At 38.3% G+C, this 60948-nt stretch overlaps 2 protein-coding genes across 4 annotated transcripts; both read left to right on the forward strand.

Annotated features, from left to right (window-relative positions):
• The first annotated feature begins 19890 nt into the window (after positions 1–19890).
• tlr18 (toll-like receptor 18) lies at positions 19891–48722 on the forward strand. 3 transcript variants are annotated; one of them, XM_055163473.1, is made up of 6 exons: positions 19897–19987; positions 29760–29904; positions 35141–36133; positions 38239–39045; positions 41110–41474; positions 45374–45513. In XM_055163473.1, exons 3-5 carry the CDS (start codon positions 35151–35153, stop codon positions 41438–41440), a joined length of 2121 nt encoding a protein of 706 aa, XP_055019448.1. In that variant the 5' UTR covers positions 19897–19987; positions 29760–29904; positions 35141–35150; the 3' UTR covers positions 41441–41474; positions 45374–45513. The 3 variants fall into 3 exon arrangements, with proteins under 3 accessions (XP_055019447.1, XP_055019448.1, XP_055019446.1); XM_055163471.1 differs by having other exon boundaries at positions 19898–19987; positions 38239–39056; positions 45374–48722; XM_055163472.1 differs by lacking the exon at positions 29760–29904 and having other exon boundaries at positions 19891–19987; positions 38239–39056; positions 45374–48722.
• Positions 48723–52838: 4116 nt separating this feature from the next.
• Positions 52839–59904, forward strand: s100a1 (S100 calcium binding protein A1). The gene is made up of 3 exons (XM_055163475.1): positions 52839–52972; positions 56508–56679; positions 59627–59904. The coding sequence occupies exons 2-3, from the start codon at positions 56515–56517 to the stop codon at positions 59786–59788; spliced, it is 327 nt and encodes a 108-aa protein (XP_055019450.1). The 5' UTR covers positions 52839–52972; positions 56508–56514; the 3' UTR covers positions 59789–59904.
• Positions 59905–60948: the final 1044 nt, after the last annotated feature.

The raw sequence follows: 60948 nt of genomic DNA on the forward strand, positions 1-60948 counted from the left end.
CAGACCTGAGCTCCATCTGCTCCTTTCACTCCCTTCACTCCCGGTGAGGACTCACTCCACACCACTGGATCTGCTGCTGTCCGCTCCGAGTGAAGACGTGTGCTTGTTTTTGCCCTGGGGTTTTGTGTTGAGTACTGTAAAACTCTGTGTGTCTTCTTGATATATCCCGTTTGAACATACCAAACTATTATTGAAAAGAGATTTATATTGGTCCCATCTCATCACAGTATTTTTAAATAACAGATTATCTATAGTATGATAGATATTCATGTAACAACTCCATTTATGACATGTGTTTCCCTGAACATGTGCAGTGAAATTAATAAAATATACAATAGAAAAGAATAACGTGTGTGTGTCTTTTGTAAAGTCAAGCCAAAAGTGTTTGCAGTTATGTACGATCATTTCTGGAATACTGAGTGCACCTGAACATTAGCCACATCAACACAATTTTAAAAGAAAAAAAAAATTGCATATATAGGCCACACCTGTCTTTAAGCCGCAGGTGTCCACGTCTTCAAGAATGTTTTCAAGTTTGGGCCATCTGCTTTTATTTCCTCTGAAAGCTTTTGTCGTCTTTTTGCATTGTCAGTTCGTCACGTTGCCGTCGCCAACGTCTCACCACTGACTCACTGATGCCGAGCTCACGTGCAGCAGCTCTGTTTCCTTCTTCCACAGCCAGAACAATCGCCTTTATCTTAAAAGTTGCATCATATTAATTTCTTTGTGTGTTTTCCATGAGGGTGTGTGCATGAACCGCAAAATACCTGTTCAAAACACAAACAAACCAGCATCTTCCTCAGTGCATCATCTATTCTACCTGTCCGTCACCTGTCTGTCTCCCTCTACGTCACTTTGCTCTCTTTTGCGTCACTTTGCATGTCTCCTACAGAAAGAGCTGTTCTTCTGTCTGGTATCGTGTTAGTGTCTTGTAGAATTTCAGCAGATTTACAGATTGTCATTACACACTCACCTGCATTTAACGCTTATGGGTCATTAAGACGTATCCCCCTCAACTAATGTACATTTAGCATCATAACTTATTTTATCACACAGCGATAAACTGTTTTCGTGCTGACAACAGCACTAGTTAATGTTGCAGCTTTATGTTAACCACACCGGCAGCGGCACTTTCTGCACTCATGCTGTGTGCATCCGCTGTGTTGATAAATAAATAATCCGTCCATATATTCACCACATCATTGTATAAACCACAGGGTTCACAGTGTGAGAAAAAAGTAGCGTCTTATAGTCCAGAAATTACAATACTTATTGGGTTTATACATGTACACTGTAACAATTTTTTACTTTAAAAATGTGCAAAACAAAACTAGTTCATTTTAAAGGGTTTGCAGTGGTCCAGACTTACTCTTCACTTACCTAAGAGCATTATAATTATTCACCACGATGAGTTTATAAGGGCTTTTCACAACTCTTATAGACCAGCATGGGGTTTTGACATGATGGTAAAGCTAACGACAACTATGTCACTTCCTGATTATTGGGGCAATAGTGGTTCAGTGGTTAGAGCAGTGGTCCTCAGCCTGAAGATCAGAGGAACAATTCCTATTTGGACCAAGTTCTGTTGTTGTATTCTTAAGCCCTATTTGCACAGGATTAGAATTACCTTTGGTGATTTGTAATAATTGTGGAGGATGCCTGAGATCTTAATCCAAGGCGAATGCGCCATATCTGCAATTTCTAAAGTGAAAAACCCACTGCAAATTATCTACTATATTTCACCAAACACAGACGTCTGGTGATAATACTAGTCCCGTGCGAATCTGCATCTCAGTGTTTGTTATTGTAATTGCTCACCTATTCTATCTCTCTCTTTTCTTGCTGCGTTCTTTTCTCTTTCAATCTCAATCAATGTCGGTAAAATAGTGTAATTTACAGATTTCCTTTATCTTGTGCGAATGTGCTGCAAGTAACACAGAGGCGGGGCGGTAATTTGCAAATTACCACACATCCCCAGGTTGTACTTATCCTGTACGAATAGGGCTTTAGTCAAGAGATTTCACCCATGCTTGACTTTAGACATGTATTTGTGCTTGAATGGTGGTGGTTGTAGGGGCCTTGCTTCGATCAGTCTGTCCCAGGGCAGCTGTGGCTACAATAGAAGCTCACCACGACCGTGTGTGGAGTGAATGAAGAATGAGTGCAGTGTAGTGCTTTGAGAAGCTTTGTCCAGTGAGGCGCATTACAAGTGCAAGGCATTATTATTATTATTATTATTAAAGGGACAGTTTGGAGTGTTGGACATAGGGTCTCATTTCCTAGTTAGTCAGAGTGCTGTAGATGTGTGGAGACACTTTTTTAAATATTCCATCCAGTATTGCATTTGCTTGTATTTGCAGAGGTCACTGGTGCTAGGCTAGTGCATGTCAATGGCCATAGTTATCCTGCCACTAAAAACAGTCTTACCCACTCCACAAAACACCCGAAGCAAATCTATTATTACATCAGACTGTTGATGTGAATGTCTGTGTTGATAGAATATTTTTAGAAGTAAAACCAACCTTACATTTGAAGGATTTATATTTGAGCAGCAGCGGCGTGTTGTATTTCCTGATAGAAAGCTTGGCAGCGGTGGACTGATATATGAGAAAATAGTCCCTCAACATGCAACGATTCATGTGATGCAAGGTTAGTTTTATTTCAAACATTATTCTGTCAACACAGACATTCACATCGACAGTCTGGTGTAATAATAGATTTGCTTCAGGTGTTTTGTGGAGTGGGTAAGACTGTTTTTAGTGGCAGGATAACTATGGCCATTGACATGCACTAGCCTAGCACCAGCGACCTCTGCAAATACAAGGACTGGATGGAATATTTTAAAAAAGTGTCTCCACACGTCTCCAACACTCCAGGAAATGAGGTCCTATGTTCAAAATCCCAAACTGTCCCTTTAATACAATAATTTTTAATTAAAGGTTGCAGGAAAATTGTAATTGTTGGTCCTACATTACAGATAATTGACGCTTATGAACTTGAAACCATGTTGTTATGTTATTGCCTCATTAGTTTCATTCACACGTTTGAGTAATCCTGCATTATTTGTCTACATCTTCAAAGCTCAAACTGCTCTCTTCCACCTTGTGATGTCATGTAGTGGCAGTTTTCAGTTAACAGCTCCTTTTACCTTTGCTTTAGTAAAGCGCTGAAATCATCCAAATGTTTTAGTGAAAGTGTATGGAGTTAAAAACCCAACGGAGCACTTCCTGTATTACCACATGACATAACAAGATGGAGTAACGTGTTTTCAGTTTGAGGTCTGAGAGACAAACTTAACTGTGAGTTAAACATGTGTGAGTGAAACAAAACACAACTCCAGGTTTGTTTCTGATGAGGAAACAACATAACATAGATCAGAAAATACTGTCCAAGGAAAAAACAACTTTGTAGAGTTGCAAGTGTAACATCGTCAGAATGATTTTAAATTAATATGTGCCCAGTTAGCTTTTTATCTTGAGTCATGAGTAATTACATAACGCAATAAGCAGACAGCTCTGATCCTCTCTAGTGTAGCAACATAGTACACAATGCACTCTTTTATCATCAAATGGTTTTGGGAGTACTAGTGTCTCTTCCCTTTCATGTAGTGTTTGTATGAATATTTAACAGTTCTGTATCCAGGTTTCCACATATGAGGGCGTGACTTCCTGCGTGCCTGCCTGATCCGTCTCTATGGGCTCATTAGGGAGGCTCGCCAGATTTGTCGCCATTGAAATTCCCTCTGAACTCTGTCTGACTTTCACTCCGAGCGTTCATCGCCGACAGTTCAAAAGTCTGAGTCAAGAGCGTGAAACAACATCTGCTTCTAACCTGTTTCAAAGCACTTTTATGGATGGGTCTAAATAGTCTGACAAGAAGCTTAAGTTTGGAGCTAAACAGAGGTGTAACTTTTTCATTTAACCAATTCATAACTTGACAGGAAACAGAAAATATGTTGTATAGGTCCTGTATTACACAAAACGGATTCTTGTGAGCTTTAAGCCATGTTATAACACTGTGACCTCATCAAAAATATACCCAAAGTTGTATTTTGTTTCATTCTCATATGTTTGAGTAACCCTTTATTATTAGCCTGTCTACATTTCCAAAGCTCAAAATGCTCTGGTCCACCTTCAAATACTCTTTGCCTTTTGTTCAGTAGAGATTGGCATTTCAGGGCTAAAATCATCCAAAAGAATTCTAGTGAAGATGGATGGAGTTTAAAAACACAGTGGAGCACTTTCTTAACACATTACATCACAAGGTGGGATAGAGTGTTTGAGAGAAGAACTCAGAGTTTGTGTGTTAAACATGTGGATTAAACAAAACAAAAAAACTCCACATGTTTTTGATGATTAAACAACATTATAACAGAACACCACCACTCACTACACTCACACAGGCAAGAGGGATGAAGTGCCTTGCTCAAGGACACACTGGGGCAACTGTTACTCTCAGCGGGCGCCCATCTAAATACTGCCTACAGCCTTGCCCCGAGATCTGATGAGATCAGACTTTGGCCATTTATTTTCATCAATATTTTTTTGCTCATGTCCTAGTAATCACTGCACTGACAAAACAGATGAATTGACAGATACTATGTAAGTTAATGTTTTTCTTTTATTTTCCAATAATTATGTCAACATTAAAGAAGCTGGTAACAGTTCAATCCCCCAGTTCAAGACTGCTGTTGTGTACTTGGGCAAGGCATTTCACCCCCAGTGTTTGTATACACACAGTGAGTGAATGTGTCAGTGTGAAAGGGGTTTGTTGATGTAAAATAAAGCATTTTATGTGTAGCACTGTAGCTATGGGCTGAAAAAGTGCTGCAAAATTTATAACCATAAGGAAGTGTAATGCCCAAAGACACAAAGACTGATCCATGATGCTCTAACCACAAGCCATTTCCAACACACAGACATATGCAGTCTGTAAGTGACTGGTAAACAAAACAGCTTAAAATAGTCCAACTGGGTCACTCAGTGAGTACCTCAGACTAAATGAAACAACATGAGTAATGTTAAAGTAAAAACAGTAAAGCAGAAGTTGATGTAAGTTCGTGTTCACATGCTCCACACTCAGGAACAGTGAGCACATGACTGTACCTCAGTGCAGGGTGAGGGTGCAGTGGGTGACTGTGTTTTGATGATGTTTCCTGTGAAGGCGTCTGCATCCTGCTGTGTTTTATAATTATTTGTTTGAAACATAAAATTAGAATCAGTGACGTTCAAACACCAATGAGTAATGAAGAGGGAAGCAGAGGATCGCTGTGACTAATCCAGGAGAACTTTATTGGCAGCACAAAAACAACTAAAAGATGCCATTCTGGTCTCTCCGGTCACCCCCACATGAATCTGACATATAATTTAAGGCAATTACAGAGCAATTTGCCAGAAGCATCATCAGAAGTGTTTTGTTTGTAGAGGGATCCCAACGCTTTCACCAGGAAATCAGAGGAGAAATCCTATTAGGACATACACTACACTATGCAACTTTTGCCGGTAAAGGGCGTAATCTGTTTGTCTCTGTGGAGATGTTATTGCTTTGCCTGAAGTGTTTCACTGTCATTAAGCTTCATCTTGCATGTATTCAATTACAGGCTTTAAATAATAATAGAGCTGCTAATGAAATACTTCTGTGAGCTGCGTTGCCTTTCCACAGATCTGAAAAACACACAATATGAAGCACACGTCAGCCACTGTCAATCATTATTTCATCTTTGCACTGTTCTTTCCTTACAACTTCTTCTATATAGCTGAGATATATTTGTATTACTATATTTCTATATTTCCTTTTTACTTGTACATGGGTCCGGTCGAGCGGTAACGGAGGGAAACAGGGGCAGATTTTTTACATTCAAATGTCTCTTATTCAGAAACTAGAGGGACTATTGAAATAAGTAAAGTATCAGAATGTAGGAAAGAGTTCACTCCAACAGGGTAAAGTTAAACCTGTCATATTCTTTCAAGTTGTTGACAAAAATTTTTTAAACTCATGTCGGTAACGGAGGGAATAAAATATGCAGCACTTTTTGTCAGCTTTTTTCTTCCAAATACTTTAATATTACTTCAAAATGAAAGGAAACTATTTCTATAAAATATGTCAGTCCTTCCAAGCAAATTTTTATCATTTTAAATTTTTTTTTTTTTTGAAAAATCATGTACCTTCATCAACAGTTCAAAGATGGAATAACACAAGATATGATGAAATACATCCATTTATTGACATGATTTGCAGGTCTTTGAAATTTGGGAAATCATTTTTGTTCCATGTTTCATACATGGTCTGTTTAAAATGTTTGTAACTTTAGAATCAAAAATGGTACAGAAAAAAGGTAAACATTTTTATAAACTAGAGTACATATGTATCTGTTGAATACATTTTTATATCAGACGCATTAACTTGAATTTTTGGCCTTGATGTTTACTTCTGCTTGACCGGGCCCACATATACGTTTATATAATTATGCCTTATTTGACACCAGTCTCTCGCTATGTTTGCTACTTAATTTGAATTTATTATTACCATTTTTACTTTTGCTCTTTGTTTTTACATGATATTGTGATGTGTGAGCTGCTGTATCCAAATAATTTCCCTTGTGGCTCAATAAAGTTTGTCAAAATCTAACTAATGACCATTTTAAAGGTCCTATATTACGCAAAATTGTCTCTTGTGAGCTTTAAACCACGTTATAATATTGTTACTTCATCAAAAACATAGCTGGAGTTGCGTTTTGTTTCATTCACACTGTTCGCTGTTTGAGTAACTTTTTATTTTCAGTCTGTCTGCATCTCTAAAGCTCAAAATTCTCTGTTGCACGTCGTGTCATGAAGCAGCAGTTTCAAGTTAACACCTACCTTAGATACCTTAAAAAGCACAATATTGATCTTTGGCAAATTACTCAACAATAAAGCTTAAAAAGTAGTGGTTTTGGCTTAAGTTTAGTTATTTGTCTAAAACATATAATTCAATATATACTTTTCTTTTTGTCAGGACTGGACCTATCTCTCCCCGAGCTCTCCATTAAATAATTAGCGTATGGGGCTCACAGCAGAAGGTGATTACAGAGCAGGGCCATCCGCACTTTAACTCTACAAACAACAGACTGTGATCACAACTACAATTTCACACAATTTCTTGGACCACTGAAGCAACAAACAAATAATGGAAACAAAAAAAACAAAAAAGTGGTTTCCAGCCCCAGGCTCAGAGAAGATAAATACGGTGATGATGTCTGTTGTATTGGGGGAGTAATATTCAGTCCTGGTAGAAGACAGAACCTCGTGTAGACTTCACATCACAATATATAATAACAACGAGAGGAAATATAAATGCTAATAATACATTCAAAATAAACAAGTCCAAATAAAATATAGTAATACAAATATATCTCAGCTATATACAAGACGCTGTAAGAAAAAAACAGAGCAACAATGATATGATGACTGGCAGGACATAGGATTATCTATTACATAAGGCTGAGTTGTTGTTAAGTTGTAGGGAGTATTATCTGCTACATAATGGCAAGTTGCTGTACAGTTGTAGGGAGTATTATCTATGACATAAGAGTGAGTTGTTGTAGAGTTGTAGGGAGTATTATCTGTTACATAAGGTATTGTTGTCCAGTTGTAGGGAGTATTATAAATTACATAAGGGTGAGTTGTCCAGTTGTAGGGAGTATTATCTGTTCCCTAAGGGTGAGTTGTTGTACAGTTGTAGGGAGTATTATCTGTTACATATGGCAAGTTGCTGTACAGTTGTAGGGAGTATTATCTATTACATAAGGCTGAGTTGTTGTAAAGTTGTAGGGAGTATTATCTGTTACATAAGGGTATAGTTGTCCAGTTGTAGGGAGTATTATAAGTTACATAAGGGGGAGTTGTCCAGTTGTAGGGAGTATTATCTGTTCCCTAAGGGTGAGTTGTTGTACAGTTGTAGGGAGTATTATCTGTTACATATGGCAAGTTGCTGTACAGTTGTAGGGAGTATTATCTATTACATAAGGCTGAGTTGTTGTAAAGTTGTAGGGAGTATTATCTGTTACATAAGGGTATAGTTGTCCAGTTGTAGGGAGTATTATAAGTTACATAAGGGTGAGTTGTCCAGTTGTAGGGAGTATTATCTGTTCCCTAAGGGTGAGTTGTTGTACAGTTGTAGGGAGTATTATCTGTTACATATGGCAAGTTGCTGTACAGTTGTAGGGAGTATTATCTATTACATAAGGCTGAGTTGTTGTAAAGTTGTAGGGAGTATTATCTGTTACATAAGGGTATAGTTGTCCAGTTGTAGGGAGTATTATAAGTTACATAAGGGTGAGTTGTCCAGTTGTAGGGAGTATTATCTGTTACCTAAGGGTGAGTTGTTGTTGTTGTTGTTGTTTAAATCCAGGCTCAAAACATTTCTGTTTGACTGTGCATATAACTGAAAGGTTTTCATTCCGCACTCTTCTCTCCAATTTATGTCTCTTTTTTTTATTTTAATCTTCATGATTATTTATGTTTTGATTTGTTTTTATTATGATTTTAATGTATTTCTTATTCTGTAAAGCACTTTGAATTACTTTGTGTACGAATTGTGCTATACAAATAAACTTGCCTTGCCTTGCCTTGTACAGTCGTAGGGAGTATTATCTGTTACCTAAGGGTGAGTTGTTGTACAGTTGTAGGGAGTATTATCTGTAACATAAGGGTGAGTTGTTGTACAGTTGTAGGGAGTATTATCTGTAACATAAGGGTGAGTTGTTGTACAGTTGTAGGGAGTATTATCTGTTACCTATGGGTGAGTTGTTGTACAGTTGTAGGGAGTATTATCCGTTACCTAAGGGTGAGTTGTTGTACAGTTGTAGGGAGTATTATCCGTTACCTAAGGGTGAGTTGTTGTACAGTTGTAGGGAGTATTATCTGTTACCTAAGGGTGAGTTGTTGTACAGTTGTAGGGAGTATTATATGAATGTAGTCCTGTATCTATCACTGTTCGAGCAGAGCTGTAAGAGCCTGTTGGAAAATGTCAGACTATAGAAGGACTGAGGAGTTCAATCAGAGCAGTCATGTGTGATATTACGTAGTACTTTTTTGCATGTGGTAATATATATATATATATATATATATATATATATATATATATATATATATATATATATATATATATATATATATATATATATATTACCACAAAGCTGCAAATACCCAGTTTGCTCTAAAATGACTAAAATAGAGAGTATTATTTGTAGTTGTATTTAACTGACCAGATTTTATTTTGTTATTTCTCCAGCTGGGTGTTTTTTGAGTTTTACTTCCTGTTATATTGATTATTTGCCCCACCCTAATGTGTCTCACCTGTGTCTCCTTCATCTGTGTGTATATATACCCTCTGTTCTCCTCTGTCCTTTGTTGGTTCATTTGTCATTATTAGTGTCACTTCTGTTTGGATTTTTGTGTTTGGTGATTCTTTGTCTTTTAAACAACTTTGGAAACGCAGTCTTGCATTTTGGGTCCTACTTCTGCTCTAAACGTGACATATACACAGTTTAGCAGCAAAGATTTAGTTCAGTGTTTTGTTCCACTTTACAATATTACACACATGGATTGACAAACTGATCTGTGAAGCTGGTCATGGGATCAGCAGAGACATTTGTCACCGTGAGAGACAGGAGGACACTGGACAAGGAGGAGGAGCTCATTCTCCAACAGGCTCCTACAGCTTCGCTCAAACAGTGAGAGATACAGGACTACATTCATATAATACTCCCTACAACTGTACAACAACTCACCCTTATGTAACAGATAATAGTCCCTACAACTGTAATGAGGTAGTTTTCATGTTAACAGTTTTTACCTTTAGTTCAGTAGAGACTGACATTTCCAGGGCTTAAATTATAGCATTTGTGAATGATACAAAACACAACCCCAGGAATGTTTGTGATGAGGAAACATTATAACATAGATCAGAAAATAGCAAAATATGGGCCCTCGAAGAAAAATGTTGTCCTCTCACATTAACAAAACCTTGGTAACCACGTTTTATTGAATCCCTTTCATCGTTTAGTTTCACGGTTTGGTAAAATGCCACTAAAAACAGGAACAGCTTGAATCCGGTGGTAAAATGGGCAAGCGAGGTGAGTCTGAGCTTTATCCTGCGACTCTTTATTCTAGGCAGGTTCAGAAACTGTCAGAGGCCACTTTGAACGATGACTCCTATCGTCTTAATAATGAGTTTCAACTGCTCCCATCAGCACGAAGGTTAAAAGTACCATCCTGAAAAAAAACAACAAGCGTTATAAAAGCACCTTTGTTCCAGATTAGAGCGCTGGGCAAGAGATTGTTTCTATCAATGTTTTCTATCTTATTTACATGCCCCCCTTGCACATATGCTGTATTTGTAATCTTTGTTTTTAATGGGGTTTTAGTTCTTCTAGCCTGAGCTACACACATCTATTCACCAGAGCACAGACTACCGGGATTTACAGATGTGTGGTTGATAGAAACCAGAGGCATAAAAGCTGCTCAGATGCAACTTGAGCAACAGCATCAGATGTCATCCCCAGACACAGAGATTTAACCTTCTTTATTTTGTTATTTTAATTTTATAAACAACTGAGCCAGTAAAACAGGATCATTCTTTCACAAGTAAGGTTCAGTGACACTGTTCAAAAGGTGTTATTTTAACCAAGCTAGCGGACAATAAATGTAAACATAACAGTTAAAGCCCAGTTAAGACTTCAAAATAAACATTTCTATTGGTATTAAAGATATTTAAAACTAAACTTAAGTAAAAAGTAGAAAACTATTGTTACCATTGTTTTCAGTCCTCATCATTCACTATCATAAATTATTTGGCAAAATTAGTTTTGACGGGCGACTAATTGCTAAGTGTAGTGTATATTAGCGGCCACTACTGCTCTATGCATTTAATGTGGTGAAACTTGTTACAAAAATATTATTTTTTAACATAAAAAATCCAAATCAACTCTGTTCCTGAGGTAAACATTTTTATACAACTTCAATTTTTTTTACAAATTAAATACAGCTCTTACTGATAACTGTAATCTTGTTTTATTTTTAATTACAAAAAACCTGAACATGATGAGGGTGCCAAAGCATCAGAGTACTGTTGGCGTGTTCCAATTGTAGAAAATAATGACTGGAATCAATCGATTGAAATCACAAAAATGTATTCCCTATTCAATACAATTCTAATCCAGAGCTCTGGGTCAAACCACTGTCCTGGTGGCCTATTCTACACAGGACTTACAATCAGGCAGTCTGAACACCTGCATCTGTCCCTTAACCCAGTATATAGACATTCACAGAAATATGCAAATGATAGGGTTCACGATTTGGATCCTCCCTGAAGCCTCTCCGTTTATGGGAATGACCGGATCTATATAGGTTTGGTGCCAGCCAGGATGTCCCCTCGTCAGCTGCTCTGTACACAATTTCCTTAAAAAGACACAACCCTAGGGTGACCATATTTCCGTTTGTGAAAACCTGGACACCTTCTGAGGGGGGGAAGGGGGGATTTCTCAGATTTTTTTTATTTTTTATTTTTTGGTGCAATTTTGCAATTTTTTACAGCGTATGAACACGTATTGTGTATTACAGGCGGGTAGTTATTACACACGGGTGGGTCAGGACTAAACCAGGTCTAAACCAGGACTAATCTTGGACTTAAGAGAGAAAACGCCGAGCAGTTTGTCAGCAAAGCGAGATCGGGCAATTGCCGCGTTTACCTCCGTGAGTTGCGGAGCTGAGCCGGTCCTTTCTCCTGCGGTCACCTCCAAGAACTGACGGTGAGTCCTGTTTCAGTTCTGGTTTAGTCCTGGTTTTAGTCCTAGTTCAGTTGTGGATTACTCCTCCTCTTCAGTCCTGGAATCAGTCCTGGGTTAGTCCTGGTTTAGTCTTGGTTCAGTGTTCAGTTCCGTGTCGTAGGCAGCGCAAAAGTTTGATATAATCTCTGGTTAACGGGCGGGTACGGTCCTGTACTGGGGGTCTCCAAAAATGGACTCGTGCAGGACTCTGCGCTGTAGGCCTCCATTACAGAATAAATGAATCTTCAGTTCGTTACATAAAGAAGGAGAAAAATAACACAAGGACGACAGCAACAAAAAGTTTTAAGAAGGAAGTAAAAAGGGTTGCACCTGTCCTGTCTGAGAAAAGTGTATAAAGTTTGTGCTGAGGGGTTTTACAGCCTTAACACAAATAGAATAATTGTAAAATATAAAGTCGACTACTTCGCGGATTTCACCTATCGCCTGTTATTTTTAGAACGTAACCCCCGTGATAAACGAGGGAACACTGTACTCTCACCTCTCAACCTGTGCACATGCCCTCCCACTTATCCCGACTGGGACGAAAAACGGAGAATTTCTTGTACAAGTCATTGTTAAATGCGCATTTGTGCTTCGGTATGTTGCAGACTGACCGACTGTTTGTGTCTCGCTCCGTCTGAGTCACAGAGAACTAAGAGAGACGCTCAGTTTAATGCCCCCAATGAACAGTACTGAAAACCCGGACATTTGCATCACTTTATAAAAAAAAACCCGGACGCCACAGACATGACGCAAAATACGGACATGTCCGGGGAAAAACGGACGTTTGGTCACCCAACACAACCCTCATCTCTGCAAAGGGAATACCTTAAAAACATAGATGTTTTCACACAGTGGTACCTTTAAACATATATATCAGATTTCAGTGGTTAGGCATTAATTGTGTGACTTCAGTACAGTATTTAAACAAATATATGATTTCAGTATTTAATATATGCATGTAGTACATTCACGACACTTATTATTTGTTACGGCCTTCAGTACTCACAGTGCAGAGTGCAGCGGAGATGATTTTATGCCTTCACACATTCACACACAGCTCTTTATATAAACCTGTTATATCTCACATGCATGATGATTTAATGATAGATAATTATGAGTTCTTCAGCTAAAATGGTTCAGCCAGTAGTTATTTAGGCTTATTTAAAGAGCGGGTCTTTTACTATGAAGTATCAGATACTAACACGTAACATATTTAGATCACCATGTTATCTTTTATTGTTTTGAAAATGCTGAAATATTTGCCTATTAGCAGTTTCACTTTTGTTTTTGACGCTCTGAGTCTCACCTCCCTTTGCTCCCCACATTAAGTCACTCCCCCTTCATAGCACTATCACAACACAATCAGCACACATTCCACTAATGAAACCACTACACATTGCATCAGGTTCGTGAAGTTGTAGTTACATTTTTGCATCATGCTTTTGTATATTTATGGAGAATTGTTGTGTGGGCGCATGTAACGTAGACACAACTAACCGTGAGAAGGGTTTGAAAATGGCCCAGGAGAGATTGCTAAAATACTCAAACATGAACAGATGACATTTAAAACCTCTTTAGGCATATTTTTGATAAGGGAACAATGTTATAACATGGATGAAAACTCAAATGCTCAAAACTGATTTAGCATAATACAAACTTTTAATAATTTGCACATGCAGTTTTGCACTTGGACTGAGAAATCTGGCGCCAAGAGCTCAGACTACACACAGTCCCTTTAATTCATGTATGTGTTGAAGGTCCCTATAGCGCCCCTTTAATGAAAGTAATATTTTGATCATCGCTTGAAGGTCCTATATTACACAAATTTGACTCTTGTGAGCTTTAAGTCATATTATAATGCAGTTTCCTCATCAAAAATATACCCGGAGTTGTGTTTTGTTCCATTCGCACATGTTTGAGTAATCGGTTTTTATTAGTCTGTCTACATTTCCAAAGCACAACCTGTTCTGTTCCACTGTGTAGTGTTAGTTTCCAAGTCAACAGCTACCTTTTAAGTATAAATTGGCATATGGAGTTATAATACAGTAGAGCACTTCCTGTATCGCCACATCACAAGGTCATCAGAAGGTGGAACACAGTGTTTTCTGTTTGAGAGGAGAACTTAGCCTAAATATGCAGGATTTGTGTGGTATAGTACATGTGCAAATGAAACAAAACACAACTCCAGGTCTGTTTGCGATAAGGAAACAACATTATAACACAGATCAGAAAATTTAAAACAAGTGTAACTATGCAGCAAATGAGGGTCGCCTCCTGTCGCTATCATTAGACTACAAAGTCGTTCTGTGTGGGAAGTTGTGACAGGTCTGACTGGGCAGTTTCTATAACAGTAATTGGCATATTGCTCATTGTTTCACTTCTAGTTTCATGAAAAGTGCAGTTTCTGTCTAAGTTTGACTTCTGTTTTTAGCACTGATAACATCTGTTATTTCAGCCCCTTCCACTAATTCAGATCACCACTAAACAAAAATACTGAGACATATTACTCACTCGAAGTTGTGTTTAGAGTGATTCATGCATCTTTGAGTAATCTTTATTCAAGACGTCATTGCTCCAATCTACCCCCATTTTCACCAGCATGGTACACGCCCACAGTGATGTACTTAAGTTTTTCAAATTTTACATGTAAGATTCATCAGGGTTGGCACATAAAAACAAACAAACAAAAAAATAACACAGCTATCTAGCGTGATGTGCAGCCATCCTCAGAGGTGGACATCATGTACAACTCAATACTGCAATTTAAAATCTTCAAAATATAACACAATGATCCACTGGCGTCATGAATTATAACTACAGCAGACAAAAGCACTGCATGTCTTCTTAAAAGAATGGGGAAAATGCTCATGTAATTTCTAATAACTAAGCAAAAAGTACAAGTGTTTAAAGGGCCTGTTTTATGCTACTATCTGATCTACGTTATAATGTTGTTTTCTCATCAAAAACAAGCCTGATGTTTAACAAAGAAAACCCTGCATATTTAGAAAAACACTTCCACCTTGTGATGTCATAATACAGGGACTACATACACCTGGAAATATAGGTCCTTAAAACAAAGACAATTCAAAATGTATAATAAAAAAGAAGATAACTGATTTTAAAAATGTAGTAATAATGATAATAATTAATAGAAAAAAATGTTAAGTATAGTGATTAGGGGTGTAACGGTACATGTATTCGTGCTGAGCTGTTTTGGTAGGGCACGTTTGGTTCGGTGCAGGGCAGTGCATGAGTGAGTTTGTGCATTTTGTGTGTGTTTACATTCCGCCACTACATGTGCAGCTACACAGAAGGCTCGGCTCTTTAATATTCACAAGGGAACTCTTCCATGATTGGGGTGGCAGTGTTTCCCGCAGCGCTTTATAGTTAGGGCGGCCGCCTTAACAACAATTGCCCCCCCCCGCCTTGGCTACGTCCCTCCGAACCACGTAAATCCTGGCAACACTGCACTCGTCACACCCTGGTCCTCACTCTCCTTTCGCCGGCACGGAATCTCTCGGAATTTTTTATTTTTTTTTTTATTTCATACATTTGTTGCTTATTTGAGAATATTTTATTTATCTTATTAGTATTACAAAGCAGCACTTTGCATTTATTTTATTTTCCCGTTTGTGTAATGTTAAAACAAATTGTTGGTTTAATAAACACACAAATAGCAAATAGTTTTCCTTTTATTCCCATACTGTACCGAAAATGAACCGAACCATGACCGCAAACCACGGTAAGTACAGAACTGTGATTTTTGTGTACCGTTACACCCCGAATAGTGGCTAAAAGTGTTTATTTAAAACGGTGGAATAAAATCTTAACTACCACATTACTTCTGTTTAATTGAATTAAATGTGTGTGTGTGCTGAGGGGAAGGGGTGGGTTAAGGGTGGGGAGTTTTGTTGTTTTATGTTTGTTGTAGGTATTGTTTTGTGGTTTTGTGTTTTGTTTTTATGTTTAATATTGTATTTTGTTATTTTTTATATTCTACTGTCTGTTATACCTTCACTAGAATCACTTGGATCATTTCCAATCTTTACTGAACTCAAGGTAAAAGGTCTGTTAACACAAAAACCACCACTTCATGACATCACAAGTTGGACTACAGCATTTTGAGCTTTGGAGATGGAGACAGACTTTTAATGCAGGATTACTCAAACAAGTGTGAATGAAACAAAACACTAGATATGTTTTTGATTCTAATACAGCTTAAAGAATGCATTTTGTGTAATATAGGACCTTTAAGTGCTTGAAAACGTGGACAGATATAGCCTCATTAAAACTAATATTGCAAAATTAATATGAAAGTAATTAGTTCATTTCAAGCTCACATGATAAGAGCCAGCCCTATCGCCTACAGTCATTATTATTTCATCCATTAAGACTAAGCAGAAGCAATATTACATTTGATATTGCTTACTTAGTGTTTTCTATTGTTCTTATGGGAAAAATATATCTTATCACAGACATTCACGCTCAAACAAGCCTCTGCAAACGTGCGAATGTCATTTATGAAAAATGAGGTCATGAGGTTCACAGACAGAAGGCTGTGTTCCCAGAGAGATGGCAAACATACTCACTGTAAGCATACGCCGTGTCAATACTGAGAGAAATACACTCAGATCAATGACAGGCACAGCTGATACGTGTTTAACTGGGTCAAAGGATTAAAGGTACACAGCGTAACAGTTCTACTGGAGGGTCCGCCACCTGATGTCTCTATGGAAATGTTATAGTGTTGTTTAGAATGTTCCACAGCGCAGATTAAACCTATCTATCACAAGGGAGGCAAGCGGGTTAGAGAGAGAGAGAGAGACATATTTTATTGATCTCGAGGGAAATTCACTCGATAAATTCAGATGTTGTTGCTGCAGCATTTCCACTACACTTCTCAGTCGTTTGTGTCTCAGTCAAAGGTCTCGGTGCAGTTTAACAGGAGGGGAGGGTCAGGAGATTCTTTGGAAGAGCCAGAAGTGTTCTTCTGTGTCCTGCAGCATCAAAGCAGCCTCCAGGGGGCGTCAGGTGAACACAAAAGGGAAAGGCCTCAGGCTATGTTTATATGCTGACGGTCTGCGCAGAAGATGCAAAAGGGGCATTGCGTCTTCACTTTTTATTCCGCATTTAGACGAGGTTTTTCAGGCAGAAATGTGCATGCATACGGTGACACAAAAGTGTAATCCCACTGGGTATGTTTGTACTTAAAGCATCAGCTACTCCTTCCACAAAGTTGTCTCACCATCGACTGGTTCTCCAGGTCTTGTCCATATCCGTCTGGCTCGCCTGCAGCGAACTGGTGCATCCAGAATTTGACAGAGGTGATTGCAGATTCTTCTCTGTTCACTAATAGTATCTCTGCATATTCTGTACATTTGTTGGGAGCCTCCTGTAAATTAGAGCTGCCAGAGCAGCTTGAAGGTCCAACACATGGAAATGATCCAACATGTTTGTTTCTGTGAACTGTATGTATGTGATGTAAACACATACGCAATGTGAGCAGATCTGACCAGAGTTTTGTGTCTTGGGCAGTGTCGACAGAAATGCTACGGTGGAGCGTATTCAACTTTTCCACTCTAGAGTGTGACTCCGATAAAATATTTTGTTGTTTTTACCCGCAAGTGTTCTCGTGTAAATAGGCTGTAACTCTTACTTCACTCTGGTGTTTCGGTTGGTGATGAAATGGTCCATTCCCTCAAAGTGTTTCTTCTGGAAGGTCTTCTGCCACATTTGCTGCCACATTTGGCATGGTCTCCAGGGTTACAGGCAAACAAACAGTTCATTTCACACAATCCAACAGTCCCTTACTTGTGTCCTTTGAACTGCACATACTGCATTTCTTAGGCTACATTCAGACTGCAGCCTGAAGTGACTCAAATCAAATTTTGTGCCCCTATGTGACCCGTATCTGATCTTTTAATGACAGTCTGAACAACAAAGAAACTGTTTTTTCAAATGCAACCCAGGCCACTCGGATATGTTCTCCTAAAACCGATACATATCTGATCTTTTGATATGCAACAAATGTACACAAACGTTCTTCTCGTCATACGGAAATTACGGTGGAAACTCTCGGCTGTGACTCCACACCCACAGAGTCTGTGGATGCGGAAATGTTTAATGTCCATGCAACCATGCAACATTCCAGGCAAAGAAATGATGTCTCCATGGGGACAAGCAGGTGGCGAGCTCTCCACCAGAAAAGTCACACAGCGCACCTTTACGTGATTCTGGTTTATTTGATTTTCATGATTAATTTACAGTAAGGCACACATACAGGTATTGTGCCCGTATATGGAAATCGTCCATCTGCATTTGACCCATTCTTCGAAATCTGCAGGGACATCTTTTTAGGAGCTAGGTCTTGTCACAACTACCTGAGCTGGAACGTTTTTCCTAAAGTGCAGCAGATAAAAACATCAATAAAGTGAGCGGTGAGGATCTCCTGCCAAACACCAGCCTGTTTCTATAAACTGTGTGTTACTCATTGACAAGAAATCAAAACAAGGAAGTGGTGAAAAGTTTCGAGCGGCATTACCAAAACCAGTTTGTGCAATGAAATTCAAAGAATACTTGACACGGAAACGTTTGTCTGTCTATTACAGTGTTGTTATTGTCCAATGTTTTGAAAATATCCAGTCAAACAAAACAGAAATATAGCTTTGAAATTAGTAAAAAATAAATAAATAAAAAATACTGCAATGTAAAAAATACCCTGATTAAAAAGTTGTAAAAATGCATTTATATATTGACTGAAATTCTTTCCAATTTAGAGTAAAACATCAAAATACTGGGTACATTTACAATAAATGCGCATAGTATTTTACAGTAAATGTACCCAGTATTTTACCCAATAATTAAATGTGCTTTAAGGTGTGTGTTTACAGCAAGACTGAACTGTCCTATTTGAAAGACAAAGTACAATGAAACTTAAAACTCTTTCCTATTGCCACATTAGTTTGATCTTTTTGGTATTATTTTACTTGTGAAAACACTTAAAGAAAGAGACAAACTTCACTGATCCAGAAAGGAAATTACAAATTACACAAAAACAGTGGTGGAAGAAGTACTCAATATTGTAAAAGTAAAAGTACAGATACTGGAGCAAAAAATACTCAAGTAAAAGTAAAAGTATTGCATAAAAAAATCTACTTAAGTAAAAATATTAAAGTACCTGTTGTAAAATGCATTAAAATGTAAAACATTTTGAAATCAAATAAGCTTCAAATGGTGAGCAATGATTTACAAAAAGATTTGAGACGAATCATAGAATCTTGTTCAGTGTTTCATTTGTTTTTATTTGTATATATTTGTTTGCTCAAACTACAAATGACAAAAAAAAACAAAACAAAAAACAGTAGGTCTCAAAAAAAAAAAAAAAAAACTCTCTCAAATAATAATAATAAATACTTTTACTTTTCAGTCAGTTTAAAAAATGTAACAGAGTAGAAAGTACATGCTCTCAGATGTAGAGAAGTAAAAGTACTGACTTTAAAATGTACTTAGATAAACTACAGATACCTAAAATGTATATTTAAATACAGCACTTTACTACTTTTACTTTGTTATGTAACGTTATAGCACTGCCAAATAACAGCAATAACAAAATAAATTTAAAAAATGTCAGGAAAGACCAAACTGAATGGTAATAAAATGAACATTTCCAAATATTTTCAAAAATAAAGAGTGTGTTTGTGTTTTTATATAGGTGACCGTGTAACCGGGAATCACTGGAACGGATAATTTCCAAATACTTGAGTAATGAGTAATGCAAAGCAAAGAGAGACAGAGAGAAACGGAGAGAGAGAGAGAAAGAGGGGAAAGAGGTGGGTAGTGAAGGAGAGGGAGAGAGAGTGTGAGAGGGAGAAAGAAAGAGAGAGGGAGATATATGAGAGGAAGTGGAGGGGTGAGAGAGATAGAGGAGGAAGAAGGGGAGAAGAGAGAGGAAAATGGAGGAGTGGGAGAGGAAAGGTGAGCGAGGGGGGAGGGAGGAGGAAAAATGAGGAGAGAGAGGAAGGAAGAGGAGGGGGGAGGAAAGAGGAGGAGAGAGAGGAGGAGAAAGAACGGAGGAGGAGGGCAGGAGAGGGAGTACATGCCATAAAACCATCCAGGCCACGCACATGAGCACCACAATCACCCAAATCATCTCACACAACAACAGCACTCTCCAAAAAGGTAAGACGTGTTCTAGTGCATGTTACACATTTGACCTCATTTTACTCCTGTGTTTTGTTGTGACGCAGCTAAAGCGTGCACACACTCACTCTAGGAACATGCCAGAGTCAGTGCCTGGAGGAGAGATCACTTTTCCAGTAACAACTTGAGCAATGGCCTCAGAGCTGACAGGGGGAGGGGCAAAAAAGGAAAAGGAAAAAAGGATATTGTGTGCAAATACTTGGCTACTAATTTACAACTTCTGCTGCTATTACTAGGCTACTACTGCTACTGGTTATTACTACTAAACTACTCCTGCTGCTACTATTAGGCTGGTACTACTTTACAAAGTTCAAAGTTAGTTTTATTGTCAATTTTTTCACATGTACTAGACACACAAAAAGGAATCCAAATGATGTTTCTCTCCATCCATGGGTAAATAATAAATGATAAATAGTGCAAAAGTTAAAGTCCAAGGCCCAAGACAGGCAACAGACAGCTTTATGACTGCTACTTCTAGGATAGTACCACTACTACTACTACTACTACTACTACTAGGTACTAGCTACTACTACTACTAGGCTAGCTATCCTCAGGCTCAGCCAGCTTGTGTTGTGTCTTTAGGCACTGGGAAAATCAGACAATTTGCCTAGGTAGGCAGACAATGGTGTGGCAGAGTCAGATTGGCAGCCTCACTTCGGTCAGGCTGTGGCTACAACAGTAGCTTATCACCAGCAGGTATAGAGTGAATGAACAATGCTCTGAAAACCTTCTTTAAGTGTCCCAAAAAGCGCTATATAAAACTGATGCATTATTATAGGCTATTACCACTACTAGGCTACTATTACTACTGCTACTACTACTGGCTAGTAGTACTATGGTTGCTTGACTACTACTAAAGTACTACTGCTATTAGCACTACCACGACTACTACAACAACTACGACAATACTACTACTGCAATTAGTCTGCTTCTACTACTAGGCTACTACTTCTACTACTGCTACTACTACTACTACTACTAGTCACTAGTACTACTATGGCTGCTTGACTACTATTATTGCTAAAGTACTCCTGCTATTAGCACTACTACAACTACTGCAACTACTACAACAGTACTACTACTGCAATTGGCTACTATTACTAATACTTCAACTACTGGCTAATACTACTATGACTGTTTGACTACTATTACTACTCCTGGTGCTACTATTAGTCTGATACTACTTTTATTAAAAGACTAGTACAACCAGAGAGAGAGAGATACTTTATTGATCCTTTGGGTACTACGGCGACTACTTCAACTACAACTAATACTACTAGGACTAGAGAGAGAGAAAGAGAGAGAGAGAGAGAGAGAAAGAAAGAGAACGAGAGATACTTTATTGATCCAGAAGGAAATTCAAGTTATGCTGTGCGTCTCCTTTGTGTCTCAGGAGGATTGGTCAGGGAGGGTCAGCAGTTTTGGGTCTACTACTTCTACACTTCTACAACTGCTAATTCCTGTGTGATTTCATGTTGAGATTGGTGAACTATGTAACTTTTTTGGTGGACGGTGCGTCATCGGCTTGTCTCCATGGAGATGTTATCGGTTTGTCTCAAATTTTCTGGAATGTTTAGGACACTGGGGCCCATTGAAACAAAAAACGCACACCGAAGTTCTTGTAGAGGTGCAAATGCAAGGAGCAGCAATTTAAAAGTGAAAAAAAAAAAAAAGCATAGCACATAGGAGTGTAACGATATCCAAATCACACGGTACAATATTTATTGTGATATTTTGGAGATGCTTATATAATTGTAGATAGGACACTTTTCTGCTTTTAAAAATACTATAACAAGATTTTGGTGTGAATTATTTCCATCATGATCCCAAGAATTCAAGTAAAAAACATATTGTTTGCACTGAAATGAATCATGGGATATGTAGTTCCCTATGTTTATAAGATGTTGCTACTATATAACCATGCACTTAAGCAAAGGAACTTGTAATTCGATACATTGTGACAGATCACGATATTATTGTGAGACTTTTGACGATACAATATCAGGATATTTCAGTTATTGTAAAACTTTTTTGTTTTGGCAAAAAGCCTTCGTTGGATTTTTCTTGCTTTGGACCACAGTATAACATTGGCGTCGCCATTCCACAAAAGGGACCTTTAACTCGGCCTGGTAGCGCCACCTAGTTGTCTCCATGGAGATAGATAAGTTTAATGCCATACAGTTGGACATTCCAGGCAAAGATATAACACCAGAAATGTTCCATCGTGCACCTTTAAACTGCAGTTTGCATGCAACATATTGACTGAGCCGTCTAAAATATATTATAATAATTCTTAGCAACAATATTTTGCAGTGGCATCATGCTGGGGGTATTCTACATATATTTCTATGGTGGAATGTTTCTATAGTTACCATGGCGATACAATGCACACATTAACAGCCAAAAATGTTTAAGATCTTACGAGCACAAATCAGCTCACCTGTTGTAGTCCCAACTAAACCAGCTTCTTCTAGTCAGAGTGTCTTAAAATAAAGCTTAAAGATTAAAGTCTAACAAGCCGCAGACAGAGCAGTGCTTACAGTTAGCATCACACCCCCAGGGAATGTTGATGACACCAGCCGCAAAGTATCAGCAGCCTAGTTTTCGTAGAATCCATAATAATTTCCCATGTACTTCATTGTGTTTGGGGTGGTGATGTTGTGGCGTGATAGAACACAAACCTGCTGTGTAGGATTTGAGCTGGTCTACTTTGGGAGTGTCTTCACCCGTCCGCCCAAAAACACTTTGACGCTTCGACAAAAGTTTACACAGATGAGTAGGACGCATCTTGTCGCCCTGATTTTAGATGATTGACAGGTGGATTAACCAGTCAGAGAAACACAGTCAAGCCAAAACAAACATGGCGGCTTAGTAAAGAGGAAAAGAAAAGAAAAAGAATAACACAGAGTACCCTCTACGACTACTCTCTACGACTATTACTATTAGGCTACTACTACGAGGACGACAACGACTACTACTACAATTAATTTACTCCTACTTTTATTAGGCTACTACTATTAGTCTACTACTACTACTACTCACTACTCCTACTAGTCTCCTACTAATATTACTACTACTACCACCACCACCACCACTACTACTACTACTACTACTACCACCACTACAACTACCACCACCACCAATACTACCTCTACTACCTCTACTACTACTACCTCTACTACTACTACTACTACTACTACTACTACTACTACTACTACTACTACTACTACTACTACTACTACTACTACTACTACTACTACTACTATCTACTACTACTACTACTACTACTACTACTACTACTACTACTACTACTACCTCTACTACTACTACTACTACTACTACTACTACTACTACTACTACTACTACTACTACTACTACTACTACTACTACTACTACTACTACTACTACTACTACTACTACTACTATACTACTACTACTACTACTACTACTACTACTACTACTACTACTACTACTACTACTACTACTACTACTACTACTACTACTACCTCTACTACTACCACCACTATTACTTCTACTACTACTACTACCTCTACTACTGCTACCTCTTCTATTGCTACTACTACCTCTACTACTACCACTCTCTACTACTACTACTACTACTACCTCTACTACTACTACTACTACTACTACTACTACTACTACTACTACTCTACTACTACTACTACTACTACTACTACTACTACTACTACTACTACTACTACTACTACTACTACTACTACTACTACTACTACTACTACTACTACTACTACTACTACTACTACTACTACTACTACTACTACTACTACCTCTACTACTACTACTACTACTACTACTACTACTACTACTACTACTACTACCACCACCACCACCACCACTACTACCTCTACTACTACTACTACTACTACTATTACTACCATTTCTACTACTACCACCTCTACCACCACCACCACCACCACCAGGTTTAAAAAGTTATAAATGGTATGATCATTTCTGTGGTCTTTCGCATTTAAGAGACACTTGCAACAATTTCCAATCCAATCGACTGTATTCACATATACTGCACAAAACAGTTTCCAAAGTGCTGCACAACACAGATAAAACAATACAATGGGAATATAAAACACAGCTATTTAAATCCACCAGTCTTTGTGAAGGCACTGAAAGTAGTAAAATCAAGTATGAGCAAAAAAACAATAAATAAAAAGGTAAAAACAATAAAAAATAAAGAAAATATAGGCACAGAGGACCATCAAAGCCATAGAAAGATGTGGGTCTTAAGAGAAACTAGTTGTTGTTGGACGGTCCCAAGTTAGGATGGAACTTTATCACATTCTAGAGTTTGATTCCTGATCCTTCTGGAAAAAATGCTCTGAAAAGTCAATTTTGCATAATAGGTCTGCTTTAGAACGTTTCTGCTTCCATGGTATGACATTAAACATTTCCATCTTGCACATATTCATTACGGGTGTTTTTATTGCTCAAAAATGCAGGAACACCTTCTGTGAATTGGGGCGACTCTCCACAGACCTTATCTGTAATGTAGCGTTGTGCTGTAACCTGTTTAGGTTTAATGTATGCTGTGGAACGTTCTAGACAAAGACAAGCAGGTGGCGGGCCCTCCACTAGAAATGTGCATCTTTAAGTCCTTTCACCTGACAATAATCATATCCTTGGGGCTGAATACTAGCACCATTTCCTGAAGCTATCGTGAAAACAAACGGTAAAAAAAATGTATAGCACATAGAGATGTAATGATATCCAAATCTCTCAGAACAATATTATCACAATAAGTATCTCAGAGTACTATATTGTGACAAAGTGGGCCTTTGTTCCATTTTAAACTCGCATTTGTTTAATTTTGTATTTTGACATTCTCAATACCCAAAACAGTTACAAAACTGTTTCCATTCATCATACTCACCTACAGCTCCACATGGTCCAGACAAAAAAGGGGGCCATTTTTAAAACCTTGGAGGAGGTCGTGGGCTGGACCATGTGGAGGGAAGAACTGGTTTAAGTTCTGTTTCATAATTTTTTTATGTATTTGGTTTTATAGTTATTTTCAGCACAGTTTAGTTTATGTTTAACATTTTGATTTTAAAAGGGGACTTGGGCTCAGGAAAAATCCTGGCTTTGCTTTGCAGAGTTACCTGGAACTGAAACTCACCTGGGGGGAGGTACTTCCTGCTGGGCGGAGTATAAAAGCAAACAGATGTCATCAACTGGGAGAGAGAGTTCTATCCTGATTGTTTGGTGCTTCTTATTTGAGTCACTTATTTTCAGTTTTTTTGTACTTTATTTTACACTACTCCAGATGTCTGTTTTAAAATGAATTTTGTCTGGTTAAAGACACTTTTTGTTGACCATGTCAGACCAGCTTCCCCACAGATATTTATTGCGGTATTTTGGAGAGGTAAGATTATTGTAGATAGGACACTTCTCTGCTTTTAAAATACCTTAACAAGATTTTGGTGTGAATTATTTCTGTCATAATCCCTAGAATTCATCTTTAAGTCCTTTCAACTGAAAACAATCACGTCTTTGGGTTTGAATACTGGCACCACTTTCTGAAGCTATGGTGAAAACAAACGGTAATTTACTTTTGTTTATTCTGCTGACATTAACTTTGTGTTCATTTCTGTTGCATGTGGACAGACCCATTAATCACCAGGTCAGCAAATCTGCAAACTGACATGTAAACAGCAAATTCTACCAAAGTATTCTGACCTGTCCTCCGGCTCTGAATGTAGAAACTGCAAGAGTGTCCAGTTCAGGCATGTCCAAACTATGGCCCTCAGGCAATTTTTCTTTGACCCTCAAGAGTCCAGGAGAACTGGCTCAGATTACCATAAGCAACACTTTTTACTGCAAAATATTGAAAATTTACCCTGGTAAAGTCAATATCGTGTATCCTTTTGAGAGTCTGAGCATGAATAAAGGTCTGGTGAACTGAGATGAATTATTTATTTTACTGTGTTGACCACTTTTCCATGGTTTCATCTTCCGTGTTTTGATATGTGGCCCTTAAAGGTCATAGTGTAACTTTCCAGGTCGGGGGTCTGTCGCCTTCTTGTGTTATTAGGTTCTATTTTCAGACCAAAGGTTTGTTTTCATACCTGACAGTTTAGCAGTCTTCCTCAGAGTGGTCACGTGATGTTGTTGGGACTTGTCCGGTCAGCTGATTTATACAAGTTTTGGTGCTGTCTTCCGACTAGTGGAGGCAGGACGACAGCGCCATCTGCAGTCCGGCTTCTTCAGGACAGTATCCCAGGTGTGCGAAAGTAAAAAAGCCCCTCGTCTTGGTTTATAGTTCACATTTCCATATTTCAATTGCCTCTTTAATCCAGCGACGATGTTTGTTTTCCTCTGTCCCAATGATGTTTGCTCCATCCAAGTCCATAAGGTGGTTCTCTCTTTTTCAGTAATCAGAAATGGCCGGTTTGTGTTGTTCTTGTTCTGCTTTGTGTTTTGTTGCTCGTGTTTTCCTTCTCGCATTGTGTCCTATGTTTTTTTTTTTTGTGTGTGTATTGGACGCCCTTGCTGTTTCCCCGAAGTATGTTTTATTGTAGGACGTGCGTATGACATTACAGTCGTCCCTCACTATATCGTGGTTCACCTTTCAGGGTCTCGTTGTTTGACGGATTTTTTTGTGTGCATATGAGCGTGCATTGTGTTCCTCTTCCTTCGTCCTGATCGGCTAGGGGACTGTAGACCATTGTCATTCAATCTCCTCAGTGTTGTGTCTGCTGTACAGTACAGAATTGGTTCAGTTTGCCAAATTTACTTCAATGTTCGATCTCTAGCAGTGTCATTCTGAAGTGCTGTATCTTTGCAAGTTTTCTCCCCGACAAAACCCACAATGTCGACAAAACGTTCTGCAACGACAAAGGCTCCTGCGGTCGCACCCAAAAGACAGAGGAAGATGCCAACTATCGCACAAAAAGTTGCACTTCTGAACATGCTGAAGGAAGGTAAAAATTACGCGGCTGTAGGCACCATTACGGAATAAATTAATCATCGGTTTGTTACATAAAGAAAGAGGAAAATAACATAAGGACGACAGCAGCAATAAGTTTTAAGAAGGATGTAAAAAGTGTTGTAACTGTCCTATTGAGAAAAGTGTATAAAGTTTGTGCTGAGGGGTTTTACAGCCTTAAAACAGATAGAATAATTGTAAAATATAAATCTGACTACATCGCAGATTTCGCCTATTGTGGGTTATTTTTAGAATGTTTTAGAAACGAAGGACCACTGTACATTTATTTAATTTGATCTTTTGGGTGGACGAGTAATGCCCTCAATGCCCTCTGCAGTTTTTCTGTTATGCCCTTGATGTACGGTAATGCCACCATGCCTGTGCTCCTTTTCTGTTTTACTTTCCTTTTTTTGGTTTCTGGAAACTTTTTGTCAGTGTTTGCAAATTCGTGCATTTGCGTCTCCATGGTAACTGCCGAACATTCCACCATAGAGGTCCATGTATTGTGTGTAAATGTGCGAGCATAAACATTCTAAAATTCATAATGGAGGCAAAAGTGAAGAGGAACAGAATGCAATTAGAATGGGGAAATTGGAACTGACCACAGAATATGAGAAAATAATGTGGTTTTGGCAAAAGAAAACCGCTCGGATACATGGACGTGATTTCAGAGCCTGGTTAGAAAACATTTACAAATGCGTTTTAAGTTGTTTGCTTATCCAATATGTGGTTAGTGTATACCAGCTGAAGTCAAGACACAGATTTGTATGTTTTCCTGGATAAATACTTATAAATACAGAAATGCTGACCCCACAACTTAAAAAAAAAAAAATCGAGATATACTTAAAGGTGCATCGTGCAACTTTTCTGGTGGAGGGTCCGTCACCTGCTTGTATGAAGTTAAACATATCTATCAAGCTTTTTTCATTTCGTGTGTTTCTATTTCTCAAAAATACAATAATTCTCTCTGTGAATAGAGACGCCTCTCCACAGATGTGACCTGTAATGGAGTCTATAGTTGCCTCCCTTCAGATAGATGGGTTTAATCCAGACAACAGACAAAGCAATCATCTCCACGAAGACCAGAAAAGTTGCACATTTCACCTTTCACCATAGATGACTCAGTTTTTTCACAGTAAATATATAATTTGGGCGACAGAAAAAAGCAGTTTTCACTTTCTTTTAAATAGAGAAGCACCGACTCTTTTATCCACGAAACTTGATGATTTGGCTTTTATATAAAGAAAAAGTTTTGAACATTGTGATGACATAGAGTTTTAAAAGGTCATTACGACACGTTCACAATTTAGAATTTGCTGATGTAATACTTTCACATACAGGGTGCTGTGGGAAATTCATTGTTTTTTTGTTTTTTTTACTTTGCCATATTGGTCTAATGGCTTGAAGTCTTTTCAACTGACAACAATCGCATTTTTGGGCTTGGATATTGGTGCCACTTTCTGAAGCTACTGTGAAAACATGACTTTACTTTATTATTTATGCCAGTGGAAGAAAGTAAATGTTGTAAAGTACTATACTTAAGTAAAGAAAAAACAAAAAAAATTAACTGTACTACTAAAAACTGCATTGTTGGAGGGTCTGTCAAAAATGCTTTTCTCCATGGAGACGTAATTGCTTTGTCTGGAATGTTTCACAGTATGGTATTAAACCTTTCTATCTTCATGGAGACCAAACCAGACCAAGTTACAGGTCAGATCTGTGGAGAGGCGACCCAGCTCAGAGTCAGAATGCATGTTTGTCTAGGTATTTTTCAGCTATAAAACCACTTGTAATTGAATAAATGTAAAGTAGAGCTGTTTAATGTCATACTATGGAACATTCCAGGCAGAGTAATGACATTTTTCCATATATTTGAGAAAAATATTTCTAGCCCCGGTACAAATATATTGTAAAAGCAGGTCTTGTGGTCAAAATAAGTGTGTTGTGTACTGTCATTTAATTATGAACTGTTCTATTGTCAGAGAGTCTCAGCATGACTAACTCCACTCTAGAATCTGAAAGTTGCACAAAAAGCGTTTATAAACTTATCACGGTGAATAATTAGGATGCCCAGAATGCGTAAGGTAAGTGAGGAACAACTTTGTACCGCTGAAAACGGATGTAAAATGAACTAGTTCTGTTTTTCACAAGTTACCGCGTCTTCACCCGCATTCAAAGGTATTGTTTTGAAATCCTGCTATTTCACACATCTGTATATTCCAGTCATGGATTTCAAAATGATGAAAAGCTGAAATTGAAAGTGAAAATACAACTAGTTCATACAGTAATTAGTCATCACAATGAGTTTATAAGCACTTTTTCACAACTTTCAGAGACCAGAGCGGAGTTTTTTGCAGTCACAGTAATGCTAAGAACATCTAGAATGCCAACTGCACACTTCCTGATTCTTGATCAATAAAGACGCAGACAGTAAACAGTGGAATTATTTTGACCTCAAGAGCCGCTCATACACTATAAATGTACCGGAGCAAGACACATTTTGCTCAAATATATGAAATATATGAAAGAACGACTCTACTGAATATCCTCTCTTTTGAATCGCAAAAAGTCCTAAAAACGTACCTATAACAGAATTTTGAAAGCCATGAATACACTATCATGTATTTGTATGTGTTGCTTAGTAACAGGTGTAACTGTCATCGATCACACTCTCTTGTGCCACCATGCCTCAGTTAATGAAAGCATATAATATTTGCCCAGCAGTCAATACTGAGTGGCAAACAGCACCTGGCTGACATTTGCCTCTGGTTCCAGGCTCGGAGCTCTGATGGGGCACTTGTGAAGAAGCCTGCTGTTTACACGCTGTACACAAACACAGCTGCTAGCTACCACCGCAGCTCCGCCACTCCGCCACTCCGCCACGCTCTGTCTGCTCCCGGTGCATCTGCTCAGCCTGGAGGTGGGTGACAGTCTATTTACAAACTTACGACAGGGGAATGGTTGAAACTTTGTTGACACGGCAAAAGGAATACTTAAAGGTCCTGTGAGCTTTAAGACATGTTATACTGTTGCTCAAAAACATACCTGGAGTTGGGTTTTGTTTCATTCACATATGTTTGAGTAATCCTGGTTTATCAGTCTGTCTGCATCTCTAAATAGCTGCGTTTTTAATCTCCGGACACCTTCACTAGAATTATTTGGATAATTTTAGCCTCTACCAAACTAAAGATAAAAGGTAAAACTTGAAAACTACCGCTTCATGACATCACGAGGTGGAACAGAGCATTCTGAGCTTTGGAGATGGAGACAGATTAATAATAAAGGCTTACTCAAACATGTGTGAATGAAACAAAACACAACTCCAGGTTTTTGAGGTAATAGCATTTTAACAGGTTAACCCAAGAGTTTTGTGCTTTGCTTGCTGGTTCGGCAGAAATTCATCCCGCAGTATTTCTCAGTCCTCCGTGTATTTTTATTTATTTATTTTTTTAAACTTTACCTATGTTGCAGAAAAAGCAAAACTAGCACACTTAACAATTTAGCAAATATTCTTTGACAGGAACCCGATTGTTGATTGAATTGTTTTCTATTAGCTACTTAAAGGTATTAAACAAAATTAATTCTTGTGAGATTTAAGCCATGCTGCTCCAAAACATACCCAAACTTGTGTTTTGTTTCATTCACACATGTTTGAGTGATCTGTCTGCATCTCTAAAGCTCAGAATGTTGTGTTCCCCCTTGTGATGTTAACAGCTATTTTCTACATTTTGTTTAAGATTGGCAATTCCAGGGCTGAAATTATCCAAATGATTCTAGTGAAGCTGTATGCAGTTTAAAAACATAGTGGAGCACTTCCTGTATTACCACATGACATTCACAAGGTGGAACAGAGTGTTTTCTGTTTGAGAAAAGAACAGTCTAAATAATGCACAATTTGTGTTAAACATGTGTGAAAGAAATAAAACACAACTCCAGGTATAGGAAGGTAGTGTAATATGGACCCTTTAAAACATTTGAGCAATTTTGATTAAAAAACTACTTAAATACTTGAAGGTGGTACTAGGACTATGCATTTTTTACCAGTTAGTCTTCAGGGAGATGTTATTGCTTTGCCTGGAATGTTCTATTAAACATACCTATCCGTGGAGAAATGTAGGTCAAGTTACAGGCTAATCTGTGCAGACAGATAAGTAAGTCTGAATGCATGCTTTTGAACTGTGATTAATGAAAATCTACATAGGTGAGTTTAGTAACTTTTTTGTTAGAAGGTCCGTCAAATGCTTGTTGTTAATGCTTTGTCTGGAATGTTTCACAGTATGATATTAAACCTTTCTATCATCATGGAGACTAAACCAGACCAAGTTAAAGGGCAGATCTGTGTCAGAATTACTGTTTTTGTAGGTATTTTAGAGCTTTAAAACCACCTGTAATTGAATAAAGTCTTTTAAATAGAGAAGCACTGACTCTTTTATCCACGAAACTTGATGATTTGGATTTTATATAAAGAAAAAGTTTTGAACATTGTGATGACATAGAGTTTTAAAAGGTCATTACGACGCGTTCACAATTTAGAATTTGCTGATGTAATACTTTCACATACAGGGTGCTGTGGGAAATTCATTGTTTGTTTTTTTACTTTGCCATATTGGTCTAATGGCTTGAAGTCTTTTCAACTGACAACAATCGCGTTTTTGGGCTTGGATATTGGCGCCACTTTCTGAAGCTACTGTGAAAACATGACTTTACTTTATTATTTATGCCAGTGGAAGAAAGTAAATGTTGTAAAGTACTATACTTAAGTAAAGAAAAAACAAAAAAAATGTAACTGTACTACTAAAAACTGCATTGTTGGAGGGTCTGTCAAAAATGCTTTTCTCCATGGAGACGTAATTGCTTTGTCTGGAATGTTTCACAGTATGGTATTAAACCTTTCTATCTTCATGGAGACCAAACCAGACCAAGTTACAGGTCAGATCTGTGGAGAGGCGAACCCAGCTCAGAGTCAGAATGCATGTTTGTCTAGGAATTTTTCAGCTATAAAACCACTTGTAATTGAATAAATGTAAAGTAGAGCTGTTTAATGTCATACTGTGGAACATTCCAGGCAGAGTAATGACATATCCATTGAAACAAGCAGGTGACAGACCCTGAACCAAAAGTTACACAGTGCTTATTTAATGTCTTACTGTGGAACACCCCAGGCAAAGCAATAACATCTCCATGGAGACAATTTGGTGTATTCTTCTGATACATGAGTGAACAAGCCTAACCTAGCCCCATATCCAATAACAATACATGACATTTAAAGGTCCCATATTACACAAAATTGACTATTGTGAGCTTTGAGTCATGTTAGAATGTTGTTTACTTGTCAAAAATACATCTGGAGTTGTGTTTTGTTTCATTCACACATTTGAGTAATCCTTTATCTCCAAAGCTCAGAATGCTCTGTTCAGCTTGTGATATTATGAAACAGTACTTTTCAAGATAACAGCGACTTTATATCTTTCCTTCAGTTCAGATTGCCAATTCCAGGGCTGAAATTACCCAAAAGATTCTAGTGAAGGTGCGGAGTTTAAAAACACAATGCAGCACTTCCTGTATCCTGTATTCCTGTATGTGTGGAAAGGACATGACATCACAAGGTGGAACAACGTGGAGTGTTTTCTGTTCGAGAGAAGAAATCAGCCTAAATATACAGGGTTTGTTAAATGTGTTAATGAAATGAGATCAGAAAATAGCGTAATATGGGATCATTAATAAAAAATATGGCAAATCTCTGTAGTCAGACAATTAACAGAATCAAAACTAGTCCGTATGTCTCAAAGCAGGATAGACATTTTAAACTAAATTAGTGTAAATGTAAATTATATTGATACTCCGTTTTGTAATGTGCAAAGGAGACATTATAACAATCCTTTTTTGTTTTTACATAAGTAGTTCTTGCCACTACTGATCTAATTCAAATCAGTAAGTCAGTACACCACTCAGCAGTATTCTTGTGTATTCTTGCACGTTTGGTTTGACATTATGCAACTTCCATTTCCTAAATCTTTAAATAGGTATTTTAAGCTACAAAAGGAAGCGTAAATATGTTGCAATGGACTCCTACAGCACGCTACAACGCTCGCATGTCCTGCTCTGACCCAGTTTAATCGCAACTGAATTATAATTGCAAATGAACGGACACAATAAGCAATTCACAAAGATTGCAATATTTTTAGTAACATAATTTCTCCCACAAACAACGCAATATTCTGCTTTACTACCTAAAAAATGAGTAACCGTGTAGTTCAGATCTGTACAAGTCGAGGGCTTGTTAAAAGCTGTCAGGCGCTAAAAAGGGCTGGGCTGGGTTAATACTTGGATGGGAAACTGCTGGGAATATCATGTCGTCACAGCAGGGCGCCAGTGGGAAACCGCTGTTGTGTCCTTAAGCAAGCAACTTCAGCCGCCTAGCCTAGTATGAATACGGCGTGTGAGTGAATGTTGATTCACGGACTGGTGGCGTACATTGGCAGCCTCGTCTCTGTCACAGCTGTCTCCCAGGACAACATCATTGCCCCTCCGTGAGAAACACCAAACTCTGTTGGGGCTTTGGCAATCCACGGGTGTAGCGGCTGAATAATCGCTCGTACAGATGAGTGTGCCTTTTCCATGTATTTATTTTCTGTACACATAAGTCACCATAAGAGCCAAAAACATATACAGTGATTAATTTTACATCTGTGACAATTATAAGTCATATAACATACACAACACAAATACCTTTTTTACCCTTCAAGCTAAGCACTATTGAGCATTCTGCCTTCCCATCCCCGCCATGACACCTCTAAATACCATCAGGAAGAAAAACAGAAGTGACACCAGCATTCAAAATTATTTTTGCATTTTAGCGGCGTGTTGGGGTTTTGGTATAACCTGATTCATCAGCCGGTTTCACTTCGTAGAAACCATCTGACCTTGTAGCATTAGAATTTGTTTGCTCCACGGTAGACAGGTACTTTTTTTCATTTAACCAATCGCTGCTATTTGGTCGTGACGTATGTAATGCACCACTAACAGGGCTAACTATATTCATCTTTTCCCAAATCTCATAGGAAGAAGGGCAATAACGTCTTTGCCCTTGATAAAATTCATCATCAAATTCTCTTTGTTCCGGCTTTAAATCCTCGATGTCGACAATCATTGCCAGCACAGAATGTATGGCTCTTCGCTGATTGGCTGGTGCCCGAACTCACACTTCCGGGATTTTTGCGAACCGTCTAGTGTATTCCGATTCCTGACCTAGTCGCTGGAGAGAAATGAAACTGAGAGGAGGCACTAGGTGGCGCCAGCCTGGCCACCAAATTGACACCAAAATTGAATTCCAGTTCTGGTACACCAGCCATGTCGAATGAATGAAAATGAGCTTATCTTTAGTGCATATTCATGTCTAATTGTAGAACGTCAAAAAATAAACAAAACAGATAGACACTTAGAAGCTGCCAGGAGCTGCGTGGAGCCTGTCAGCACCAGTCGGGGCTGCGTGCAGTCGACTCAACCTCTTTATGAACAGATTTGAATGTTTATCAGAAAATAACTAGTCAGTATTTTCTTTGAGTGTAATTTTCAGGACATTTAGGGCCAAATTTGTAACAGATTTTTCGGGATTTTTCAGTATGTCTGGTCACTCTAACAAAATTAACTTTGAGTGTCTGGAAAAGCACTATATAAGACCAGTGTGTTGTTGTTGTTGTTGTCGTCGTTGTCATCGTCGTTTGTTGTTTGTCGTCTTTTTGACCATTCTTCAAGTTTAAAGGTGCATTGTGTAACTTTTCTGGTGGAGGGTCAGTCCAGTGCTTTTCTCTATGGAAATGTTGTTGCTTCATCTGGAATGTTTCATAGTATAACCTTTCTGTCGCCATGGAAACCAAACTAGACCAAGTTACAAGTTAGATCTGTGGAGAGGCGACCCCACTCACAATCAGGATGTTTGTTTTTTTAGCTATAAAACCACCTGGAATTGAATAAATGTAAGGTAAAGCTGTTTAATGTCATACTGTGGAACATTCCAGGCAGAGCAATGACATATCCATAGAAACAAGCGGGTGACGGACTCTTCACCAGAAAAGTTACGCAATGCACCTGCACAGACCGCTATTATCAAAATCCCGATCGCAATTTTCACGCTTGTTTTGTTTATGCTTTTCCAGATCCATAGAGATGATTTGGACCCTGCTCCATCTCTGTGCCTTCTTCTCTGGAACACACCCATCTCCCACTCCAGCTCCAACCTCCTCCTCACTCACCTCCTCCCCCTGCTTAATCTCCAACTCTGGCCTCTCCGCTGATTGCCTGGGTAGACAGCTGGATTCTGTTCCCTGGCACCAGCTACCAACCACTCTGGAGACAATCGATCTTTCATACAACAGACTCAACACCATCCACGCTCAAGACTTTTCCAAATTTCCAATCCTGCGCGTCCTTCTGTTAACCTTCAACAATATATCTCACATAGATGACGACGCTTTTCTTCTTAACCCCATGCTGGAGAATCTTAACATTTTTAATAACTCCCTTCAAGAAATTCCAGCCAGAGCTCTACAGCCACTCTCAAACTTAAAAAATCTGCAGCTGTCTAACAATCTCTACAAACACGCTACACTAGCAGGAAGCTTCGCCAACTTCTCCAAACTCCAGGTATTATCGCTAGGTGGACATTTGGTGATGGGGCTCAAAAAGGGAGATTTTGAACCTCTTAGAAATATTTCGCTTCAAACTTTAGCCATAAAGTGTTCATCGAATCTGAGCTATTACGAACGTGGCAGTTTAGAAGTAATCCAAACGAAGCAAATGGGGTTCGATATGGCTATAGACAAACTGCCAAACGCCCTGCTGGATATGCTTGGAGATCTCGCTAACAAGAGCTTCACTGACGTCCAGTTCCGCAATCTCTTTGAGTTCACCTACTACATGGGGATGGAGGACATTTTCAGAGGGTTAGAAAATATTACAGCCCAAAGACTCATCTTCTACAGAGGGAAGTTTAATGAGAATCTTCTAAGAATGCTCCTGCTGAACCTCGAGAAAACCGCAATAAAAAGACTGAGGTTACAGTACATTGACTTTGCCCGGTCACCTTTGTTTTCAGACAGTGGAGCAGAGTCCAGCATCACAGATCTCAAACTGGACCAACTCGATCTCTGGTAAGTAGGTTACATGATGCTTGCACATTTTTTTTTAAACTGTTCATATATTCCATCGTATAAAAAAATTTCTACCATGTTAAAACTTTGTTCCCTCCTCAAAAACATGCCTCAAGTGATTTTATAGATCATGCATCATGAGTAATGCTGTGATCTTTTACCCACACAGAAGTGTTATACTCCATCCTTAATTGTTCTTAAATCAGACAGAACTGAACATTTAAAGAGAGGGGATTACAAATATACATAAATAAATAAATCCAAACATTTACTTTTTGGAACTTTCTACCATGTTATAACACTGGTTTCTCATCAAAAATATGCCTGAGGAGTTTTTAGATGTGACCTATGCATGTTCAGTGATCTCTCCAGTGCCCTATTTGAACCCCCCTTATTTCAAATTTAAATTTCAAATTTATTTTGTTTGGAGGATAAACCCCTTGATGTCTCGCCATCTTGTTTTCAAGGGGGTCCTCATAGTAACAATAACAAAAGACAGATACAGCAGGGCACATAGTAGGATACAAATAAATAATAAATATATATAATAAATCTAATTTGAACAGAAACTAAGACAGAGTTCAAATACAGTCACAAAATACAACAAGATGAACAACAAAATTCAACAAAATGATCAAAAACAATTACACAGGATATGTAAATACTGAACCAGAGCATTTTTAAATGAAGGGACAGAAGTTAATGCGCGACTTGATGAGGGAAGATTGTTCCAATCAGAGGGAGCTTTATATTTAAATGAGTGTTTTCCTATTTGTTTGTTGACTCTTGGGCTTCACTGTCTTATGGTTAGCAGTACGATCCTGTCCAAGACTCAGCCCACAAGCCTACATCACCCATACTCCTGCACGGCAATTTTCCAAAAATACACAAACCTGATGCAATGTGCAGTTTATTTGGTAAAAAGCATACTGATTGTAATGTAATAGCCCTCTGAAGGGGCAGTGACTTAGCGCAGGGAGCAAACAGAGGGGGAACTCAGATCGTCAAAAATTAAACTGAAACTTATAAAACATTGTGTTGTGGCAAATATAGCTTTTTTAACACATTAAAAAGTAACATGGTGATCTAAATATGTTACAAATAAAATATAATAAAATATCTGGTCTTTAAAGGGCCCATAATATGCTATTTTCTGATCTATATGTTTGTTCGTCAAAAACAGATGAGTGGATTGAGTTGTGTTTTGTTTCATTCACACATGTTTAACACACAGATCCTGCAGATTTAGGCAAGGCAAGGCAAGTTTATTTGTACAGCACAATTCGTACACAAAGTAATTCAAAGTGCTTTACAGAATAAGAAATACATTAAAATCATAATAAAAACAAATCAAAACATAAATAATCATGAAGATTAAAATTAAAAAAGAGAGACATAAATTGGAGAGAAGAGTGCGGAATAAAAAACCTTTCAGTTATATGCACAGTCAAACAGAAATGTTTTGAGCCTGGATTTAAACAGCGTCACAGAAGAGTCTGTCTCACATGTTCAGACTGTTCCAGGTTTTAGCTGCATGAACCTGAAACGCTGACTCCCCTTGTTTAGTTCTGACTCTGGGCACCAGCAGGAGGCCGGTCCCTGAGCTCCTCAGAGTGCGAGATGGTTCATATGACACTAACATGTCACAGATGTACTTTGGTGCTCGGCCATGGAGACACTTGTACAAGCAGAGCTGCTTTAAAGTCTATTCTCTGAGGCACAGGAGCCAGTGCAGAGACCTGAGCACAGGACTTATGTGCTCGTACTTCCTAGTTCGAGTAAGGACCCGAGCTGCAGCGTTCTGGATGTTCTGCAGGCTGTGTTCTTCTTTTAAACAGAAAAAATAAATAAATCACTAGAATCATTTGGATGATTTCAGCCAGGGAATTGCAAGTGAACTTGAAAACTACTGCTTCATGACATCACAAGGTTTGACTGTTAATAAAGGGTTACTCAAACATGTGTGAATGAAACAAAACACGAGTCTAGGTATGTTTTTGATAAGATATCAACATTCTAACATGATTTAAAGCTCACAAGAATCAATTCTGAGTAATATTAGACCTTTAAACACATCATAAGTTAACTATTTGTTTGTCTTTCAGGTACATAAGTAACCCAGACATTCTCCGCTTTGACTGGCGTTTCACTTGGCTGAGCGGGATCAGAGAGCTGTCCATTCAGTACGTGTACCTGAACTCCGCCCCGTGTGACGCCTTTCTCGAGATGAGAGACGTGCAAACTCTCGATGTCTCCAACAACCGCCTGAAGGATGAATATATCTACAACCGCCGCTGTGTCTACAAAGGAACTCTCCCCAATCTCAAATCATTCATTCTCGCTAACAATGAACTCACCAGCCTCAGAGACCTATCATCCATGACCAGATACTTTGACCGAATGGAGGTGCTGGACGTTAGCAATAACAAGCTAGGTTCTGCCGCTTATAGTTCTGGTTGTGACTGGCGACAGAACATCACTCACTTCATCGGTCACCATAACGATTTTGTGAGCGAGGCCCTGCTTTGCCTGCCGACCACCGTGGAGTATCTAGATCTCTGCTACTGTAATCTGGACCAGTTGGAGATGACGTTCTTTGAGAAAGCTACAAACCTCAAAAAACTGCTCCTAAGCGGTAACAAAATCAAGTACATCCCACCCAGCTGGAAAAGTCCATCTCTTCAGTCGCTGGAGCTAGATGGGAATTCTTTTGGTGTGATAACAGTAGACTCCTTCCAAGATATGCCTCTGCTGTCTTCTCTCAAAGCGGGCAACAATCCATACCAGTGCACATGTGAGCTGCATGCGTTTGTGGAGAATACCATATCAAAAGAAAAGGTCAATTTGACGGACTGGCCGTGGAACTACCACTGTTACCACCCCCAGCCTCTGCTCAACAAACTCATCTCCAAGTATGTTCCAGGTAGGGATGTTACAAAGTAATAAGCTGAGTTGTATTTAGCTTCATTCACATTTTCACACACATTCAGATTTATTTTCACAGGATTATGATGTCATGAGTAGAAACCCAAATGTCCATGAATCACCAACAAACTAATTTTCAACTTTTCTAATGCTCATTACAGCTGAATCCCTGTATTAACATGTCAGAACATGTCTCTTATTAGATAGTCATGGTAATTTCCCCTGCTGCCAGTAGATGGAACACTGTTCCCAGCATGAGGATGTCAGAAAATAATGTGCTATAAATAAAGCAATTTTTTTAAGTGTTAAAACGGGAATTGCCAAAGTAAATGTTCTCAAAAGCATGGTGAAAAGTCAATACAAATAATGTATAATTTAGCCCCTAAATATTGTCAAATATCTGTTATATGGGAAATACGTATTTTCAGTCAAATCAACCATTCCTGAAAGAGTCAATTTGGTGGCCAGGCTGGCGCCACCTAGTGCGACTAGGTCAGGAATCAGAATACACTAGACGGTTCGTAAAAACCCCGGAAGTGCGAGTCCGGGCACCAGCCAATCAGCGAAGAGCCATACATTCTGTGTTGGCAACGATTCCCAAGATCAAAGATTTAAAGCTGGAACAAAGAGAATGTTCGTTGAATTTTATCAAGGGGAAACATGTTGTTGCCCTTCTTCCTACAGGATTTCAGAAAAGCTTTAGCGGCACATTACATATGTCATGACCACATACTCGAGCGAACGAATTCTAATTCTAATTCGGCTGATGAATCAGGCTATCCATTTGGTGCACTAAAACAAACCCACAAATAAAAAAATTATAAATAATAATAATAATAATAATACATTTGACAAACCTTTTATAACAACAAATCAAATTTTAATTAGATATGCTTCATCTTTGACAAGGGAATTGTCTAGACCCAATCTTTACTCCTCTTCCTTTTGACTTCAGGTTTATGGGTGAACGCTCTGCCACTGCCCAATCAGTCACAAGTCCACAAACTTGCAACACTAGGCTAGAGGAATTTGCTGCACTTAGTGTTTCTCAAACTGTGATTTCTACCCTGTGTTATAAGGAAGTGGCACAGAAGAGTTACTCAGAGTCTAAATGTAGCCAAATATTTATGACTTGATGTTGGCACTTTGATATGAACTTCAGTTTAATTTAGAACTTTCTGGATGTATTTCAATGTTTTGTTTAATTGGCTGCAAAACCTAAAACACAGATTTCATTTTTATGGATATAAATAATGCCTTGTCCACAAATTATAGTGCAATATATTATTATATTTTATACCACAGTCAGTGAGAATTTGAATAAGGTTGTGGTATTTTTGAATAACCACACATGTAGTTCCGGCAACAGTTAATCACTTTTCTATATCCCTACGCTGTGAGCATCACCACAGCGTAGGGATAACGGGTAAACACGTGAACTACAGTTAGAAGGGACTAGCCTAAATTAAAATAGAAATAGCTAATGCCTGGAACATTTACGGAGAGCCAAAAAGTTGTCAGATTTAAAAGTGAACTATTTTCAGTTGGAGGGACCATGGTATAAGAGGATTAAAAACTCAAAGCAGTGTTATTGATTCTGCTCCTCGTTGTTTAATCCTTACATATTTTATAGAGATCTTTTCTATCATGCTGGGGGAGTTCTACATGAAGCTCTATCGGTGGAATGTTTAGCAGTTGCCAGGGTGACACAATGCACCCATTAGCAAACACAGACAAAAACGTTTTAAGTCTGAAAGCTCAAGAAAAAAACACAAAATGGATTTAAGCAACATTCATGGTGCTGTTTAGGTGTTTGATTTTCAATAAAAAAATGAAAAACTTATGACCGTAATTTTATGCATGAGAGACTTATTTAAGAGCACAAATCATCTGACCTTTTGTAGCTCCACCTTAGTCAGCTCTTTCTGGTCAGATTGTGTTAAAACAAAACTCAAATTAAAGTCTAACTTGAGTATCAGCTGCAAAGTATCAATATAGAGAGACCTTTTCTATAATCACAAAAGTACTGACCGTGATGTTTTTGCTCTCAGGGCGTGTGGCGTGCGACATCAGACTGGTCATCCTCATCTGCGTGGCCACTACAGCTTTGGTCATTATCGTGCTCATGATCATCTGCTACATCTTCGATCTCCCGTGGTACACCAAAGCCACGTACCAGATCATCCGTGCCAAGTACAGGGCGTACCAGGAGAGCGCGTCTGGGGGGGTGGGCATGTTCACGTACCACGCATTCATCTCCTACAGCCACTCGGACGCGGAGTGGGTGAGGGACCAGCTGATGCCCGCGCTGGAGAGCAGCAGGAACCCATACCGCCTGTGCATCCACGAGAGAGACTTCATGCCTGGGAAGTGGATAATTGATAACATCATTGAGAACATTGAGAACAGCCGCAAGGTATGAGCATTGTCTATTTTATTTTATTTTTTTAAAGGGCCCATATTACGCCACTTTCTAATCTGTTATAATGTTGTTTCCTCACTGCAAACATTCCAGGAGTTGTGTTTTGTTTCATTCACACAGATTTAACACACAAACCCTGCTTATTTAGTTTGAGTTCTTCTCTCAGACAGAAAACACTTTGTTCCACCTTTTGATGTCATGTGGTAATATAGGAAGTGCTCCACTGTGTTTTTAAACTACATACACGTTCACTAGAATCATTTGAATAATTTCAGACCTGGAATTTCCCATTTCTACTGAACAAAAGGTAAAAAGTAGTTGTTAACTTGAAAACTACTGCTTCATGACATCACAAGGTGTAATAGAGCATTTTATGCTTTGGAATGTAGACAGACTAATAATAAAGGATGATGCAAAAGTGTGTGAATGAAACAAAACACAACTCAAGGTATGGTTTTGAGGAATGTAACAACATTATAACATGGCTTAAAGCTCACAAGAGTCAATATACAATGCAGAATTTAAGACCTTTACACAAGCACTGTGTAAGCTGATGTGGGGTCCTCCACCTGCTTCTCCATGGGGATGTTATTGCTTTGCCTGGAATGTTTCACTATATGGCATTAAACTGAACTATATTGCATATACTACAGTTGTTTTTATTCCTAAAAAATCAAGCAGTCAATTTTTATTTATAGAGCACCTTTCATACACACACACACACACACAAAGTGCTTTATAGTGATCTTTCTTGCTACTAACTATCTGAAATCTGATATATCTATCTTTTCTGCAACTATTTTATTTGATTTTATTAATTCAATATTTTACCAGGCAAGTCAGTTGAGAACACTTTCTCATTTGCAATGACGACCTGGCCAAGAGGCAGTATAAAACAAAAGCACAAACAGAAAACATTCACACATAAACTATAACATGAACAGTGAATAGAGATATAAGACAGTGAAACATTTGCAGATTAAAGATATAAAAGTGTTAAAAACATGTGCAATTATCCTGTAAAATACTCTGGATGGAGTTTTTAAACTAAGTTTTAAAGTCTGTGGAAGGTGGTTCCAGTCACTTGCTGCAGAAAACTGAAATGAGGAACCCAAAGCTGTGCGGGCTTTAGACTAGACTAGGCTTTAGTATTAAACTGAATTAATTTGCATTTTTTACTACAGTTGTTTTTATTCCTCAAAAATCAATCAATCAATCAGTCCAACTTTACTTATAAAGCACTTTTCATACAAAAAATGCAACACAAAGCGCTTTACAGTGATCTTTTTTACTACAAACTATCTGGAATCTGACATAACTATCTGGAATCTGGGACACTAACTATCTGGAATCAGTACACAAAGAAAAAAAGAAACTCCTTCGCAACTTCAGCACAAACAACAAAAACACAGTACAAACATAACGACAAGACTAGCAACTGGGGAGGAGAAGGAAGTGAAGTCAACCCCAAAATATAGACAGGCAGCCTCTAGATCCAGATCTAAATTGATAAGATTGATACTGTACTGTGGAACATTGCAGGCAAAGCAATAACATTTCCATGGAAACAAGCAGGTGGAGTACCCTCCTCTAAAAGAGTTACAGTACACATTTAAAGTGTACTTTAAAATTTAAATTTTTTTTAAAGAAGAGATACTGGGTGTAGGAGTATGTAGTAAGTAGCCAAATTGCATTTAAGTATTTAGTAGCATGGGGCAGATACACTGAAAAAGGTGCAGTTCTACTTCAATATTCAGCACCACCACTAGAGGGTGCCATTGTCTAAATGTTTATAGAGAGGAAGTTGGGTGAACAGCACTAAACAGGCTGTTTTGGTCAAATATTTGTATATAAGTATGAGCATTTATAATTATGATTTCAGATGTCTTTTTAAAATACTTTTATCTATGCAAAGGCCTTACACTGGAATGAATGCCTGAATACACCTTGGATATCTAACAGCATAAGCAAATATGAGGCGATATTTTATTAGACAGACACCATTATTAGTTTGCATGGTCACAGTTTAACCGTTTATGGTGGCATACTTTTACCACCATTACCAGCTTGTCTCCATAGAGACAGACAAGTTGAATGACAGACTCTAGAACATTCAGGAAAAGCAATAACGTTTTGTATTTGTCGTGGAGGTGAAGTTACATAATGCACCTTTAAAGAAGACCTATTGTGCTTGAGCCTGCGATATAGTTAGAATCTCTGAAACCGTGGACCATTATGATATAATTTGCACATTTTAAATTGCAATATTCATCTAAAATGACTTCATAATGCGAGCAATGAGAGCTGACGTCGCCGCAAACGTCATTACAACAATGGCCATATTCGAGTGGCAGTGAAAACATCTGAGATTGCTCAAACGTGCTCAAATCATTCCAAGTATAACTCCGAGAGTGTAAATGAGAAGGGGGAAACAACTAAAACCTAAAAGCTTTTAAGTGCATATGACCAATTTTCATTCTTAATTATGTCTTGGTTCAGTGGACTAGTACTTGTGGTAAATATTTATCATAGTTTTACATCAGTTAAGTGGCAGTTTGTGGGAAAAAAATGTGAGACTCAAAGACAAAAACAGGAAGTAGTGGTGAGTTCTAAAACGAAATACCTCTGTCTGCATCATCATCAACACCCAGAAGTGCAGAGACAATTTACATGCAAGGAATGCATTTGATTAAACAAAATGTATTTTAATTAGTCCAATTTTTACTATTGTGCATTGTGACCAGCTTTGGCTCCTGTTAACATTACGGGTGGGGCATTATGCAGCGGCTGGGGCATTATGCTAAATACATTTTTTGAGCTTTCTACCACATTATAACATTGTTCCCTCATCAAAAACATTTGAGCTTTCAGATGTCATACATGCATGTTTCTGTAATTTAGCGTTATTCAAACCCTCGTTACAGTTAGATGTAAGATTCTGTGCAATGCTGAGCTCACAATCCTGCATCGCCCATTTTCCCACATAATTCTCCATAATTAACAGTACACAACAGCGCTGTGGTTTCATTATGGGGATGCACATTGATTGTGTTGCAACTGCACTCTGAAGGGGGAGCGATTTAGCACGGGAAGCAAAAGAAGGGGAGACTCAGAGCATCAAAAATGAAAGTGAAATTATAAAACATTTTAATACTGTTTTTGGCATATAGTATTTCCAAAACAATAAAAGGTAACATGGCAATCTAAATATGTTATGTTAGAAGTTAATACCCCATAGAAGTAAAATACCCCCTCTTGAAATATAATGATGTTAACTATGGTAACGAAGTGCAAGTAGCAAAGTACTGTACTCACTGGACTGAAAAGTAAAAGGCACTTTTCATATGATTTGAGGTGTTATTTTTAACATCCTGACTAAAGTTTTTGAGTTAAAAAAATCCACACAATACACAAAATTCTTAAGAAAAAATAAGAAATTAATTTGTATTGCAACTCTAGCTGAGATTCTTACGCAAAATTGACTTGAGTAAACCTTTATTATTAGTCTGTCTACATCTCCTAACCTCCAAAATGCTCTTTTCCACCTTGTGATGTCATGAAGCAGTAGTTTTCAAGTTAACAGATTCTTTTTACCTTTTTTTTCAGTAGCGACTGGCAGTTCCAGGGTTGAAATTATTCAAATGATTCTAGTGAAGGTGTATGGAGTATAAAAACACAGTGGAGCACTTTCTGTATTACCACATGACATCATATTCATTTGAGAGAAGAACTCAGCCTATGTATGCAGGATTTATGTGTTAAACATGTGTGAATGAAACAAAACACAAGTCCAAGTGCATTTTTTACAAGGAAACAACACTATAACAGATGAGAAAATGGAGTAATATGGTCCCTTTAACAAAAACCTTAACTCCCACATCTGCTTCTTTCAGGTCATCTTTGTTCTTTCACGGCACTTTGTCAACAGCGAATGGTGCAACTATGAGCTGTACTTCGCCCAGCAGCGGGCCATGGGCAAATCCTTCTCCGATGTGATCCTGGTGGTCAAGGAACCCATCGACCCCAGCTCCCTCCCCAACAAATACTGCAAACTCCGCAAGATGTTGAGCACCAAGACCTACCTGGAGTGGCCCCAGCAAGTGAACCAGCGGGCATTTTTCTGGGCACAGCTTCGGAGCGTGCTGGGGAGGCCTTCACCGGTGAGGTCCAGGAGCGTCAGCGTGAGGAGCAGCAGGCTTCATTCGCAGGAGAGTCAGCACCTGGAGTTTACTAGTGGACTGAGCGTGGCTGTGGTAGGAGAGCCTAGAAGTACAGAGATGGAGAGAAGTGAGGACGAGGTTAATCAAAAGCAAGTGCAGCTACCTGTGGCCGGATACTGAAGTACGATTGGACGAGTGAATGCTTGGTGAAATATAGGTCTGTCACAATAACATGTTTGTTTTTTCATTTAATCTGGAACTCTGCTCATTTGACTGGAGCCAAACGCTATGGATGATGGCAGATTCCGTTACTTCACTTCTTAATACAGTCTAGGAGAGATAATTACTAATACTTCTAATATTAATTAATAGGCAGAGGTTCCAGTTCTGGGCCCCTATGACCCTGGGGCCCGGGACAGCAAACCCCTTCGCTCCTCCCCGTCAACTTTCTGACAATAAGTGTACATTTTCTTTGTAATTATGGGAAGGTTTTTTTTTATTTTAATTGTAATATGATAAGATTTGCACTGTAGAGGGTTAGCTAAATCTGTGTCTGTCTATGGTTGATTTTTGGTTCCTTCTGATATTTATTTGTTGCTCTGCAGGACTTTTAATGACACTGTCTGTTTAAATATTGTTTACTGGGATTATCCTGCTTTATTTTGCGTTAATGACAAGAAGTAGTTTAAATATTGCCATTTATAGCAGTATTTCTCTGTAGCAGTATATCATGCTTCAAACTCTTAATGGGCCTAACACTAATACTCCAACTGTAGACCAAGTCAAAATCTGAAGGTAGGCCCTGAATGCTAGGCCTATCACGATAATAATTATATCAGCTTAATGTTCAATAACTGATAGCAGGAATAATATGCTGTATTTTGGGGGTCAATATTTAATGTGTGTATGGATGCACCGAGCAGATACTGGTATCAGATATCGGCACCAATACTGAAAACTTTGCTGGATAAGATATCGGCCAAATATCATTTCAACTGATATCCTGGTTGGACATAAATTGTAGTAATAAAGACGGTTGACCCAGAAAGTGTCACACTTAACATACATTTGGACCAGTTTTATCTTAAAATGTTTTTGTTTTAAAGAAATAAATGGCATTTTTTGTCTCTGCTCTGGTATCAGATGATATCGGTAGATATTTACAGCCATAATATCGGAACTAGTATTGGAACTACAAAAGTTGGATCAGTGCATCCCTAAATGTGTGTATGATTTATTTGCAATAGCGGAGAGGCTTTTGCTAGGTTTATGTATTACAGTAAGATTTGAGCTGTAGAGGGGTTAAGTAACTTATCAACTAAGGTTAATTATTGGTTCATTCAACTATTTATTTGCTGCAGCTCAGGCCTTTTAAGGATAAAGTATATTTACAAATGGCATGAAGTACTTTCAGTATTATACTTTATCTGAATATTTATCTTGGTTTAAAATCTGTAATGGTGACAGGCCTATTGGACACTGGTCTTGACAGGTTGCCCCAGCTACATTGAAGGATGGGTCAAATGCAGGGGTCAAATTTCTCTCTTACATCAATACAATATAAATTCTACCTAACCTGTTTACTTACTACAGCCAAAATGCAGAGGGTTTTTGATACATGATATGGAGCATTACATAGTGCAAGGTCTGTGTTTACTCAAATGTACAAGTTTTTAATTTGTATCAAATTAAACAAAGATTTCATTATTGTTTTGTGACATGATTTTTATATTAAAATGTCATGTCAAATCCCACCGTGATATGGAGCTCACAGTCCCGCCCTCTTCAAAGTCTGCTCTGGTTCCGGAAATAACATTTTTCCCATAGACCAGCTACATGGTAACTAATATACATAACACTGTTGTTTTAAAGGTGCATGGTGTAACTTTTGTGGTGAAGGGTTCGAGATGTTATTGCTTCATCTCGAATGTTTCACAGTATGGTATTAAACCTTTCTATCATCCTGGACACCAAATTAGACCAAGTTACGGGTCAGGTCTGTAGAGAGGCCACTCACAGTCAGAATGTTTGCTTTTCTACACGTTTTTGAATTATTGAACCACCTGTAATTGAATACATGTAAGGCAGAGCTGTTTAATGTCATACTGTGGAATATTCCAGGCAGAGCAATAACATATCCATAGAAACAAGCAGGTGATGGAGACCCAACTAAAATGTTACATAGTGCACCTTTAAGTTCAAAAAGTATGTTTAAAAATCTAAATTGTGTGAAAAGTTTTGATAACTTAGTGGTTTATAAAATTTCAGAAACAGATTTTACATACAATTATAGGTTTCATACTCTTTAGTTACCAAATAGCTGATTAGCCCTGAGCAAACTTTCAAAACTGTAATATATATTTTTCAAAAAGTTTGAGAAAAATCAGGAGGTGAGCGGTCACTGCTGAGCATCATAGACGAAATTGTGAAGCCTCCTAGAATAGTAGCCCAAGTATTTTTTCAAGGTTTTTGAGACAACAGAAAAATAACTTCTGTTAACTGTAATAAAAATAAAATAAAAATCTTTCTTATTGGCAGGATATGAAAGCTTTTTTGAAGGACAACCCCAATGTAACTCGTATAGATACAGCAGAGTGAGGAGAGCAGAATGAAACCGAAAAAACAAATACCTGGGCAGTTCCGCTATGAGGAGTGTTTGCATTAACTGCTGACCTGGACTTGTCAACAGTCAATAAACGGCTGCAAATAGAAAGGAGCTACTCCATTTACAATCAATGTGAAATGTGTAATTAACTTTTATAACAAATGACTGTGAAAGGATGTGAATGCCATTGGAAAGGGCAGATTGTGTACAAAAATAAGTTCTATAATATATATTTTATGGAATATCAAATTTTCAGAGGTGGAAAGTACTCACTTGCATTTAGTTTTCTAGCAGCATACTTTTATTCCTACTTGAGTTATATTTTTATTGAAGTAACATCACTCTTACTTGAGATCAATTTTTGGCTAATCTACCCACCTCTGCAAATTTGTCAACATTTGATAATATATTTGTAATATATGTCGATTCTGTGTGAAATTCTCCACGGTGAGATCAATAAAGTTCCATCTGATCTTATGCTATCTTTTCTCTTTTTTGTAATTATTAATGTTTAAATGGCCCATGTTGCGCTTTTGATCTGTTATAAAGTTCTTTTTTCTCTCAAACAGAAAACACTCAGTTCAACCTTGTGACGTCATGCCGTAATACAGGAAGTGCTTCACCGTGTTTCGAAACTCCATACACCTTCACTAGAATCATTTTGACTATTTAAGCCTTGGAATTGCCAGTCTCTAGTAAACAAAAAGGTGGAACAGAGCATTTTGAGCTGATGTAGACACCCTAATAATCCAGGATTACTCAGACTCCAACTCCTGGTGTGTTTTTGATGAGGTAACAGCATTATAACTTCACTTAAAGCTCACAAGAGTCAATTTCGAGTAATATAGGACTCTTAAATGTGTAGCCCTTTGCTCCTCCCCTCTCCGGTCACATGATGTTTTGGACCAAAGCCAGACTGTGTGTTGACTCTGGGGCAGGAGATGAGATGAGTACCGCCTCACTGTTAAAAGCATATCATTACACACACAGGCAGAGTCATCTATGTGGTGCACTGAAGTAACTGGGATGCCCTGTCTTTTATAAGGCTTTAGACAATACCAGACAACAAAGTGGAAAAACAGTAGTTGAGGTAATAACAATATGAATCTATCTCCAGGTAACTATCACTGTTGGGTAATCTTCAAAATATAATCACTATTTGACAACTTCAAGCTTAAATACGGCCACATACATTAAAAGTGCACTGTGTAACTTTTTGGTTGGGGGTCCATCACCTGCTTGTTTCTATGGAGATGCCTGGAATGTTTCACAGTATGACATTAAACAGCTCTACCTTACATTCATTCAATTACAGTTGGTTTTATAGCTTAAAAATGCCTAGAAAAGCAAGTGTTCTGACTGTGAGCAGGGTTGCATCTCCACAGATTTAACTCGATCTGGATTGGTCTTCATGAAGATTGAAAGGTTTCATTCCTTGTCTTCTAATGCCAGATGCAAACTTTAATCTGGTGCTGCTTTATTTATTTATTTATGTATTTATTTATTATTTAACCAGTAAGCTCCCACTGAAATACTGAATGTAATTTTCACTGTACTGGCCCTATTACAGAGGGGAGGGGGAGGCTATAGATACACAGGGAGTCTGAAACCCTCCCTAACCACTGTGCCACCTTCATCCTTCACACTTTTATGGTCCACACTATGTAAATGAAAGAAATGACTCCAACTATGGGCAGACAGAAGGGACACAAAGCATGACTGTGTGGAGCGGTGCAAATATGGATGTAAATGTATTCTAATGAACTTACCCTGTGTTGACAGATCTGTGATGGAGCTGACAGACAGGCGATGTTATTGCATCACTTCACTATGCAAATATTACAGCTCCCTTTAATCACATGAAACACAGCGGATTAAGTGAGAGCTAATACAGGCTAACTTGTTTACATTGCTTATGACAGCTCCTCCCTTTGTAAATGCTCTTCTTCAGTCCTACTGTAAAAGCTGGTGTGAGTTGCTGTGAGTTTGCGTACTACAGATTTGCTGTTATGTAGAAGGCTATCTAAAAGGTGCACTATGTAACTTTTCTGCTTGATTCCACAGAGATGTTATTGTTTTGCCTGGAATGTTTCACAGTATAACTTATACTTAACTTATCTAACGCCCCGTCCACACTAGTACGTATTCAAGTCGTTTTTGTTGCAGACGCAGTGTTCGTCCACACTAATCCGATTGAAAACGGCTCCAGAGACGGAACGATCTGGTGCAGCCAGCTCCCACAAAATCCTTTGAGTACGCATCTGATCCAGCACTGTGTGGACGCCTGAAAACGTTGATACGCTGATGTAGGTCTATGCGCTGTGAAGTAATTCACCGCCAAAACACCAAGAGGCTATAATATATGTCTATTCATATATACGGTCTATGTGTATGACCTGCAGATGTCTAATCTCTGAAAAGTTTAACATGAACCATCTCCAACATGATAAAAGCACAGAACAGACTCAACATAATCAGAACACCCCTCTGTCACAGAAAGAACACTCATATTCAACTGAGTTTTGTCCTTCAGTCCGACAGAAGCTGAACTGCATCAGCGTACAATAGCGAGCTGTTTTTTGAGTCCTTAGTTTATGCCAATTACCCATGTGGTTTTAAGTTTCGTTTCTGTAAAACGTAAACAAATATGCTCCAAGCTGTGTGGATAGGGAACGCTTGCAGACACAGAAACGGCGTGTCTGGACGCAGATCATTTCGGATACAGTGATATGGTGATACAGTGACACGCGGATAAATTTCAGTGTAAACGTAGTCTAACTTATTTGAACTTGAAGAGAAGTGAAACATCTTCACTCTAAAGCTTTTGTCCTGTTGATAGAACTGATTTTATTTTTTTTTTTGTAGATCACACCTGAACGACTAAAGGATTACACCATTAACTATCTTACATTTAGTCAGTTAAAGGAGTTAATATGTTTTAGTTTTTATGCTCAAAAGCACAAAAACAGTGACAAAACATTCTTAATTGCTTACTGTGTGTAGTCGCCTCTCCAGAGAGCTGACCTGTGAGTAGAACTGGCATCACCTGCTTATCTCCATGTCATACGAAGGGAACATTCCAGACAACACAAAACCATCTCCAAAGAGACCAGCAAATGGTGAACCCTCCAGGAGAAAAGTTCCGTAGTGCACCTGTAATGTACATCAAAATGAAATGGATCAATATTTAGTATTGTTCTAAATCCATGAGTTAGTATGCGTTGATCTTTTCTATATTTTATTCATAAATCACCATACAACGTCATTTATTTTTCAGTGACTCTGTTTCACTGTTCCTATGGCATGTGACTTTCAATAATTATGAATGGGTAAACAAGGTGAGTGACTTCACCACTATTGCCATAGTTCAGTTTGTGTCAGGATGTGCACTTGCCAGTCCAGTTTTTCTCTGCCATAATAGGGCATGTGAGTTCTTATACAGGCGTCATGTAAGCATTCTGGTCTATCATTTTTCAGTTTTGGATGGCAAATAAAAAAATATCTCAATTCGTGCATGCATGTGTTCCAGAATTTAAAAAAAAAAAAAAGGACTGTTGCCATAGAGATGAACAATCTGAAACAAAATATTATATCTTCTGAATTGAAAATACTCAAACTGCTGCAGGAAGCTGAAACCCAGTAGGCTGTGACTTTAGGTTAAATCTTTTGATAAGTCTCGAATGACAGACAGGTCGAGCAGCATCTGATATCTGATAACAGCCTACATCTTGGTTTGATGTTTTTCACTTTAGCGGTGAAATGAATTATAGAAGTAGTTGTAGATCTAATACAGAGGTGGATAGTTCTCAGTTGCATTTATAAAGAAATTGCGCTTTCCAGAGTACTTTTCTAGCAGCATATTTTTACTCGTATTTGAGTAATACTATTTGAGGTAACAGTACTCGAGTAAGTTGTAACTACTGTCAGTAAGTCTACAACTAGCAAAAGGTTTATGTTGATAATATGAAATGATTTGAACATTTGTGTTTCTTCCACCACTTCTTCAGATATGGTTTAGTTTTCTCATTTTTGTATCTGTCCTTTGAAAATACCAGATTTTGCAAATTTTTTAATGATTTGCCTCTCATTATATTAAGTTTAAACTATAAAGCAGATGACTCTCTCTGACACTTACTCTTACTTGAGCAGTAGTTTCCCAAATATTTTTTTACACTTGATTGAGTAAAACCATGAACCACTACTTTATACTTCTACGTCAGTAATATTATTTTTGAAGTAACGTTACACTTGCTTTAAAATAACTTTTAGCTACTCTGCCTACCTCTGATCTAATAGCTGCACATCCGTTTTGTTTATCCGGCAACATTAGATTTCTCCCAGGTAATTTTCACACACAGTTCTTGGTTAATTAAAATTTAGTATTCTTAAAAGCAGAAAATAGCATTACATTACACGCACCACTACTTCTAAACGCCAATAATATCAGGTAAACTCAAGGGATTTCTTAACAGCGTCAGATACCGTTTGCATTAGCTCATCACTTCCTGTTTGACAATAAAAGTTGTATTTGGCACGCTGCCTGCTCTCCCGTCCTTACTTTACCTTACCTGGCTGCGGTTTTGCAGGTGAGCTGAAGGGGGCGGGGTCTAAGGGAGCACGGTCTCCAGTGAACACGCCCACAAGGTCAATAAAGCTGCACGCGCTGACTGCACGCGCTTACAACTTCCACTTCTTCTGTCCTCCGTGAACGCGAACGCTCTGTACAGGTGAGTCTCCCACCGGGTTTTCAGAAAAAAAAAAAAATTCAGACGAATTTATTAAAAAGAAATAAATAAACAGCTTGATCGTGCTAAAAACGTGCTGGAGAGAAAAGAAAAAAAAAAGATTAAATAAAAAATACAATTAGTGTCAGGTGTGTTCCCCCCAATTCGATATAACTGCTCCGTGCTGACGTGGTCGACGTATTTTGCACGTTTTGCATGCTCGTACACTCAAATCTTGTGAAACGACGTTTGATTGTGAATAGAGGGCATGATACGAACCTGTAACTCGATGCAAAACATGCTCATTTTGGTGTTTTTGAAAAAGAGATTGCTGCAAGAAAAATGCAGGCTGTGTTGAACCTAACGTTAATCCTATCAAAGTATCAAATCCGTTGGCGTTGCTGTAAAAAAAAATAAAAAATTCTAGTCCGAAATCCAGATTTGTTATATTTAACTCCCTTTTGTTCTTTTCTTATATTAATTCCTTAAATTATTGCAGAAAAACACAAAATACAGTACAATCTTTTTTTTTTTTTTTTTTTTTTTTTTTTAAGTTGACGTACTTAAACTTCTAGCAATGTTATTGTTAATACCACTGTGTATTTAAATGGCTGCGTACATTTTCTAGGACTATTTTTGGGGAAACAAACAAAAAAAGTTAATAAAAAATAAAATGTAACTTCGGCTACATCTTATTAATCATTTTGCAGCCCACCCTGTTCCAAAAAATGATAGCGATATGACCTAACCAATTAAGCCAACAGTTCCATTACTATACTGTTTTATAAATTTTAAGTTTCTCTGCAATAATCCCCACTAGTCTATTCAAAAGAATTGCGTGGACATGTGCCAATCTGAACCTTTGGCTCCTTGTTGGGGGTCCATCTTTTGTTGGTCAGGGCGGTTGCCAGGTGAGCTGTTCATCCCCCCCTGGGCTCTTGCCTCTCAGGTATCCTCTGTCCAACTGTCAACAATAGTTTGACTCAGACAGGAGCTTACACTTGTATTTTTACTAATTTATTTTCTGTTGTTTGCTTTCTGCACTGCAAAAAGTGATATCCAAGTTAAAATGACTTGAATTAAGAGCATTTCAACTTGAAAAGTAAAATTTATTGTGTAACTTTTCTGGTGAAGGCTGTGTCAAAGGCTTTTCTCCATGGAAATGCTTTGTCTGGAATGTTTCACAGTATGGTATTAAACCTTTCTATCTTCACGGAGCCCAAACTAGACCAAGTTACAGGTCAGATCTGTGGAGAAGCAACCCCCCTCACAGTCAGACATCCTTTTTTTTTTTTTTTTTTTTTAGGTGAGCTATAAAACCACCTGCAGTTGAATAAATGTAAGTAGAGCTGTTTAATGTCATACTGTGGAACATTCCAGGCAGAGCAATGACATATCCATAGAAATGAGCAGGTAATTGTAAATACAAAAAGTCTTGTTCCATTGGCAGATCATTTTACTTGTCAAATGAAATTTACTCAAATCATGATAAAACTTTCTTAATTCAAGTCGTCTTACCATAACTAGATTTTAGTTTTTGCAGTGCTGTGCGAAATTTTGCAAATTGAGTCATGGGGGATGTACAACTTGGAAAAAATATTCACTTGCAATTATTCTGATAAGCATTGTGATAAGATATGCAATTTATGTTTTAATAAGATTCTGTTCACAATTTAAACCCGTCCATAAGAATTGCCAAAAAAGACTGAAATATGAACTAACGAACAAGAACAATACAAGAATCAAATTTCAGAACATGTTTGTACAGACCTAAACCACATTGTTGGCAGTTTTTTATGCAGAATAAGACCGGATATTTAGTTTGGGGAAATTATGGTACTAAATAACTGCAGCCTTTGTGATTTGTTAATTGAATCACAATCAAATCTGAAGTTTAATAGACTCATTTTGCTGAACTCCTTTTTTATAATGTCTGAAATGTAGGATAAAAAAGGTGTGGTTAGATAATTGTGTAACAAGCAGCTAGCTTTCTCATGAACTGATGTCTCATCAAATAGTTCTATTGTTGTAGTTCTTGGAAAAATTGGGTCAAGCTTAGAGGATGGATGAACTGGATGAACTGGGCTTCTCTGTTGCTCCGTGATTGGCAAGTTTTGTCATTCACTGCCACCAGTGAATTATGAACTTTCGTGGGTGTGAGTGTGGGAACGTTTAATTTTTAAAATTTTTAATCTTGTTTGTAAAATGTTTTTTATAAATGTACCACAGATAAAATGGATTATGGGAGTTGGTTTGACCCAGAGGCAGCACTACCACAGGGCATAAAACTGCTTAGAGCCCCCAAACAATTTCCCTCAGTGCCACTAATGGATGAGGCCTCAGAACAACTTGATTTTCTCTCATTATGACATTAAATGAGGGAAGTTTTACTTTTAAACAATAATCAGTAAAAGAAAATCATATGTAATGGATGTAAATAAAAATGTAATTGTACCAGGAAAAAAAAACTACTATTTCTGGTTATCTAGTAGGCGACCTAACTAATAAGAAGTTTCCAGTCCACCATAATTCAAATGAAAAGAGATGCGCATGTCTCAAGAACAATGGGGAAAAACAGACAATAAGTATATTTAAAAAAAAAAAAAAAAAAAACGGTGCCTTTTATAGTGAGGGCCCCAAGCTCAAGTTTTCCTAGGGCCCCCAAATTGTTAACTCCACCACTGGTTTGACATTTAATATTAAAGTGCATATGACCGGCTAAACTCAATTGTATTTTATTGCATCAATATGTAACTTTTCCCCAAAAATAAACTAAAATCAAAGTGTGTTTTTTCACTGTGTATGTGTTTATGTCCTTGAGAAACAGAAAAACACATCCTTATTCTGAGCGAGCTTGTATCTCCACAAACCTGACACAGAAAGCTGCATACTTTCACTTTTAAGGTTGGACACTGGCAGCAGATGTGACGTGTACGAGTAATTCTGTAACAGTTACCTAGCAACCATTATGTTAAGTTTTGGCCCTTGTTATCTTCCTTGTGCGAAAATTATCCCTGCATTTTTGCATGGAATTTTTCTGTGTTGATAACATTGGTAGAGGTATTCCATTTTAAAACAAAGTTACTTCCTGCATTTTTTTTTTTACTTTTCTTTTCACAAACTACCACTTAACAGATTTAAAGCTATGCTAAATAGTTAACCACAAGTATTATCTGATTAAACCAAGTAAACATAAGAAAAAAACATGAAAACCTGATGTATGCTCTTTAACGATTGCATTGTGTAACTTTTTTCTGGTGGAGGGTCCATGCATTTCTTTGTGGAGATGTTCTTGCTTTGTCTGGAATGTTTCACAGTACTGCATTAAACCAGACCAAACTGGACCAAGTTACATATCAGATCTGTGGAGAGGCAACCCTGCTCAGTCAGACTGCCTGGTCTTATTTAGACATTTTTGAGTTATAAAGTAATTGAATAAATTTAAGGTAGAATTGTGGAAGCAGTTGCATATCCATAGTGAGAAAGTTACATAGTGCAACTTTTTTAAGCACACTGTCCATGTCTTCTGTTTTTCCAGGACCACAATGGAAGATTCCAGGCTCACCTCTGCGATCCAGTGTCTAGTGGGAGTGTTCCACGAGTACGCCTGCAAGGATGAGGAGACCAAAAAGTTGAGCAAGTCCATGGACCAGTTCAAGCTGAGCAAGAAGGAGCTCAAGGAACTACTGCAGAAGGAGCTCAACTTTGAGGCGAGTTTGTCTTTTGGAGCATTTTCATGAGTTTCAGATAACATCAGGACATTCTAGAATCTCTGTAGGTTCAAGTGCCTGTGACCGGTTGAACTACTCATTTTACTAAAATGCAATTAGATTCATTTATATTTGAGATTTCATAAAAAAAAAAAAAAAAAAATAAAAAAAAAATCGCCCAGTGTGATTCCTGTTTTAGGTTTCAGTTGGTTGGAAAATCATGGCCTCACATAAGGGAATTACACAACTGTTACCTCGTACACTGGGCCAAAAACCCTCTAATGTACACAGATACTAGTATTTAACTAATACAAATGTAAAAAAAAAAAATTAAACACCTCTAAATTTTACATTTTAAATTACAGGTGCTTAAAAATGCTAGAAAATATGCTTCTTCTGTGACCTCTCCACAGATCTGACCTGTAACTTGGTCTGGTTTAGTCTCCATGATGATGGAAAGGTTTAATGCCACACTGTGAAACATTGTAGACAAAGTACTAACATCCCCATGGAGAAAAGCATTTGACACCCTCCACAAGAAAAGTTACACAATGCACCTTTAACTCAAATAAGAGTTACAAATTTGGTCCTAGTTCATGGTTAATCCCACTGATTACAAGGACCATCCACACAAAACAAAAATTTACTTGGAGCTCAATGTTTTCATCACTGTCAGTTAAAAAACAAACAAAACAAAACTGGCAATTCAATAGTTTCAGAAAGTAGAACATAGACTGTATAAAGAAGTTAAAAAAAAAAAAAGCTAATTAAGGGTGCTTTCACACCAACAGTATTTGGTGCGCACCAAATGGTCCATTTGAACCAAAAGTGGTTAGTTCGGTTTGTTTGCGTTGGTGTGAAGGTGTCAATCGGACTCGGACCTGAGCCAAATCAAGCGGACCGAGACCGAAAAAGAGGTGGTCTTGAATTTCCCTTGAATCTGCACCAAATGACCAACTTTGGTGCGGTTCCTCCGGTGTGAACGTGAACTCCGGTCCAAACCAGAGACAGCAGGTCCAAACGAACTATTCTAGATGCATCATGGGAGGGACACGCTTCTCCTCTGCCTGAAATGACGCACTGTACGACTCCAGTGCAGTAACAGATTGTTGTCCAGACGCAGTCGCGATTTATTTTCGAAATATTTTGCCAACAATGGCCAATACAGAGAATGTAATACACGAAGATCAGAGCAAGTACCGTGTGAACGTGTGGCTCCAGAGTGAGTCAAAATTTGGGGTGTGTACGCCTGCAAAAAGAGGTCCCGGTGTTCCCCGTGTTCATGCAGCAACCAACATTTGTTATTTTAGGCTTTTAATTAACCAAATAATTTTATGGCAATAGGCAATCACCTATTCAGTTGATTCAACTTTAAAAAATGTCCTGCTTTTAGCCTCATTTGAGAAATACAGTCGGACTAGATCCACACCAGAGTCCTGAACCAGCGGGAGCAGCTCTGTTCAGGCCGGGCTCAGATGACGTGGAGCAGGGAGTGAAAATCACTTTCCCCGGGAAGAACCAAATGCGCGGAGGACGGACGCTAACCAACTAAACTGGACTCACGCTTCTGTCCAGATGCTTTGCACCACCTCGGAACCAGCCGTGGTTCTTGAGCGCAGAGGACCAGAGCAGCCCGCACAGACCTGTAGGTAGTCCACAGCGCATTCTCACTTTCCCCGCACGGAACCAGCGCGCAGACGGCGGAACCTACCCTCTCAGACCCAGTCATTGTGCACTGTTCTTGCTCGCCACCATTTGGAACCAGCACATGGAGGATGGAGCCTCCTGACCATCTAACCAACGCACTTGTAGGACGACAGAAGACCAAGGACCAGACCCCAGCCCCATTCTGAGGAGCTGCGTGGTATGGTGAGCGCTGTTGGCTGCTGCTGTTACTTGAACTCTGGGCTGATGTGCGGTGAGCTTGTACAAAGTTCTACATGTTGCTGTTTTATGAGTTCATGGTGATAAGTTGATGAGGACAGCCTGTGGTATTAACAGGGAACATCGGTATTGATAATTGGAGGTATCGCTGTTGTAGCGGGAAACAGAGGCACGTCAATCGGACCAATTTTGGTTTGTTTGCCGGTGTGAATGTGGACCACACTGGAGTGTATTTGCTATGTAACAATTTTATTGCCTGGTGCAGACTAAATAATCAAACTAGCGGTGTGAAAACGCCCTAAGAATTGGTTAAAAGTTGCTTTGAACATTTTAGACCAAAATGACGAGGCTCACAACAGCATTTAGAGGAGTGACAATATTCCACTGTAAGTCAATTGAAGCCAGAGTCAGAAGGAGCCGGAAGCACCTGCAGGTTCACTTCCTATTTGGAACGCAGTATGTCATTGTTAGTTAAAAGAAATTATATGGAGTGGGTGTGGAGCTAGAGCCAGTCCTAAAATTTCCAGTTCAACATTTGTAAATTCATATTTTAGAGATGTCATGGCCACGTACAATAAAATGAACAGAGGAAAAACTGGTTCTTTCCCCTGATTTGGAATAATGACCTCACATTCTAGTCTCTGAAAAAAACCTATACTGTTGGAAAATGATAGCTTTGTAAAGACAGAAAGTTTTTATTAAAGGTGCACTGTGTAACTTGTCTATTGGAGAGTCTGTCACCTGTTTGTCTCCATGAAGTTGTACCTAGAATGTTCCACAGTCTGGCCATAAGTTTATGAATCTCCATGGAGACTTGCAAGCCAAATAACAGATTAGATTTGTAGAGAGACGACCCCACTCAAAGTAATAATTTGTGTTTAAGATATATTTGGGCAATAAATAACACATGCAGTTGAATAAATGGAAGATAGTTTAGTTTAATGCTATACTGTGGACAATTTAACCCAAAGTATTAACACCTCCATGGAGACAAACTGGTTGTGGACCCCTCCAGCAAAGTTACAGGTTGCACCTTTTTAATCTGCATATTTAATCATTTCAGAACATTAACGACCCCGCCAAGATGGATGAGCTGATGAAGGACTTGGATGAAGACGGCGATGGTCAGGTGAACTTCCCGGAGTTCGTGGTGTTTGTGGCTTCCATGGCGTGTGTTTGCAACGACTTCCTGGAGACCATCCTGAAAGAAGACTGTGGAGAGTGAAAAACATGACCTCTGACCCCTCACAAGCCACACCCACTGAGCCCAAGAGCAGTTACTTGCATGATTTTGTTGTCAATCATCCACATTTCACAATCTTAATAAAAACATGTTTTCCATTTCTTTGTCAAGTCTTCTGTTTTTTTTCAATGATAAGTGGATAAAGTGGAACACCACAGGGGAACAGAAAAAAAAAAATCATTCTTTAAAAAAAAAAAAAGTGACTTATAATTTGAAACTTTCCATAGTTTGCATAAAAGACCAGGGGGAAAATGCATTGTGTTTTATTGTGTCAATGTAAAATTACTCATAAAAATGACAAAATATACAAGAAAATTACTGAGACAAATACATTAAACAAAATCAGTGCTCAAAATATGTTTCCAGAAGCTATTTTGGGGCATTTTTTTATGACAACAAAGGAGGCTCATGGCTACAGATATTGATCCATTCTTGCCGGTCTTCTATACCGTTGTTTCCCAAAGACTGGGTCGCAAGAGAGTTTTTTTTGGGGGGGTCGCCTTGTCATGATCTGCATGTAGGTCTGCAATATACATACACATACATCACCACACACTCCCTGCTCTGTTTACTGTTTAACACTGATTACTGTGTGATAGAAATTTAGATTGTGGAAAGATTTCTCTCAATCTGTCTTTGTGTAAATGAATGTGATTTCTACCTGAGACCAGACCCCCACAGGAAAATATTAAGACTAATTACATTAAACTAATGATTAGTTTATCTTTTAGAAACACTTTTGGTCTTGTAAACAAAACTTGTTTGGTTTGTTAGAAAGACCTTTCAATGTAAACATTTATGTTGCCCTTTAATTGCTAATCTTGTCAGGAAGTGACAAATGTGTGAATATGGAGGCAAATCAAATCAAGCAGATCTGGCCTCACCTGAGTAGGAGTCGTCACCTTCTCACTCTGAAATGTATATCTTCTGGTCATCTCAGGCTATATATATTTGGTGCTTTGTAACATTGGGGTATACTTGGGAAATGGGGCAAGATGTGGTCGGGACATACTGCTGGTTGAGAGAGGCTGTTGGTCTGTGGCCAGTGCAGGCCTAGGCCCTGTCCATATCTGTTGTAACAAGAATAAACCTTGGTCTATATTCCAAAAACTCATCAGGCTTCGCAAATGGATTCAATATTT

This window comes from Boleophthalmus pectinirostris, unplaced genomic scaffold, assembly GCF_026225935.1.
Source record: "Boleophthalmus pectinirostris isolate CB_2022bp ecotype Guang Dong unplaced genomic scaffold, ASM2622593v1 HiC_scaffold_6, whole genome shotgun sequence".
Classification (NCBI taxonomy): Eukaryota; Metazoa; Chordata; class Actinopteri; order Gobiiformes; family Gobiidae; genus Boleophthalmus; species Boleophthalmus pectinirostris.

What these genes read in the sequence shown, in the direction of transcription:
- tlr18 (XM_055163472.1), top strand. Translation starts at nt 35,151, where the DNA reads ATGATTTGGACCCTGCTCCATCTCTGTGCCTTCTTCTCTGGAACACAC. An exon ending in CTGGACCAACTCGATCTCTG is followed by an intron (nt 36,134 to 38,238) that starts GTAAGTAGGTTA and finishes TTTGTCTTTCAG; the next exon opens with GTACATAAGTAACCCAGACA. An exon ending in CATCTCCAAGTATGTTCCAG is followed by an intron (nt 39,057 to 41,109) that starts GTAGGGATGTTA and finishes TTTTGCTCTCAG; the next exon opens with GGCGTGTGGCGTGCGACATC.
- s100a1 (XM_055163475.1), top strand. Translation starts at nt 56,515, where the DNA reads ATGGAAGATTCCAGGCTCACCTCTGCGATCCAGTGTCTAGTGGGAGTG. An exon ending in AGAAGGAGCTCAACTTTGAG is followed by an intron (nt 56,680 to 59,626) that starts GCGAGTTTGTCT and finishes TAATCATTTCAG; the next exon opens with AACATTAACGACCCCGCCAA.